This window comes from Populus nigra, chromosome 8, assembly GCF_951802175.1.
Source record: "Populus nigra chromosome 8, ddPopNigr1.1, whole genome shotgun sequence".
NCBI lineage: Eukaryota > Viridiplantae > Streptophyta > Magnoliopsida > Malpighiales > Salicaceae > Populus > Populus nigra.
In genome coordinates this window covers 8,528,285-8,600,373 of record NC_084859.1, presented here as the reverse complement: position 1 = coordinate 8,600,373, position 72,089 = coordinate 8,528,285, and the positions used below count along the sequence as shown (strand labels likewise).

At 30.6% G+C, this 72,089-nt stretch overlaps 3 protein-coding genes and 1 pseudogene across 3 annotated transcripts; 1 reads left to right on the top strand and 3 right to left on the bottom strand.

Moving 5' to 3' along the window:
* Positions 1-11,327: 11,327 nt before the first annotated feature.
* Positions 11,328-13,252, top strand: LOC133701190 (gibberellin 3-beta-dioxygenase 1-like). The gene is made up of 2 exons (XM_062125021.1): positions 11,328-12,157; positions 12,565-13,252. The coding sequence occupies exons 1-2, from the start codon at positions 11,604-11,606 to the stop codon at positions 13,193-13,195; spliced, it is 1,185 nt and encodes a 394-aa protein (XP_061981005.1). The 5' UTR covers positions 11,328-11,603; the 3' UTR covers positions 13,196-13,252.
* A 20,480-nt stretch (positions 13,253-33,732) lies between these two features.
* LOC133701565 (pleiotropic drug resistance protein 1-like) lies at positions 33,733-47,472 on the bottom strand (annotated as a pseudogene).
* An 8,347-nt stretch (positions 47,473-55,819) lies between these two features.
* Positions 55,820-57,410, bottom strand: LOC133701017 (uncharacterized acetyltransferase At3g50280-like). Its single transcript, XM_062124767.1, has one exon. The coding sequence runs from the start codon at positions 57,306-57,308 to the stop codon at positions 55,986-55,988; it is 1,323 nt and encodes a 440-aa protein (XP_061980751.1). The 5' UTR covers positions 57,309-57,410; the 3' UTR covers positions 55,820-55,985.
* A 9,188-nt stretch (positions 57,411-66,598) lies between these two features.
* LOC133702209 (uncharacterized acetyltransferase At3g50280-like) lies at positions 66,599-68,222 on the bottom strand. Its single transcript, XM_062126481.1, has one exon. The coding sequence runs from the start codon at positions 68,081-68,083 to the stop codon at positions 66,761-66,763; it is 1,323 nt and encodes a 440-aa protein (XP_061982465.1). The 5' UTR covers positions 68,084-68,222; the 3' UTR covers positions 66,599-66,760.
* Positions 68,223-72,089: the final 3,867 nt, after the last annotated feature.

The window sequence follows — 72,089 nt, the reverse complement described above, 5'->3', positions numbered from 1 at the left end:
GATAAGCCTTTGAAATAGTTTGATAGTACATTAGAAAATATAGATACTCCATTTTAGGGTACTATTCTTATATTGCCTGAATGCTTGCTACTGTCCCTTTTTTGTCTAGTATTTTTATGTCCTATGATTGTTATATTTATATTTCCAGTACTTTTGGTTTCAGTTTAAACTATTTTTCCTGTGAGTTAAGTACAGTCACAATCCAACCAAGGTAGATCTTTTAAAAGATCTATACATTCCCATGTTGAGTCACTTCAAAATTTTGTTTTTAAGTTGTTTTCTCTTTCTTTTCAAAGTGTTAGTTGGCTGAAATCTAATAAACATTTTTATTTTGCATTTAGTTTGTTCTTAGTCATTTGTATGTTGTTCCAACACAATGCTTCTATTTCAAGTATGTTCAAACAATGTTGTTTTGTTTATGAAGCATAAAAAGCCTCAAAATCAGTCTCCTAATGCATTATGGGTTGTGGAACTAGCTTGCAAGGCCCACTAAGTTTTAACCCATATTAAAGGCTCATTTGACGGATATTCCATATTTTAAAAAATAATGAGCCTAATTTTGTTTTGCTCAAAATTTTATACACTAAATGGCTTAGTTATTCACTTTAAGTGTCTAAAGTAAATGGACTTTATATGGGCCATTGCTTTAGGCATCAAAAAGGAGTATTAATTAATTTTTTTGTTTTTTTTTAAGGAAAAACCCTAAAAGATAAAATTGGTTTTGTTATTCATTTTTAGAGTTTAAGAAACATGAACTCTACATAGCCATGGCCTTAACCCTGAAAGGGGTAATTCCTTTTCCTTTTCTTTTCGAAGAAATAAATGAACATCTAATTTAAATATTCACCAAAATAGGAGTATTGGTTTGTAAAACAATACTCTTATGCATTTTTAGTTAAGAAAAGAAATAAAGAGGTCCACTAATTGTAACAAGAGAAAACCTAAATAAGAGATTTAAATCAAAGATGGATGTTAAATAACTCACGTAAGTGGCAAATGAATCCTAAAAAAGGGTCATTGCCAAGATTAAAGTCCAATAAAGAATTTTGAAATTGTTACTAGATCCTCTTGAAAAAGCAGAGGCATAACAACCTCATCGACATATCTTATGAGTGAAACCTAGGTGTTATATGATAAATAAACCTTATCAAAGTATTATTTATATACCCTTTTTAGGATTTGAATTTGATTCAGTGAGCTCAATATAAACCCATTAGTTATTCATTGACATGGTTTAATAGACCAGTGGTTACAAATCATGATAAAAAATAACTAATTTTAGAGTTGTTCATTCACTAGGTGTTCAAAGGATAATAACTAAAAGTGATAAAAAAAAAACCTAGACCTTAAAACAATATTTAGGCTTGAATCATCCATTAAGGTTTAATTCATTGAAAAAAACTCATTATCTCCCATGTAGATAGATTAGTGATGGATTATGCATTATAAATTATTAGGAATAAAAGATAAGATTATCAATGTAGCTTGTCTCATATAATATATTTTAGTATAATAGTATTTTTTTTTTATTTTGTATAATCCATTGTTTACCTTAAAATTTTATAGATGAATTAGAGTTTTTTTTTTTAGTAATTATATAATATTAAATGACAAACCCTTCCTAAATAATAGTTCATGACCTTTTCCCCCTATACGATAAAAATCATGTCCTCATCATTGAAAAAAAAGGTATGATGATATCAGGTGCAAAAATATATACAAAGTTGTTAAAATTAGGATAAGATTGAGCTGTTCTAGGAAAAAACTTGATACCCCAAGCATTGACTTGCGAGACACATAATAGGCTGGAAGCTATATCGAAGTTGCTCTTTTTTTGTCCTTTGATTGTGTGAAGGAAGAGGAATCGAGACTGATTACCAAAACTTGTAAAATCTCTCTCTCACACACAAAGCTTTGTTGAAAACAAAACTGCGGGCTCTGCTTTGTTTTGCATTTTATGTGCGTGTTCAAAGACGACGGACACACAAAGCTAGCTAAGCAATGACTGTTTGTTTGCCCTCTCGCAACTCCAATTAACAGCATGCAAGTTACACACAAATCTAAGACGACACAACATTCATAAGCAGCTATAGTTTGCCACTCAAGTATTTCAACTAATCAAATAAAAACTCTTTGAATTTAAAACTTGCACAAATTCACATTATTTTTTATCTAGTTTTTTCAAATAAATAGGAATAAGAAAATTCAAACTCATGACCGCTTAGTCATTAAGTCTCTAATATCATATCAACAAATCAATTTAATCTAAAAATTTAAATTGTTAAATAAAATTTAAAGATATAATTTATATTATTTTCTAATATAATAATACTATTATAAAAAAAAATTAAAGCAATCAAGTCAAAGCTACTAGTAAAAATAAAAAGGGACACCTTCTCTCCTTTTATATATATATATATAAAAATGTAGGTGTTAGAATTAGTTTGTGTATATCTTGATTAATTTTATAAGTCTTAAAATTAATGATCATATAAATTTTTAATGATCTTAAAATTTATTATGCTCGATAACATTTAAAAAATAAATAAGATATAATTAATTGAGGTATACCCTCAGGAAGGTTATTATTGGTAATATATAGTGATAGATATATTGATAGAGGTGAAGAATTAAGATGTGTAATAATTGATCACATGATGAAAGGGACAACCATGTCTAGCTAGTACGTGTGATGAAGCGACATGAGGGCATCACTCCTTTATGACAAAACTCTTACTTACTGAGTAAATGACCAATCACTAAATTGTCCTCAACTCTGTATAAGGAAACAAAAGTTGACCGCTCACCTCCCATAACTAAACAACAACACATGGATGACACATTTCTTTAAGACTCTGTTTGGTTAGGTGGTTGCGTCCACGTTTAGCTGCGTCTATAAGTTGCAATGTGTTTGGTTAACAGAGACCACAGTTTTTTATACATGGATCCCACACAAATATGCGTTCGAAACGCTGGTGTAGCAAAAGCAAGTCTGACTTGCTTTTCGTCGTGGCTGCTGTTCTGAAAATGTTGCTTACAATTAATGTTCATTATCCAAAAAATAATTAGCTAAATCTGTCCTCCTCCACTATGGCTTCCATCGTTTGTCCTCCTCCACTGCTTCGCCTGCTCCACTGTGCTCCATCGTCTGTCCTCCTCCACAGCTTCGACCTCCACTGTGCTTCCCTCATCTCATGGATTTGTCCTCCTTCACGCAGCTTCCGTCTCTCAACCTCACACAGAACCATCTCCTTTCTGCTGCATTTTCCTCTCTGCAATCTTCCCCTGCTCTCTCCACTCAGCTTCCCTTTGTCATGCCAAGCTCAACTGAGCAAGGTAAGAAAAAAACCAGCAATGTCAGCAGTGGAAACTTCAATCTGGACCAGCCAGAGAATGGAGCATACAAGAAAGCTAAAGGCACAAGCTCCTTTAACTCAAGTAAGAAAGAAAGGAACGACACCCAGACATGTTTGATGATACTCCCAGACACCACCGAGGAGCTTGAAGTGGACCCAGCGATAGAGCCAGAGGAGGAGCCCGAGTTGTATTCAGAACACCACTGTTCACTGAACAGTTTTTTGTTTTTCTTTTTTGAAAAACCAGCACGTTAATTGATTTTACTTGCATTGTTCACGTGAACGTGAACAATAATTATTTTTTGTTTTTTTTTTAAATTAGTTTAAGGTGAATTAAATTTACTCGTACTGTAATCTTAATTTTATTCTTAATAATATTTTACCTAATTTTGTAGTTCTTGTCGGATGAATTTTGTACGTAATAGAATTGTAGATAGTTTTTTGTTAAAGTAATTTTTTTTATATAAAGTGTGATTTATTTCATGATGTAATAGCAATAGTTAAATCCACAATATTTAAATTAAAAATCATCAATATTAATATATATTTTTTAAAATTATTTTATAACCTTAATTTCAAAAGCATTCTTAACCAAACACATTAAAACTACTTTTTCTTCAACCTCAATTTCAACCACAGTTTTAACCAAACACCTATTTTTTCAAACCAACCTCAACTAAAAGTACTTTTTATAAAACAACTTTTTTTAAACCACAACCACAATAGCTACCGCAATGTCAAACACACTCTAAGAATCTTTGCTTCCATAGCTTCATCTTCTATTGATTTCACTCAAAATCGCTAGGATTGTCCTTTTCAAGGGCTCTACGCTAATAACACCATCTTCGTACTTTGTGTTGTAATTATGAATTCGATAGCCATCCAAGTCGATCCTTAGAGATGGCAGCATTGATCGACGTTAAATGTTGTGTTGCCCTAGGTTTATTTTATTTTATTTCATTTTTCATCGAGAGATTACTTATGGTCAGTTAGTAGGAGGTGTTTTGTACCAACTTTTACACATTTAAACTAACTAAATTTATTTATTTATTTAATGAAAAGATTACTTATGGTTTGAATCTTAATTACTAGTTTAATTAGAATTATTAATTATGTGAGGTTAAAAATATTAAAATTATCTTTGGTCTCGTTTCATCTTAAAAAATTGAAATTAACTTATGTTTTGAACTCTTTCCTAATAGACATGTGCACGTAAGTACCGGTTGTTTAATTTAAAATGAACTTATATTAACTTTCGGTTAATGCCTTCTAGTATGGATAATCATTTTTGGTTTTTTTTTAAAAAACTAATCAATTTTTTTTTAAAAAACAGAAACCAGTTCAAACCGATCGATTTTGATTCGGTTTTTAGGATAAAACCGGTTCAAAATGATTTAGCTCGGTTTTTTCGGTTTAGCTTGGTTTTTCCGGTTTGGCTCGGTTTTTTCTGGTTTTTTTGGTTTGTGTTCGGTTCGGTTCGGCTTATAAAACCAAAACTGAACCCAACCAGCAGGTTTTTTCAAAATTTTGATCAGTTTAATTTGTTTTTTCAGTTATTTTTTCCTAGTTTTCTCGGTCTAATCGGTTTTTTCACTCACTCCTACCTTCTAGCTTCTTCTTTTTATACATAAATAATTGAAAAGTGTTTTTTTAAAAAAATTATATTTTTTTATTTCAAATTATATTTTAAATGTTTTCAGATCATTGTGTTGATATTAATATCACAAATAAATTTTAAAAAATATTATTTCAATATATTTCTAACTAAAAATAATAATAATAGTTACTATTCTTAAATTACTCTGTTCTGGCACTGCCGAGCCGATATTAATCCTTATCGCAAAAGCTAACCTTGTAGCTAATAATTGACAGTGGCAGCAAGTGATGTACCAAAAGTTGCAGGAATAATCACATGGAGGCAGCTTAAGACAGAGAACGATACTGCCCCATAAGGTCGAGAGACCACGAGCTAGCATCTTGTCTTTTCCTCTCCCTTTTCAATGTTGGTGGGCTTCAAAGAATCATCTGGTTTCTCAGAGGAAAACCAAACAAAGTGGATTGCTCCAAATTTAGACATTCATATATACTACTTTTGCCACCCCAGCAAATGTCGCCTCAAGCATGTGTCAAATTATCGATGAGTTGTATTATATCATGGTTCTTTTAATTGATAAATATAAAGATGTTATTTATATTTAATAAAACAAAAAAAATACATGAATTGATAAATTATATAAAAGAGATGTCAATTCTAATTCAAATTCTTAAATCAAAAACTAACTAAATAAAGGCGATTTATTCAATATATATTTTGATAGCTTGAATTTTAGATTGTTTGAACAAAGAGAAGAGAATAGTAAGGAGAAAAAATCTTTAAAGCGGCAAATAAAGGGTAGATTACTGAAAAACAAGAGCACTAATTTCTTTTATAGTTGTTTTAAATCTAATTATTACCGTGAGAATTATTTCATCAACTTAGTGGCTTAGTAATAAGGCTGAGTAACTTCATAAATTTAAGACACAACTGTAAAAAATCAATCCATTTTAAAATTTTCATGACTTTATCAAGATTTATACACAGAAATCTAATATCATTGTAAATGGGATTGAATTCAATTTAAAATATAGAAGCTTTTCTACCTTCTTTTATATATATATATATATATATATATATATATATATATATATATATATATATATATAAACATGCCCGTACACACACACACACAGATTAACTAATGAAGAAAGAAAAGAGAAAAACCATGTGGCCTTGCCTTTAAAAACCGCCCACGTCCTCTGTTTAGAACAAAACAAAACAAGCTGTTTGCTGGGGATAAAAAAAAAAGGGATTGCGCCAGGAAAAGGTTGCCCGAACACCAAGAAATAAAGGCATTAATTAATTTGTAATTTGAGTTTATTTTTTTTAATTAACATGAATATCCAGTCAGTTTGCACATATTTTTATTAATTTTATAGATTCTAAAATTAACGATCATGCAAGTCTCTAATAATCTTGAGAGATTTCAAACTTATAATCATTGAAGAGCAAATTTAAATACTGACCAATTAAGTTAGCCCTCGTGTTTTTATAAATTAAGTTTTGTAAAAGTTGCTTAATCATGCATAATTTCTCAAAACAGAGAATAGTTTGGTAAATATTAAAGGTAGAAATATTGGAGATTAAAATATATTATTGGGTTTCCTATTAAAATCATGATAGAATGACTCATAATTTTTTAAAAAGTTTTGTTTTTTATTTATTTTACTTTTCTCAATGAAAAAATTAAAATTGTCATGTAGCCTATTGGCTATCTCTCAATCCTTTTAGCTGCAAACAATAGAGTGTGCTAGCTCTCAATGTCGTAATCAAGGTTGTGAATTCTGTTCTGTTTCATCCTAAATGGCCGAAACATTCAATACCAATTTAAAAAATGGAACAAAACGGAATAATTTTCATCTCATTTTAAATCTTGATCCGTTCCAGATTTTTCAGCTAAATTTCAGCCGGAACGTTCCGGTTTTATTCCACATGTTCCGTTCCGCTCTTGAAAAGCCATTGAATTAAAACTTCAATTTAATTAATTAAACCACCCAAGTATAAAAAGTTTTTTTTCATTATTATTTTTTATTAACAATGATATTAATTTTTTTTTAAATTAGATTTATCACTAATATATATGGTTTATATTCATGTTGTTTTTTTCATGTTTATACTTTGTAGGAATTTGAGCAAAATAAGGGATGTTTTAGATTCCATTAGCCTTGATAACATTGACCTAACTTTATATTTAAAATATTTGTGTTAAAAAATTTTACTTTCATAATATTTTGATATTTTGTTTAATTTGAATTACTTTAAGTTAAAGATCTATTTAATCTTGACTATTTAGAAATATTTTAAATTTTAAAATTATATTTGTTTGGTATTGTGTTTGTATTGCATAATTTATAATTAATTTATCTTGAATTTGAATTATATTTGTTGAATATATATATATATGAATAGTACAACCCCGAAATGCAAGCTGAAACACTCTGAAACTGAAACATTCCATTCCAATTGAAAAAACAAAACATCTACCGAAACGGAATTGACAACCTTAATTGTAACAAACATCAACTATACATGAAAATATTATAATATGTTGAGAAAACTATAAGAATTAATGGTAATGTATATCCAATTTTGAAATTCATTTAACATAAATTTCATAAAATGTTTAGCAATAAAGATGTTGTACCTTGTTTTTCACCACCTCTTTTTTAAAACTCAAAGAAAAAATAATTAATTAGAAGAAAATCAATAAAATTTTATTAGTGAGGATAATGTAATTGGGGAAAAGATGGGATCAATTTGACATTTGAAGACCCCACCTCCAAGCAATTCAAAAATAAAAATAATAAAATAAATGAGTGGATAAATACGAAAGGAAGGTTTTGGAAGGTTAAAGAAGGAGTGGAGACTAGGGCCTTTGGTGCCAGTATAAATAGAGCAAATGTGGACAGTAAAGGGGGGAAAAAAGGGAAAGAAAGTAAGGAAAAAACAGTAGACTTGAAAAAATCTAACAACCCTTCTCTCCCTTTCCTCACACTAACCATTAATTAGCTATTTATACACTCTCTTTATTTTTCATGCTAAAGCCGTCGCTGACAAAGTAAGAAAAAAAAACCTATACCCTTTTTCTTTATAAGTTATTCATATAATAAATAAATATTTAACAGGTTCTATCATTAGAAGTCGATTGAATTATCTTGAAAAAAATTCAAATCATAAATATTTGATTAGGTTTTATTATTCATAGGTCTACATGGGACAAATAAACTTCCAATGAAATTAATCCTTAAAAGTTGACCAAAATGTTAATAAAATTAATTGGAAATATATTTATTTTATTGATCACCTTTTCAATAAATAATCATCAAAGTTTTGATTGTATATCAAGAGTTTTAATATTTAAAATCAACTTAGGATGAATAAACCATCATTGGTTGATTTGTTTTTGAACTCATCTTTCAAATAAATAATTATTGAAGTTTTGATTAAGGATTTTATTATTTATGATCGACTAAGGATAAATAAACCAACATTTGACTTTATCCTGAAAAAGTTGACTGAAAAGATAATAAAATTTCTTAATATGCCTCCTCATGAAAAAATATTTTTGACATTTAAATTGTATTCATTTGTAAAAGCAATATAGGATAAATGAACCATTATTAGTAATTTTTCTATAAAATTGCTTAATTGGTAACAAGAGAAATTACTATGTAATAGTAAATTTCATAATAATAAAAAATAAATAACTATCGGTTTCTATTGATTTAGATAAACCTTAGCATAAAAACACATCAAAAACATTTTATCATTAAAAACAAGTAATAATATAACTTATTTTAGATAAGAAATACAAAGTAATGTATATCTTCGATATTATATAACTAATCTCTTACATAGAAATTTTAAAAAATCAGTTAAGATTTCTAGACATCACAAAACTAAGTTGGGACTGCTTTTCATAATTTTACTAATCTCACACTTATTTCACCTCATGTCCACATACAAAAAGGAGAAAAATAAAAAAGCTGGAGGACTTATTTTTAACAATTGGCAGACAGAAGCGAAAGCTAGTGTGGCAAATAGACCAAAACACAAGCTAGTTCTTTGCGTTTTTCCCATTTTTCTTGATGATCCGATTGAATTTATTCATAAAAAAATATCATCAAAAAGATTTATTCATAAAAAGGGATGGATCCGATTGATCTGCGCTAATCACTGGTGATAATTATCTCGCAAGTAACCAAGTTTAAGGATAATAATTAATTCTTGGATGTATTATATGTAATGACCCGACCATCAAAGATTGTTCCACGTGAACAACGTAATGCATATATGCATGTAGAAGGACTCTTATGCATGTGTGTTCGTGGGGATCACAAGCTAATGTCCAGTTTATGATGGGCATTACACAAGGGATTCGATAGCCCACGGATAATTTATAAAGTGACTAATTATTACATCACAATATTCTTGTGTATTAAAGGGCTATGTGACTATATATTGCAACCACACATTTTAAAATAATAATAATAATAATAATAATAATTAAAGGGCACAAAAAGAAAAATGTGTATATGTTGTTAACTACTTGTGTATGGATGGTCTCCAAAGAACGTAGCGTGATGCCAAAAAATTTGAGATTTGTATAGCAGGTCTCGAGTTGTAGTTTGGGCGTGCATCTCTTGTAAGAGCCTGGAAGAGCTGAGGTTTTATTCACTCACCTGGACTCATAAAATGTGCTTTTCAGGGGATGTAGTTTTCTCGAATAAAAAAATACTTGTGTATGGATGGATGTTAAAAAGAGAGAAAAAAATCTCATTAAGCAAATTCTACGGGGACACCTCTAAAATGCTTGTGGTTTCGAAGAGGTGACAGCTAGTGTTTAGAGAGCCCACATTTTGTCTAGTAGGAAAAAATAACACAAAATCTAACAGCAAAATACCAAAATAAATTTACTACTTTTCATGGAAACGTTCAAATGCATTTACAGTACTCCAAAAAGAACACTAGTGATAGTGATGACATTGTATATCAACCGGTAGGGTTTTTTTAATATATTTATATTTGATTAATTATTAATTATTTATTAGATAAACAATATATACAAGGTTAGATATCGATCGAGATTAATAATATCCGTATTTTATTTATAATACAGCTATTAAAAAAACTAACTTATTCATGTTAGTTTGAATCACTATCCATTAGTTCAAATTACACATGAATTCCCTCTTTTATTTCTGTTTTGAGGGACAATCGTGACCTTCGGGATAACCCTAGCCAAAGTTGCAATGTGAGCTCCCTCTTCCACCATCCCATGGATTTAGGAGGAGTTTTCTTACGCTGATTTTGAAAGGCGAAGTGGAAAGGTCAATATGGTCATAAGACCATCGAAGGTGGGTATTAATTGTCTTGTAGTGAAGAGAGATTAGTTCAAGATGGAGGGTTTGGATGTTTTTTTCTACTTGAGGACAAGACAAAGGCACATGGAGAGCGAGGGGGCAACCTCTCCCTTTTATAGGAGCCCTTGTGGTGTGAGACTCGGAGAGGTTGTGATGCCTTTCATTTCTTCAGTTTATATTGTTTGAAGAGGACAAGATGGTCCTTTCGTTTTTGTTCTTTCCCTTGTCCAATGCCAAAACACTCACCTGCCCTTTCATTTCTTGTCTCCTTCTGTGATCCATCAACTCTCCTCCAAAACCACTCAAGACTCCAAAATAAATAAATAAATAAATAAATTCATCACTCCCTCCAACACACACTAATGCCCTCCAAGATGCCCCCGTCTTTATCCTACCTTCGCCACCACCACCATGATCTGTAGAATCTAAATACATACAAATATGTTCTCTAATTTAATGCCGTAAGTGAGGATTTCTGAATCCTACAACGAATTATGATCAAGAGTAGCTTGTGATATAATATTTATATAGAAATATTGTATGATTTTCATGCATTATAAACATCTAATTATATTAAAATGCGTGTCCTTATAACTAGTTAAGAGATACGACAAGACTATTCACTCATTTCAGGTGGCATTTATGTGGGAATTATAAATAAGATTTAAAGATCAAATTGAAAGCATACATTTATGGGAAAGTGTAAAGGAGTTAGTGGTGGAAGATTTTAATAATTAAATTTAATAGAAGAAACTTACTCCTTTACCCTCCATCAAGAATCTAGATTACAACCTATTTAACCATTCTTTTTACCATTTGGATTCCAACTAGTTCTGCTGATTATTTCAATAGCTAAACTACAAAACCATTTACTCGAAACGCATACAAGAACTCGTCTCTCCCGTCTCTCTCTCTCTGGTTGTAGAGTTTGTAAAACATATACTAAGAGTAAAATATATATTCATGAAGTGGGCCCATTGTCACTCTCTATATATAGAAGTTACATGCCCACCATAACTCTCATCACAAATCTCACTCTCTGTGTCATCGCATGTTTTCTTCATTGGAGGAAAGTCCCACTATGTTGCCGGAGTTTGTTTCTCGAGTTAACGTATCAAACTCAAATTAAGAGCACTCCTTGCTAATTCCCAGATCAACCTTCACCTTGTCTTTGTTGTTTTATAGAGACAAAGGCACTCTCTCCTTGCATATCCTCTCTGTTTTTAGTGCCTGGAGATCACAAAACTCCCTATCTCGCTCAATCTTTCCCCTCCAGTAACTTTCACCATGCCTTCAAGATCATTGACAGACGCCTTTAGATCCCACCCCGTCCATCTACACCAAAAGCACCTTGACTTTTCCTCTCTTCAAGAAATACCTGACTCACACAAATGGACTCAACTTGATGAGCACCTTGACTTTTCCTCTCTTCAAGAAATACCTGACTCACACATGTGGACTCAACTTGATGATATTGAACAACAACATCCTTCAGTTGAATCCTTCATCACGGAATCTGTCCCCGTTATCGATCTCTCAGACCCTAACGTCCTTCAAAACATAGGCAATGCATGCAAAACTTGGGGTGTGCTTCAAGTCACAAACCATGGCATCCCTATTAGCCTCCTTGAGAGCGTTGAGGGTGTTAGTAGGAGCCTCTTCTCTTTACCTGTCCAGCAAAAACTCAAAGCAGCTAGATCACCGGATGGTGTTTCTGGCTATGGTGTGGCTAGGATTTCTTCATTTTTCTCAAAGCTCATGTGGTCAGAGGGATTCACCATAGTTGGTTCTCCACTTGAGCACTTTCGCCAACTTTGGCCCCAAGATTACACCAAATTCTGGTACTTGGTAATTTCACATGCAAGTGTAAAAATTCATATACATAGACACTAGATAGCTACTCGTTTTTTTTTCTTTTTGGTATTAAAGGAACGACTGAAATAATAAACACCAACTCAATATTAATTAGTGCATGCTTTCGTATGGACTAGTGGGTATTAGTTTGGTATTGGAGATCAAGCTTTGTGGTAAAACACAAACTCCATTTTCTCTCCGTAATGCAATTAGCAAAGATAACAATGAAAGCTAATGGACCCACTTGGAGGATTTGGAGTGATATAGTGTCAACAGACAAAATCCACTTGTTGCGGTTTGCTTTATTTTATATCCATAACAATAGCATCTTTACTATTTGATACAGCCTTTTGTTTTCATCTTTCTCTAATGATCAAATTTCGACTTTTTACAGCGATGTAATTGAAGAGCATGAGAAAGAAATGCAAAAGCTAGCAAGGAGGTTGACATGGTTAATGCTGGGCTCGTTGGGCATAACTAAGAAAGATTTAAACTGGGCTGGACCGAAAGGTGAATCCAAAGAAGGTGGTGCAGCCTTGCAACTGAACTCCTACCCGGCTTGCCCAGATCCAGATCTGGCAATGGGTCTTGCTGCACACACAGACTCCACTCTGCTGACCATTCTTTACCAGAACAACACAAGTGGATTGCAGGTGCTGAAAGAGGGAATTGGGTGGGTCACCGTCCCACCAATCCCAGGTGGGCTTGTTGTAAATGTAGGCGACCTACTCCATATCCTATCAAACGGGTTGTACCCGAGTGTGCTCCACAGAGCGGTGGTTAACCGAACCAAACACAGATTATCCATAGCGTACCTCTACGGGCCACCATCAAGTGTTCAAATATCACCCATACAAAAACTTGTAGGCCCAAATCATCCTCCTCTCTATCGCCCAATCACTTGGAATGAATACCTTGTCGCTAAAGCTAAGCATTTCAACAAAGCATTATCATCGGTTAGGATTTGTGCTCCTCTAAATGGACTAGTTGATGTAAACGATCATAATAGTGTAAAAGTTGGTTAGGAGATGAGTGATCACTTTTTACAAGTAACTTCAATTTTATCCTGAAGTTTTACCTTATTTTTCTAGCTATAGCTTGCTTTTTCTTTTTTTTTTTCAAAAGACTGCAGTTTTTCAAAATTTTCATTGGTTGACCACGTCACGAACACTAATTTCCTGGAGGATTGTTGTATGGTAAACTAGAGATGAAACATGTACTATCATAATGGAAGAGTTGTTGGGTTAGTACCTATGAAAAAGGATAAGCTATATCAAATCATATAAAGGCATAAAGACAAGATGCTCTCTATTATGTCTTTTCTCTCTATTATGTCTTTTGTCTTTGTGTTGTTCATTGAGAAAGAGAGGAAAAATATACACATGCAAATCTATCTTTAATCAAAATTTTGAGTATTCAAAAGTGAAAGACATAGAAGACGACATCTTTTTGCCCTGGATATGACGAAACATCCCCATCTAGTTAAATAAGACAACAATCAACATTAAATAATCGTAATTAGTTCTTAAACTTTGAAGTTGATAAAATTTAATTAAGAAAAAAAAAACCTTTGAAAACAACAATCATTCCTCCAACGAATAAGAAATGGATTACCGAAATTTAATGAAATTTAACAAAAACAGTGCAATTTACAAATACATGTACCACGCTCGGAGCCAGATGCAAACATAAGAATATTCTTAGTAGATCAAAGCAATTTAAATGAGGACACACACGATTTTTTGGTGTTGGCGTTTAAATCGTTGTTTCATTATTTATTTTTTAAATTAATTTTTATTAATGTTTTTTTATTGTTTAGATGTGTTGATGTTAAAAATAAATTTAAAAAATAAAAAAGTATTATTTTAATGAGATAAAATTTGAGAAAGTAAATCTCTGTTCACTTGTTATGTGACGCTAAAGAGTAAATCATATATCTATTGTTCCGCAGAAGGCAGTTACAAAAGGAGGGAAAACCAGCTGTAATGACAGCTGATATAACTATAAAGCAGTTGTGATGAGTTTCTAGAGTTAGGTATTTATAACAATATAACAGATCAGTAACAATAAACCCAACAATATTAAGTTGGGTAAATCACGTAACAGACTCTTCTAGTCTTGGCTTATCACCCCCCTCAAGTGAAAGGGTCTGAGAACTATACAAAGCTGTGTTTTGAGGGACAAGAACCTTGAACTTGTGAGATGCTTAGTCAACAGATCTGCTAGCTGCTCTTCAGCAGGGACAAAATGCAGTTGTATCTTTCCTCTTGTAACTTGATCTCGGATGAAGTGAAGATCAATTTCTATGTGCTTCGTTCTAGCATGAAACATATGATTCTTTACCATATGATAAGCATTGATATTATCATATCAGAGTAGAGGGATTGTAGGTATGGATACACATAGTTCTTGCAACAAGGCTTGCATCCAAACAATTTCAGCAGTAGCTAAGGCAAGGTCTCAATACTCTGATTTTGCACTACTGCAAGACACAACCTTTTGTTTGGTGGAGGACCAAAAAACTAAGTTACCCCTAGATAAACCAGATACCCACTTTTACTGCGCCTATCATTAGGTTGAGCACCCTAGTCTGCATCGGTGAATCCTTCTATTGTCAAGTGGCTTGAAGGACTTAACAATAACCCATCTTGTATAGTTCCTCTTAGATACTAATGAATCCTTTTGACAGAAAGCCAATGAGCTGAGGTTGGTTGTTGCATGAATTGACACGTTTTATTAACAACAAAAGCTATGTCAGGCCTGGTTATGGTAAGATACTGAAGTGTCCCTACTACACTTTGATATTGAGTAACCTCTTCCATAGGATCACCATCCAACTTAGACAAATTCTACCCAATAGCACCAGATGTTTTTGCTAGTTTGGTATCAAACATTGCAGTTCTATGCAGCAGATCAAAAACATATTTGGTTTGGCTTAAATTCATAGAGCCTTCATTGTAAAAGACCTCTATACATAGGAAGTAGGATAGCAACCCCAAGTCTTTTAAGGCAAAAATAGAGTCAAGCTTAGTAATGAGTGAAGAAATATATGTTGATGAGCTGCCGGTGATAATTATATCATCAACATAGACAAGGATGATCAAAGGTGTGGATTTACCAAAGTGTAGAAACATAGAACTATTAGTCCTATAATTGTTGAATCCCCACTGTAGAAGAGCAGAACTAAGTTGTTGAAACCAAGCTCGTGGTGCTTGTTTCAGGCCATATAAAGCCTTTTTCAATCTACACACTTTGGTTGGGAATTTAGTGTGCATGTATCCAGGAGGTTGAGTCATATATATTTTCTCTTCTAACACACCATTTAGAAAAGCATTATAAACATCAAGCTATCGCATTTCCCACTTAAAACTGAGAGCAAAAGTTAATATGATTCGAATAGTTGCAGCCTTAAGAACTGGACTAAAGGTCTCAAAATAATCAGGACCATGAGTTTGGTTACACCCTTTAGCCACAAACTTGTCTTTATACCTTTCTATGCTCCCATCTGGCTTGTGTTTCAACTTATACACCCACTTACAACCTATTATATTGACAGCCAAAGGCTGTTCAACAAGATCCCAAGCGTGGTTTCGATGAAGAGCAATAATCTCTAGATCCATAGCTTGAGTCCAGTTTGGATCTTTGAGGGCTTGTTTGAGAGTGTATGGTTCTGAGATCTTTATAGCAAAGAGATCAAAAATGGTATTTTTCTTGGTTATACCACGCATCAATCTTGTTGTCATGTATGGAGCTGGAGGAGAAGAGGAAGTTGGAGCCGCATGAAATGACTCAGGTAATGTACTAGAGGTAGGAGTAATTCCAAAACTACTCACAGAATGTGAATTGTCATTTATAAAAGTGAAAGAAGATGGTGGTGATTCGTGGCTACCAGTAGAATAGAAAGGTGAAGAAGTAAAGGAAGTTATAATTGCTAGAGTTAAAATCGTTGTTGAAGTGTCATTGGTTGGAGCAGGAGTTTTAGTGAGGGAAAATTGTGTTTCATCAAAGACAACATGAAGGGTAACATAGACCCGTCCAGTCAGAAAATCAGGGCACAAATATCCTTTGTGATTGAAGCTATAACCAAGAAAAATACATTGAACAGATCGATACTGCAACTTATGATTGTTGTAAGGACGAATTAATGGGTAACACAAGCAACCAAACACTCTAAGAGACCTGTAATCAGGAATTTCGACTTGAAGTTTGAACTGCTTAAAGATAGGAAGAGCTTGATCCTTTGTTTGTAGAGGATAGAACTATGTGTACTGGGAGTAATCATCTAGAAATAAGATGAAATATTTAGCACCAGATGTAGCTTTGATAGAGACAAGTCCTCAGATGTCAGTGTGAACAAGTTCCAAAGGTTTAGATGCACGAGAAAGTGAAAGATGAGTAGGTAACCTATGACTTTTAACAAGTTGACAGGAAGAGGAAATAGTAGAGCAAACCGTATCTTTATTCTTTCCACAAGAAACATTACAACTTTGCATTACTCGGGTTACAATGTCAGTGGCAGCATGACCTAGTCTGTGATGCCATAACTCCACTTTATTATCAACAAGACAAAAATTATGAGAATGAAAAGCAGAAGAATTATTAACACCAACATAAGCCAATTTCTTGTTGTTTAATACTGGAAACTTGTAAAGGCCATTCTCAAGCCTGCCTCAAGCAAACACCTTATTTGTATGTAGATTTTCATGAAGAAAGTATTAGATCGAAACTCAGTTAAGGCATTATTATCTGAGTAAAACTTAATTAGCAATACTTATCAAGTTTGCTGAGATAAACGGAATGTGAAACACCTTTTTGAGTTGGAAAGAATGTGAATTAGAGACTAAACATTGAGAACCAGTGTTGGAAATGGATAGGTACTTACCATTACCAATTGTGACATTACTTGTCCCCGTGTACGATGTAGAATTAGTTAGATTTTCCACATTCTGAGTTAGATGATGACTTACGCTAGAATCAAGATACCAAGTGTCATCTGCAATATTATTAGAAGAGACAAACATAGCAGGTAGAGTTTTGATTACCAACATTCGAAGAAGGAGTACCACTGTTATGAGAGCTTTGATAGGAGATATCAAATCTGTGGTAACAAACCTGAACTGTATGACCAAATTTGCCACATAACTGGCATTGTGGTTTCTCAGAGTTGGTTGAATTATGCCTTCCATTCTGTCTATATCTACCCCTTCAACCATGACCTATGTAGGTGTAGTTACTGATATTGGGAGTATAGTTTTGTCCTCGACTGCCATTATATATCCTTGCACCACCTCTGTTATTAGAGGAAGAGGCATAATTGGCAGACATAGTAGAGATGTGCTCAATCGAGCTTTGTTGCTCAAGACGATGCTCAAAAGCTAGAAGCATACTATGAACAGCTTTAATAGAGATCTTGTCATCTCTTATGTTAATAGCAGTAACAATTGCATTGTAGTCAGATCCAAGGCCTCTAATGAGATTCATAACCTGATCTAGTTTCGAGACAGGTTCTCCAATAGGTGCTAGACTATCTGCATCTCCTTTGACCTTCATGATGTAGTCTATCATAGATAGAGATCCTTTCTTCGTGGACTGTAACTTGACCCTTAGTTGTATTATTCTGGCTGTTGAGGAAGACAAGAAGGTTTTCTCCAATGCACTCTAAACAAAGTGAGAAGCATTGTGGCCTATGATCTGTGCCATGATTGCTGGAATAAGAGACGAGTAGATCCAGCTGAGGATTGTGCGATCTTGTCTTCTCCAAGCAACAAACACTGGATTGAGCACTCATGGACTTAGCTCTTTCTCTGGACAAATAGAGAATCCATTTATAAATCCTCAAAACCATTAGCAAAAACAACATTATCAATCTGAGATCCCCACAAGATGTAATTAGTTCGATCAAGTTTCACAGGCAGCGTGTGGTTAAGCATCTGATAAGAAGGAATCGATGTCATTGTTGTACTTTATCCAGATCCAATCGAGCCAGAGGATGAAGAAGATTGAGTAGAAGCAAAAGCCATGATTGGATCTTTGATCGAAAGCTTTAATACCAAGATAGAATTTGAGAAAGTAAATCTCTGTTCGCTTGTTATGTAAAGCCAGAGAGTAAACTATATATATATATATATATATATATATATATATATATATATATATATATTGTTCTACAAAAGGTAGTTACAGAAGGAGGGAAAACCAGCTGTAATGATAGCTGGTATAACTGTAAAGTAGTTATGATAAGTTTCTAGAGTTAGGCAGTTATAACAATATAACAGATCAGTAATAATAAACCCAACAATATCAAGTTGGGTAAATCACGTAATAGACTCTTCTAATATTGGCTTATCATGATGTATTTCTAAATAAAAACACTTTAAAACACAATTTCTACCGCAGTTCTAAACATGCATAATAAAACGACAGTGGATGCATACTATCACATTAATGTTAAAAGGGTCATAAAAAAAACTTTTAGCTAGCGGGGAGATAATGGTCTCTCTTCGTTATTTTACTTGATTATTTTCTATCGGTACCATGAAATATATTGTGAAGTAAAGCTTTTATCTACTACTTCTTGCTACCATTCAATAATCCAACTATGATTGATGATGTTTTTCACTAAGCAGAACAATCTATTAAAATTATAAATTAGTCTCATTTGAATGTGTTAAAATTATAAATTAGTCTCATTGAATGTATTAATCTATCGATCAACCAATGGATTCTTTGATTAATATAGTACATATTATTTGTTTATTTTAACAACGAAAAACTACACTTTAGAACTTAATCCCGAGCGGAAATAAGTAACAACCTAGTAAATCAAACAGAGCATGATATTCATAACTTGGTTTAAGAGGTTAAGAGATAAAGGAGTGCAATGCCAAAGAAACTACAAACTAAGTAAAACTAGAGTAAATCAATAAAGATAAAGCAAGCTATAAAAGGAAGATATAAATAACAATAAGTAAAAGAAAGCGATAAATAACAAAAAAGCTTATAAAGAAATTGTATATGTGGAGTTGACTTAGAAAGACTATGAGAAATATAAAGTGTAAATGTGCAAATAAAGATAAATTTATAAGAGAAATATATATGTATTAGGGTTGGCCACCATTTCGAGCTGTTAGGCGACCTATTATAATTTAATCCCACTACAATTTGTATTTTCTATTTGCATGTCTCCTCCTAATAGTTGTATATATTAGAACTCTAACTATACTGCAACATTCAACAACATTAACTACTAAAAACTTTTATTTTGAATAGAACTTAATTGTTGATCAATAAATTAAATCCTTATCATTTTTGTTCGATGGTCAATGTTAAATATTTTTACTAAGTTGCTAAATAACACAAAGTGAATGCCTACAACTCTTAATAAGTGATACATGGTTATTTATTTTTAGTATAATCAATGGCCCTTTATTGTTTTATTAGAATAAATGAAGGAATATTGACTTGCCTTTTTCAACCATTGATGATGTCATAATTTAATTTTGGGTTTCCCCTAAAAAAAATTATCTTTTTCTTTAAAAACAAAATCAGAAAAGAAAAAGATCATAGAAAAAAATGAAAAGCAACAAAAAATAAAAAAAATGAAAATAAAAAAATATCAGCAAGAGCAGGCTAAGAAGGATTGCAGACATATGGAGGAACTATATTGGGATTTTGGACAGAATTGGAAGCCCAATTATAACTCATTATACCCAAGATTGAAAGAAGATGTAGATTCAATGTCAAATTAAATGATTTTTGGATGAATTTGCATAAAAATTTGAGGACTTGATTAGACTTTTAATAGGCCAATTTGATTTAATCATGGGTTTAGTTAAAGGTTTAATTAAGTTTAAGAATTAATTTGGATCAAATTAAAAGATTCAATCAAGTGCAAGGACTTAATTAGACTTTTAATAAGTCAAATTAATTTTATTATGGACTTAATTGGTGCAAAATTAAGTTTGAAAGCTTAATTTGGGTTTAATTAAGAAGATTTAAATTTTATAAGACCATATTTCATTTTTCAAAACTCAATTAGGTGAAATCAAGGATGAAATTGCTAGAAAATCAAAGTGTGGGGGGTCAATTAAAGGCCAAATTGAAAAAAATTCAAGACCAATGATGTATTTGCAAAAGACACGTGAATTTGGGGACCCAATTCGTTTAAAAATAGGGATAAAATTGAAGAAATTATAAGTTTATAGGTCAATTAAGAATGAAATTAAAAGTATTCAAAACCAAGGACCAAGTTGAAAGAGGTACTAAACTTATAGGGCTATTTTAAAACTTGGTGGGGTGAAATTGAATTGATTCTTGGAATCAAAATTCAATTAAAGACTTGATTGAATAAATCCAAAGGTTGAGGGCTAAAATTGAAAAAGAAGTTTTTTTTAAAAAAAACCTAATTTAACCTTAAATACCAAAATAACATTATTTCATTTAAATAAAATAGTGTATTTTGGTGTTTTTTTGACCAAAATAACATTGTTTTGGTCAACAAAATAATAATAATAATAATAATAATAATAATAATAATAATATAATGTCACACGACGCGTCGTCTGACATTATTCATCTTCTTCTTCTTCCTTTGTATTGGAAAGACGCTCAAGTGGCTACTTTTCAAAGGTATTTAATGCCTTATCTCTCCACCATACAAAACAAACATGCCATCACTCTCATGACCCAACATTGTACTACACCCTGGTTTGATTCCTGTTGGGTAGTCGTCCCTAAAGCCGTCACGGTGTCGTCCCAAAGACAACGACCTAATCAGCTTGTATGACCTAATTTTAGCAGCTTGTGACGGTGACTTTTGACTAACGGTTGAGATCCTTTTCATTTGAATCAAGGACCATGATTTATGCCAAATAAAGACCAAATGTCCCTCTTTCATTCCCTATAAGTAAGGGTGGATTTTGTACAAAGAAAAAGGAGAAAAGAAAAAGAAAAGTAAGCTCTTGGACCAACTTTGAAAGAAAAAAAAAACCCAACACAATCCTTCTTCTTGCCTCCATCTCTACCATAAAAAATATCACATTCTAGTCACATACCACCCCTATAATGCCCTACACTAATCCATGTTCCATTCCAGCCAAAAAATAACCCTTAAAACCAACCCAACAACCACTTTCACAATGTTTTTTTTTCCTTCCTTGCTTTCTTTCTTCTTTACGACTGTTTGGTCGGACTGAGCTTTGCTTATTTGTTTATTTTTTGTTGATCTCTTTAATTTAATTTTGACATCTATTTTTTTTTACATACTACTTTAACAAGTATTTTTGTATACTGCATATGTATAAGTACATTGAGTATGGATTAATACTTTCATGCATTTTAATTTTTGAATAAACCGGAATCTATGTTACGTGGGGAGTAGTGGTCTACCTCATGACTCTCAGTTGTGTTCAGATTCGTGAAACATCTAACTATGAGCTGAGCATTTACTCGGTAATGGCAGTCACACTGTGCCCTAACTAATCCTTGTAAACCCTTACACTGCCTTCATGAAAGGTGGTCATTGGACAGATCATAGACCATTTTAAGACCATGTAGTGAACTTACCCCTCATGTAATAACTTAAAACTTGCATATAGGGTATGGACTCCTTAATTATTCATTTTGCGTTAGGGCGAACCTGATTAAAATCTTGAACTCTACAAGGTTTTTTTTTAACTAAGACCATGACTTTCATGACTTTTTCTAGGCATACGAAAAGATTTGAGATGATGCAATTAGTGAAGGGGATTGCCCAAGGACCGAAGTCGGGGAACTACAGCACATGACCAAAGTACATTACTTCGTGAGAAATATAAAGAAGGTTATGTTAGTCTTACGGTATATGGATGAGACTTTGTTTGAAAGAGAGTATGAGAGAATTTCCCACCTAATAAGGATCCCAATTCAGATTTCTTTAGTCAATGTCTTGATATATTTTTGAAATCCAGGTTATAGATGTTTCACATGTGGAGATATTGACATGACCCCCACCATTGAAAAGTATACCCAAATTTTAAACTTTCCAAATAACCCTTACAAAATATATTTCAGAACAAGGTTGTTTTACCATTTTAAATTTTTTTAATAATTTGATAGTCTCCTTACTCGAGCCTTGTGCTAAGTCAACCTAGGACAAGTTTAATATCAATGATTATTACAAGATTTATAGTCAATAATAACACCCTTAAAATGAATTGCCAAAAACATTAGGTTTCCAATTGGAAGTTCATGCCGGCTTTATATCATACCAAATCAAATATCTTTGGACTTTCATTTCTTCCTCTCCAAATTTTGAACGTGAAAGTTTCTAATAAAAAATCTCAATTTTCAATAATTGAGGGAAGCTCAATGACAAAACATCCAATAATTAAGAAGTATCAAAATGAAGTTAGAAGAAACAAGAATAAGAGGTGAGGTGATTCCTGAGCTAAACAAGAATGACAGCCCATGTTTCTGTGTGTGTGTGTGTGTGTCTGAAATTTATATGGAAATCATTAATATTATAAAGACACAACTGTTAGTCCAATGTAGCTAATTTTTCTGCAGGTAGAAGATGTGTCTTGCCTCTCCAACCACGTGCTCCACGACACTGGCCAACCCATCTGAGAAACCTGCCTAATTGGTGGGGTATAGGCAGCTTTTACCGTTTCAGATGGTCGATTGGCAGCATTCAAAGAAGCCACAGAAATTAAAATTAAAAATTAAATGGAGACAATGAATTCACCAACAGCATAAATCATAAAAATCAAGAATTAAATGGAAACAATGAATCCACAAGTAGCTTTGAATTGCACTGTCCAACAACTTGTATGCCACACGAAATTTCAATTCCACTAAGTGGAAAATGGGATTGCTGTAGGAACATAAATCTTACATAGTTTTCCACTGTAAAGAACAAGTGAAAGGGTTGTGGATTATAAAGTTCTTGATTACAGCTAGAGCCCATGCTTCCAGAAATATAAATGAATTGATCACTATAAGTGTGAGCTGTAGATGACCAGAAATGCATATGTGAGACAACTAATTTTAATGTCGATTCCACCATGATCAATTCCCAAAAACTGCTCAGATTTTGAACCAGCTTCCAAAATCTCCCATCGACTGTCAAATTCTTCATTTCATCCTGTTTCGACGCAGCTGGCTATGCTCATCATTTTAAGGGAAATAATGCAGTAATTGATCAGAACTCTCTCTCTCTCTCTCTCTCTCTCTCTCTCTCTCTCTCTCTCCCCTTCTGTCCCCCCTCCTACTAGGTAGGGTGGCATTATATTGCAGATTGCCTATGAAAAATCAGAATCACGTATGCTACCCTGTTTGTGCAGGATATTGGAATCCCATATCTCAGTCACTCAACACATGCATTATGATTTATGACTAAGATATTGGGAGATGTTTTCCTGTTTACAACTTTTTATTATGCCTCAAATTCTCTAAATTACTGTTGAATGAAAATCACAGTGAGCCCAGAAAATATTTTGAAATTCTTGAAAAGTAATATACATGAATGTCAGGGAATAGCATGTCAACTGACCAAAGTTCATTAGTTTGTATACATTTTGTATTAATTTATTCTATCTAGGCTTATACCATCATAATGTATCACCATGACCAATAATTCAAAGTGTTTTCCACTCAGAAGTGTGGTAGTGGTTGCCTTTCAAAATGTTTTTTACTCGAATATACATCAAAATAATAATTTATTATTTTTTAAAAATTATTTTTGATATTAATATATCAAAATGATCTAAAAATACTAAAAAATATTACTTTAAAGTAAAGAAAAAAATAATTTTTTTTTAAAAAACGCTTTTAAAATGTAAAAATAACCAGACTTAATAATATAGTAAGAACTTCTAATTCTGCAGTTCCTCTTTTGATTTTTGGATAATCAAACATCCACACAAATGCTATATGTATAAACTCTCCTCATATAAATGTACTTTCAGAGGAATAAAATTATATTTGGTAATCACTTATCATTGAAAACATTTAAAAAGAAAAGAAAAACATGAAGGAGCAAAATTCGAGATAACATTCTTATATTGAATGCTATTTCCTATAGTTATCCGTTTTCACAAAACTTTTCTTATCTACTATATGGTAGTATTTATTATACGGCATGCTAGATCAAATTTTATTAAATATTAAAAAAAATATTCAGGTGACACAAATATTTTTAAATAAATAAAAAATATGAAACCCAAGTTATTGAATTGACCAATTCAATAAACTTAATTAATTTAATAATATAATAAAAAGTCATCAACAGTCAATTAAACGATAAATTATTTTGGCAATAATAACTATAAGAAATGAGTTGTCAATATCATATTAGGGGGAGAAGAAAGAAAAGCATGTAAAGACTTAATATTGCTCCACTATGTTAGTTCAAAGGTCATTATATACCTATATTTTATTTGTTTTGATAATAACAACATATTAAATGCATTATATGTGTATGTCAAAATATTAATGCATTATATGTGTATGTCAAAATATTATTGTTATAAGGAATTTTCTCTACATCAAATTTAAGAGATATAGAATTTTTGGATGCAAACTTCACTAGAAAATTCTTAAGCTTATATATTTTGTAGGATTTGATTTGGCATTATAAATAACTTTTATCCTAAAATATTTTATTGCTAAATTTCCATCCAAAAACATTTTTAAGAACACAAAAATATTACATAATGAAAAATACCTCATGAAAAATGATTTCATCACATGGTTTGGTATTTTAATTTAAATGAAAAGCATGGACTTTATGATGTGCTCTTGCACTTTAAAATGTTTTAATATCCACTTGTAGCTAAGACGACAATATTCTTATAATCTTGAGGAAGTGTGGTCAATGCTCTAAGTTGTTTTGTAACAACGTTTTTCTTTAAAAATTAGCATTATAGTTGTTTCTCATATAAGAGAAAAACACTTGGAAGAGCAAAAATTTCTTTTTCCTTTTCTTCTCATTAGTATCGATTAGATTGGGGTTTTTCCTATAAATACCCATTTGATTTCATGTAAGATCTCTTTCACTCTCTTACTATTTTACAATCTTACATACTTGATGCTTTAATATTCCAAAGAGATTTCATTGCTCATTCCATTCTCTTAAAGCTTTAAATTATATATTGCATCATATCAACTTTTCACATCTTTGAGTTATATTACATCTTTATAAAGACTTGACCTTAATCTTTATAATATTCTATTGTGTAAGGAGTGAAAATCTCTTGTGAGATAAGTATTATTTGTGAAAGTATAAGTAACATTTGAATCACTTGGTTTTATCCTTTAGATGTAAATTAAAGAGAGGTTTTAATCTTGAGCCTTTAAAAAGATTGTGATAGATTCTCAATCTTAATCTTATAAAAAGATTGTGTAAAGTTTGATCCTAAGCTTGTAAAAGGATTGTGATTAATAATATTTACCCATATTTACCTAGTATTTTGTTCATGTTTTATATATAAAATGCCTTGATAATATTTGTTTTATGTTTTCAAGGTACTTTTGGATGTGAGATTCAAAAATAAGTAAATGGGAGATAAAATTCAGACCATGTTCCAACCTATGTCGAATATTAGCAAATTTGACCTCTGATCGTTGTTCTATGTAGAACTTGAGTTGTAAAAACTGAAATGAAGTGATTCCAGTGGCATTACAAAGCTAACATCCATAACTTTCTATATATATGACAAGAAAAAAAAAGAGGATGGAAATTGCAGCCTTCAAAGTCATGTCTCACATTTTATCAGTTTTGACCTTCATCCATTCTGACTCAAATATCTTGAGTTAGAGAAGTCAATTTCAAGCAAACTTAATTTTGTTCAATTCCTAACTCAAAGACCTATCAACTACCAAATGTTAGTAGAAAACAAGCTCATATGAGAGAGATATGATTTTTCTAAAACAACCTATAAATTCTGCCAATAAACTGATTTTGTGAATAAACAAATCAAATTACTTAAATGTAGATTATATACTTTGAAAATGACTATTTTTATATTTTTTGGGAGAATACAAATGGATTGGAGGGAAGTTGGGATTAGGGTTTCCTATCAAATAAAAAAAGAGAGAAAGAAAAGGAAGAGGCAACTAGAAAGAAGAAAAAAACTCCACTTTTTTCTCTTATACCCGAAATTATGCTCTCATATGCTCTATTTATTAGTTTTTTCAATAAACATGCAACGCTAAGTTATTTTTCTTGCTTAAAAGGATACAAACACTTTTGGATTTTTAAAGCTGTGAGATCTATTCTATTTTTTTCTTTTCAATTTATATGATGAGAATGAATGTTTTCCTATGATTGTTTAGTTTGATTATTAAAACAGACTCTAAATTATTATTCTAAACCAATCTACTGCTAAGTTTGCTATTAAAACCATAGTTGTAATATTTGAACTTGTGAAGTGACTAAGTTTAATAATTATGGCAGATCTATGTTGTTAATTTTAGGGAAAACGTTCAATTAAATCGAACATAGACTACAGATAGTCATGTTGTCTAGATTTATCAACCTATCTAGTTTCTAAGGCTATCATTGAATTAAATTACTAGTGCAGACACTATGGTTATTTAATGGTTAGGATTAGTTACATTGCGGATAAATTAACTGACTATTGTTAAAAAAAGATAGATATTCATAATATAATTTGACGTATCATTTCAATGATCAATTTTGATTTTAGTAGGTGGACGTTTACTTGAGACCAAAGTTTTTCTCTTAATAAGTTTCAGATTTATTTCATTTAGCTTGATTGTTTTATTATGCTTATCATAGCATAACCTAAATAACCTCAAAACCCCCAACTCTAAATCATCTTGTATAAAGACCTAAACTAGATTTTCCTTATGAGATCGACCCCTTATGTGCTTTATACTATCTTATTTGTTTAATTTAGGGTAATTAATTTGTGTAACCGCGACATTACAACAAATCCTAAACTTGGAAAAGGATTAGAAAAGGTTTTCAATCTTTAACCTATAGAAAAAATTGTGTAAATTAAGATTTGGTCTTACCATATAAAAAGACCATGTGTGATAATGAATATTTAGATGAAGGTTTAAGGAGTAGAGTAAGAGGTTATTCGAACTATTATGAAAATCAATATGTTTATCTCTCTGTGTATCCCAATTTACTTGTGCAATGGTTAATTATATATTGTTGATTATTTTTTAATTTGAAGAGATAAAATTGTTCTTGAATATTATTTTTGAATTTCAGCATTCTTAAAGTAATTGATGATTGATTTTTAAATTTCTAGAATAATCGATAAAGCCTTAATTAACCACAACCTTCTTAGGCTTTTTAAGTTTTTCAATTGGTATTAGAGTTTGAACCCCTTGTTTAAGGTTTAACCATATAAGAGAAAAAATCATGGCACAAGAAGATCAGTGTTTATCTAGGGCTCCCTTGTTTAAAGGTAAAAACTATGCTTATTAGAAAGTTGGAATGCAAACTTGTCTTGCCTCTATTGATAGGTAAAAACTATGCCTATTAAAAAGTTAGAATGCAAACTCATCCTATAATGGTAAATTTAGATAGAAAGGTTGTTCCAAAACCTATTATTAAATGAGATGATAAACAAAAGAAAAGACATAGTTATAATGCTATGGCCATGAATGCTTTATTTTGTGCACTTAACCATGTAGGCATAAAAAATTACAAAATGACAAAGTGCAAACATTTTAAGAACCAGTCAAGTTAAAGACTATAGGTTGATAAACCTTATTAAAGAATGCAAACATTTTAAAATGGAACCGTATGAAAGTATTCAAGAAATGCACACTGTTAGTGAACTAGTTAACCTAGAAAAAAAGATCATAAGGAAAAAAATAGTTGGAAAAGGTTTGAGATCTTTATCTAAAGATTGGGAACCCAAGGTCTAAACAATTAAGGAGGCCAAGAATCTTAAAACTCTTGACTTTGATAAATTTATTGGTTTTTTGATTGCTCATAAAAGAAAGATTAAGTAGCTAGAGGTAGAAGATAGTGGTATCAAAAAGCAATCCTTCACTCTATAATCAGTGAATGACAATGAGGATACAAATAAATATAATAGGGAAGATCTAGCCATGATAGCTATAAAATTTACCAAATATTTAAAGTACATGAAGTATGGTAGAAGTTGGAGAAGTTTTAGAAGAGAGAAAGGTGATAAGGAAGAGCCAAACAATTAGGATGATATCATATGTTATAAGTGTAAGAAACCAGGTAATGTGAAGTTTGATATTCTAAATGTCAAAAAAGGTCAAAGTTTGAGAAAAAGAAAAAGACGTCTACTTGGTGATAACGAGGAAGATAATGCAACCTTTTTAAGTGATGATGATGGTGATTCAAAATTAAAGCAATTAGCCAACTTATATATGATGGCTAATATGGAAATCACCAAAAAAGAGATTTTCTTGATACTTAATAGATCCATCAACGTTGATGAGGTAAATGATCTTGAACCTCAAATTACTTTTAATGAATTGCAAGATGCATTTGATGAATTATTTCATGAGTATAAAAAGGTGAATAATAAAAATATTTTACTTCAATGTAAAATTTGATCTATTTCAAAAGACTTTGATATTTTGCAAAAAGAAAAGGATACCTTGTTAACAATAAACATTGATTTGAAAAGGCAATTGGATTCCTTGAAAAATACATCTAATTCATAAAATTAGAGTTTAGTTAAAGAAAATGAGATTTTGAAGACTCAAGTTATTGATTTAAACTCTATTTTAACTAAATTTACAAAAGAAAATGAGAACCTAGATAGACTTCTAGGTAATCAAAGATGTGTTTTTAAGAAACATGGTTTGTGATATAATCCTAAAAAAAAAAAACTTTACTCAAACTTATTTGATAAAGCATTAACATCTTCAAACCTATGTCTTACTTATAATAAAAATGGATTTTCTAAAAGATATTGCACTCATAAAATTTTTTTTAACTAAAACAAAATTTACATGGATGCTGAAAGGAATATATTTACTAACCCGAATAGAACTATGAGATTATGGGTACCAAAACTTGTTAAGATTTGTTTTTTTATAGAAAATGAAAAACAAGTGGTATTTGGATAGCAGGTACTCAATTTAGATAGCCGATACATGGAAGGGTAAAATGTATAGGTAATAATGAAAAATTTTCTACTATTAAATATGTTTTACTTCTCAATTTGTGATGCATATATGTGATAATTTGTGTTGCTTGCATGCTTACTAAAATGTTTTTATATATTTGTACGAAAAGCATTTAATAAATTGTACATGCATGCACAAGTTCATGTATATGAGCTTAGTTGGAAGAAAAACTTTATTTTAATTCTTTGTATAGAGACAAATATTTGGATCATTAAGCTTTAACCAAATACGAAGAGAATTTGGTTGGACAATGAGAAGATTTTTGGATATAAAAAGATCTTTTTGGAAAAAAAAAAAATTGATTTATAATTTTTTTAATTAATAGACATTGATTTTAACCATGTTTGGGCATTCTTTGCATTAAAGAGATGTGATTGTGTAAAGCTGCGCCTTATCATTCCTCTTTGTGCAACAATATATTTACTATCTCTTTTTTTTTTTTTTTTTTATCTCACAAACACTTAACACACTTCTTTACCTCTTCAAACAAAACACTCACTCTCTCGCAAAACAAACATATATAACATTTTAAAATGGCTATTAAAAGAAGACTACCTTTCTCATCTTCAAAATTTATTTATTTTTGTGTTTTAAAATTATTTTTAAAAAAAAATTATTTTTTTAATTTTTAATTTTTATATTTTGAAGTCGTTTTAATATGTTAATATAAAAAATAATTTTTAAAAAATAAAAAATATTATTTTAATATATTTTTAAATAAAAAATATTTTAAAAAATAACTAGTATTACATTTCGTTTCGTGTGACGTGAGAGAACAAATTTGTGTATTGTCTTTTTTTCGTGCGCTACAATTATTATTTGTAGCGAGTGTTGTGGGAGCCAGTGTATTTATATTACTAGTTTGTAATAATTAGTGGTATAATAAAATTATACTTTTAATAAGCCCACTAAAGCTGAGTCACTCCGAACTCTAAAAGTCGTCTCAGAGCAGGTACCATTTTAGAGAGAACAACATTTAGATCATTCATAGTTTGAGAACGTGAATATCGATCAGGGATCGATAAGGAGTTAGCTCGTATCATTATCATAAATTCAATAAATATCAACAGAAATTTTGATAGATTTTTTTATTAGTAATTTATAGTAATATTTATCGATTAATTTAAATCCATCACTAACATTATTGGTATATACTAATAGAATTATTTTATTTTTGTATATATAAACAAAATTCTATACTAAATATAAATAATTTCAAAAAATAAAGCAATATGATGATATGAAAGTTTTTATAGGTGATTTTACCAACGGAATTATAGATAGATTCAAATCAGAATCTTCGTATAGTGACGTGTCCACTTCACCAGTAGAATTGTCGTCAGAATCACAGACGAAGATATTCCGTCGGTGATTTCATCAGTAATGGTTAATATATCATCATATGCCAACTCTCCCCTCCCCTTTTCTTCTTCCCAAAAAAAAAATTATTGCAAAGAACCACCCCTCAAAACATCCCTCACTTCTCCCCCATCCCTACATCTTTGTCCTAATTTATTGTGGATTTTGTTATTTTTTATAAGTAAATCTATTTTTTTTTAATTTTAACATTAAAATGTCAATTTTATTATCATTGAATGTTTTTTTAGTATATGTATTTTGTTAGGGTATGTACATGTTTTATTGTTTTTTCTCAAAGAAACTTGTAGTATGAATATATAATTTTGTATTAGTTTTGGTTTGTTTTGAATTTTATAAAATTATATTTGTTTGTAAATTGTTGAAACTTAAGTCGAATTACCGAATTAGATGTGTTGTGATGAAATAAATAATAGTTTGTTTAACGAGTCCGTTTTAATTTTTAGAAATAACTAACATGTTAGTTGATTTGAAAAATAAACTTATGATAGTTCTTGATTAATCAAAATTTATAAGTACCACTTGTATAATATAAAATCAATACAATTACTCAAATAAAAAAAATCATAAAATAAAAGTAATTCATATGTTATTAACTTTTAAAAAATAAAACATAAAAAAATATCAATTGAGCTTTTCTAACTCAGAGTTAACAATCACGTTAGCATTCCAGTAACAAAGTAATCGATGTACTTTATTAAACATATTCTATAAGAATATGTACTTAAATAGAAAACAATTGAGTGTTGTAGAATATGTACTTAAATAGAAAACAATTGAGTGTTGGTACTTAAATATACAAAATCATAAATGTTGATACTTCATGTTCTATTATCTCACTAGATATTTGACATGCACTCTGTCCGTTAGGAGTTGTAATTCTTTTTTTCTAAAATAAATATGGGTAGACAAATTATTTTGATATGTTTATTTATATAAAACAATTCAAAATATAAATCAAAATTATCAAGCATCTAATCAAATAAATTGTTATTTATCAATGTAAATAAACAAAAAAAATCATTAACAATAACAAAAGGAGAAATTAAAAAAAATTAAGAGATAGATATAAATCAAGATATTTAATCTTGTATAATGAGTAATTTATTCATTTGTGTCTACTAAATTTATTTATTAAAATCAATAAAAAATAATAGAAATAGAAACACATAAGAAACTGAGTGAATAAAATAAAATAAAAACTATGTAAAGCTGGACATATAGAAATATTATTTTGAAATAAATATTTTATTATAAAATAAAGCTTATTTGCATAAAATAAAAATAATTATTTAAAAGTTAAATACTAAACAAAATATTTTAAAAAAAAATCAATTCAAAAAAGGCCTGCAAAACTCGTGGTCTTGACCATAAGACTAGAATAAACCGATAGAAAAAAAATTAAAGATAACCATAAAATTATTTTTTTAAATAAATAATGTAGTATGATAAAATCTCTAACAATATCAACTCTTAAAACTCTCATATGAAATAGAGTGAATAAAATAAAATAAAAATACTATGTGAGGCCAAACATATTAGAAATATTATTTCAAAATAATTTTTTTTATATAAAATAAAGCTTACTTGCACAAAAAATAAAAAAAAATATTTAAAATCAAACACAAAACAAAATTTTTTTTTTTAAAAAAAATCTCTGTTAAAAAAACATACGCAAAACTCGTAACCTAGACCATGAGACAGGGATAAACTGATAGAAAAGAAATTAAAGATAACCACAAAACTATTTTTTTTAAGATAATTCAATATGATAAAATCCCTAACTGAATGAACTCTTAAAACTCATGACTCATGTTATTAGATCAAAAGTATAACAAACAAAAAAATCATGAAGACCAATCCCCAACACAACATACGCTGAATGATGAAACCAGAAAAAAAAATCTATTACACAAAAAATTATAATTAAAAGAATGAGGGTGAAGATAAAAGTAAAAAATAAATTAGAGGGCATAAGAAAAATTAAATTGGAGGGTTAAATTTAAAAGAAAAAAAATTTATCAAAAGGAAAAATAAATCAAAAGAATGAGGGCTAAATTTTAAAAAATAAAACAATATAAACTTTGATCAAAGGATGAAATTAAAAACAACAAAATTTTAACAAAAGAGTTAAGGAAAAAATCATGAATAAAAAGAATAAGTACCGAATTAGAAAAAAAATAATATATGAAAAATTATAATTTAAAAATTAAATTGAAAACATTAAAAACTTTTTTAAAAGAGCAACGGACTAAAATAAGAAATTAGAACATAAGGAAGAAAATTGAAAAAGAAAAAAAAAGAGGATAGATATGCACTTTTTCTAGAAAAAAAAAATAAGAAAAGAAAAAAGAAATAACCATTAGTTGCAAACCACTCATCAATCATTATCACACGCCGCATTAGGAGAACAAGGGCAAAGTAACACTTCCAATGAAATGGTAGAACAACATTATAGCCACAGGAAATGCTGTACATGCTGTCTAAGAAGCAAGGGTGTCTCTCAGACGCCAATGCATGAGGTCAACATCCCTATAGTTGTTTCATTAAAAAATTAATTACTAAGAGTAAAACGTTCGAAATACCCTTTATTATTCTAATATTAGCAAAAAAAAAATATATTTAAAAACACAAAATTGCCTCTAAACTCTTGCCTTTTTTCCGATTCTGAAGGCATAAAAGTCAATTCATAATATTGTAAAAAAAGACAAAGACATAAATACTCTTGGCAAGCAGTTCAATTTTTGAGTGCGGGGGTAAATTAATTTGTATTCTCACTATTAAAAAAAAATGGGAAGACAAAAATAATCCCTTACAAAAAATGAAATCACCCTCAAACCCAAGTCATCCGAATTTTTCTTCAAATAAAAAAAAGGGTGTAATTTCAGTATCAGAATGAATATTCTTCTATGACTGTGTACACAGTGATCTCCACAGTGTTATGGCAAGGCGTTTTATTGTTTTGTATAATAATTATGATCAACACCAATCGCCATGTTGAACATATCATCCACCGGGAAGCCTATAAAGATGATAAAAAGCTACTAAACTGCTACCGCTTTTGGAAATTAAACATCTTCAAGGAGATGGCAAAGACAAGTGCAAACAACACTGCAAACCCAACATTCACGGCTGCAACCACTCCCAGAAAATCATGTCTGAAACTAAAATAATTTCTCATAAAATCATCCACAGTCACGCCTATGTCAAGCATGTCTTTTCTATCTCCATATTGTGATTCGAACAATCCATACAAGGTCTAAGCTATTGGGCATGCCCAGTAGAACCATCTCCACCATACAGGAATTCTCTATTTTTAATGATACAAAAAAAAAAAGATAAATATATCAGCCAATCTATTTCAATTTCCAGGGAAAAACTAAACTTTCTGGATGTGGATGGCTAGAGATAAGGGGGCTTACTGTTAGAGGGACCATAAATCCTGAAAATAGGTTCCAAACTGAGTAAAAAGCTGTCGAAACTTTGGTAGCCATGTGGTGATTTGGTGTAACACCCACAGCCATCATGCCAAAATAGGTGAACTGAAATAATGTGAGGCACGTGTAGAACAGATACCAAAAGAATTTAGCAACAGTACATTCAAATCCTATCATTGAATAAACTATGATGCTATAGGCTACTGCTTGTGCAACAAGGTATGGAAGCTCAACAACAACCTGCAGCAGAAGTTGAGAATTCGTTAACGAAATATTCACAAAGTAAATCCCAAAATAAACCTTCTTTTTCTTTTTTTTTTCCCTCAAAAAATCTAGTTAGTACTTGAGCCATGGCATAGGGGAAGGCTGAATACATTCCAGCAGCCCTTTCTCTGTAAAAAACTGTTCTCTCAATTGAGACTACTGGCTGCACGCTTCCAGAGTTTTGGACACCAAGGAAGAGGACAGCAGTATACATGGAACCCATTGCATTCAACAGATCCTGTTCCTTTGTCCTTCAAACAGAAACATCAAATGTTAAAGCTAGGATGTGATCAATAGAATATTGTAATAAGTTTAGCTTTTGAATTTGTTTCAGGTTGTAACTTACGTTTTAGAGCCAAGGTCCCAAAACATTGTCCCAAACATCAGGGCAATGAAAACTGTAACCAGAAACCTTACGGTATGGATTGCGCCCGTATGACCAATGTCGTTTCAACAAGCAGGCTATAAATTGTCTGAAAAATGGCTGTTGGTACTGAGTGGGGAAGTAGAGGTCCTTTGAACCAGGAGCAGGTGAGCTTAGTCGTTTAATAAGTTCTTTGTTTGTCCTGAAATACAAGGTAAAAAATGCTAAATCTGCATATATTTTTCTCGCATGCCACTTCGCAATCTTGTGAAGCAGACAATTTAACTTCTTGTCAAACTTATCTGTACAGTTCAAGTAGATCAGAAAGGAAAACTTATTTAGGAGAATTATTTTATTCTTGGATTAATTATTTCAGTGTCATTTTAATTACTAGAACCAAAGTGATATTACACAGTACGAACGTCTTTGTAATTCTTGTCAAGTTAATGTAGAGAGTCAAGATGAGAGAAGAAAATGAGAGAATGATTATTCAACAAATGAAAACGTTAACCTTTTCATGTGAGTTATGTCCTTTTATATATGATTAGAGGAGGTGGTTACTTCCTTTAGTAACTCCTCTAATAACTTGGACCAGGCTCATCAATCATGAGCGGACCAGGCCTAGCCAATAACTAACATCTCCCACTCGCCCATGAAGGACTGAATCTCTCTAATACATTATACTTCAAACTTGCACAAGAATTTCATACTTGATGAACGGACCGTACAACCTAAAGCACACAGTGAAAGGAGCTCCAATATATAAACCTAATACAGGCCATATAGGAGGCATCAACCTAATAATTAATTATTCCTTAAAGTGTACTAATATACCTGTTGCTACCCAATTTTTGACCAATGTTTTGATAAATTTTCAGAAAAATCCAAAATAGTGAAAAACAACGAAAATTCAAAAAAGATACTTTTTATATATATTTGCATCGTTTTTAGCATTTTTAGCATTGTCTTAAAAGAATTTAAATTTTTAAAAGTTTTTGGAACGCGTTCGACTTTTAACACGTTATTTTTAAAATCACCGATTTTCCTCATTCAAGTCGATGTTGAAAAGAAAAATTCAAAAAATAAGAAAAATCAAATTTACAAAAAAAAGAAGAAGTTGAGGGACCAAATTTGAAAACCTAGCAATATTTTTACCTATAAATACTAGTCTCTACAACACACATAAAGATGGGGGGGTAATTTTGCACATTTGAGAGGTAAAACAAACAAAACCCTAACCCTAAACCCATTTTTTTCAAGCAAAAAAACCGCCACCCCTCGGCTTGGATTTTTCTCCTCCATACCGTAGCCCCATCTTCTTCTCCCTCAGCCAACATGCCACTCTCCCCTGCCAACGCCATTTCCTTCCCCCTCAGCCTAAACACAGTCGTCCCCCTCACTAGATATCTCCTCTCTCAAGCTCTTTGATTTCCCTCACCGACCTCCAGCAACAGCAGTTTCTACCCCCTACAAGACAGCCCCTCACTCTCCTCTCAACCGGTTTTCACCATTAGCCACCACTCACCCTCTCCTGGTCGACCCAGTTTCAACAGTGCACACATACCAGCCTCCAGCAGCACACCACAGAGTTGTCCCCCCCGTCTCTATCGACCAGCTCTCCTTTACACAGACCAGCCACCCGCAGTTGCACAGCCGTCGAAAGAAACCCATTCGCCAACCGGCCGCCTGAAACAGAGAAGAAGATGAAACCGAGAGGGAAGCAGATCCAAAACGGAGAAGAAGAGAAAGAAAAAAAACATATTGAAATCAAAGAAAAAAATTAAAATCAACTGCTTGTTGTGTTTGCGGTTGTTTTGCAGGTCATCACCGGTATAGGGAGACAGAGAAGAGGAAGACGTTCCCGATCCACCGGTTTTGCCACCCTCATCGCCAGCGGCGCGTGAATCCATGCACCGCCAGTGGCGATGGCGGTTGGAACAACGCGCCGCCACTGTTCCTGGTGTCCCTGAGGCTTCACAGAAACGTTCCCAACAATTCCAGGATATTTTAGGAGCTGTTTTGTAATTTTTAAATTGTTTAATGTAATCTTTGTTTAGTTTTTTTTTAATTTTAATAATTTGTAGTGTGGATGTAAAATATATATATATATATATATATATATATATATATATATATATATATATATATATAGTGAAAGTGAATGTGTTTGTTTTTATTTTACGGATGTTTTTTATGATAAAATTACAAAGAATAAAGAAGAATTTAATATTTTGATTTGTTCACTGTCTAGAATTATTAACTTATATGTAAGTTGTATTTCTAATATCCGATGATAAGATAATTTTAAAACTTCTTTAACACGTCAAAGTCACGAAGCAGCTTACCTCAGGTAGGGTGTATTAGGGGTGTTAATACCTTCTCTAACCACAACCAGTCCTTTACCCATGAATCTCTAACAAGACCAGTACATTCGGTTTTCCTAGTAGCCCTCAATTAAATACTAGGTGGTGACTCCAACGAACCAATCAAATCAAGCAAATGAAAAATCACCAGCCAACGCCACGCGGGTGACGTGCGATAATACTCAAAGCATTTTTAGTTACACATGACTGAATATAATTCAATCCCTTAAGAATTTCAAACTCAATCCATCCTTACAATTACAAGTATTCTGAATCATATCAAATCTATTCAAGTGATATGATCTTCGCCAGTGAATACAAGTAACAGGTGTAGAACTAAAATTACTTTTTTTTCGCTTTCATATCAATCAAATCTGAATTAACTCGTTTTCCTAAGAGTATTCTTTTAAGTCAAATCATTTCATGACCATAGGATATACTTCTAAAGTAGCAATCATTAATACATCACCTCATGATATAGTTAAAAGTCACAAAGGGTAAGATTTTGAGATCTTAGATATGATCTTCAGGACTCACATAATAAAGAAGCAGGGATCCATTCTTTATTCTTGTAATAGTCACTAGCACATGTAGTATTAAATACATGCTATAGTGGAGCTTACTCTTTTATTCTTGTAATAGTCACTAGCACATGTAGTATTAAATACATGCTATAGTGGAGCTTACTCTTTTCTTTTCTTAAGACAAAGAGTATATGTCGTTGCTCTCCTTGTTATAGGAAATACACAATACGAGTCTTAGTCTTATTGCTAAAAACATAGATTTCAAATCAGAAATTCTCATTTGCTCATTTTTTATTAGTGGCAAATGAATAATTTCATACTCGGTTTCAATCATCATAGACACATGAATGGCGGGAATTCATTCATGCCGATTCTTTTATTTAAGAACCTCATCTTGGTCCCAGCCAAAGTGAATTTTTAATAATCATTTTGAGTTAAAATTGCTCCCACTGCGCCCAAGTCGCTTATTAAGCATTAAAATTCAAATAGTCTCATCTCTATTCATCTTACAAGTGCTAGAGGTGAGCGAGCCAATCTAAGTTTATCGACATACTATAACAAACTGTACTATATAATACTCATAATATATTCATGAAACAAATAATGAATAAAATGATATTGTAATGGCATTTATTCATTACTCAATCACTATAAGCTGTCATATGATCCTTAAAACTAATTATATTGCTAATTACATTCTATATAGGCCAAAGGATCTCACTTGTCTAACAAATGCATCCTTTGCTATTGGTTTTGTGAGTGGATCTGCAACCATAGAATTTGTAGAAATGTGTTTTAGGATCATATCTTGTTTAGTAATTGTTTCTCTAATATAGTGATATCTCATCTTGATGTGTTTGGTCTTTCCATGGTATTTTGGATCTTTAGCCACAGCTATTGCAGCAGTGTTATCATAGTAAATTGTCATTGGGTCTGATGCTGATTTGATAATTTTCAAATGATATAGGAAATTTTTTAACCAAACAGCATCTTGTGTTGCTGCAGAACAAGCTATATACTCAGCCTCTATGGTAGATAAGGCTATGTAGGATTGTTTCTTGCTTCTCAATAGTATTGCACTGTCATTAAGCAAAAAAGCACATCCTGAAGTTGATTTGGATTGGTCAACATCTCCTCCTCAATCAACATCAGAGAAACCAATCAATCGTAAATCTTTCTTTCCTTGGTAACATGGCATGTAATTTGAAGTTCCTTTCAGATATCATAAAATCCTTTTGACTGTCATCCAGTGTTTTTGACCAGGGTTTGATTGATATCGGCTAACTAATCCAGCGACATAACATATATCGGGACGTGTACATATCATTGCATACATCAAACTACCGACAACACTGGCATAAAGTACTCTAGACATTTTCTCCTTTTCTTCTAGAGTCTTGGGACACATATCACAGCTTAGGCTCAAACTTTTATCAACAGGGGTGTCCATTGGTTTGCTATCTTGCATGTGATAGCCCTCTAACATCTTTTTGATATAAGTCTTTTGAGTTAAACCCAAAAGCCTTTTAGCGCGATCTCTTATGATTTTCACACCAAGTACATAGCTGACCTCACCCATGTCTTTCATTTCAAAGTTTGATGATAACCAATTTTTAGTAGTATCAATCATCTCTTTGTTATTTCCAGCTATTAAGATGTCGTCAACATATAAGGACAATATTATAAAACTATTGTTAGAACGTTTTAAATACACGCAATGATCTTCTTCCATCATTGTAAAACCATCCTTAAAGATAGCTTGATGAAACTTAACATTCCATTGATCTTCATAACTGGTGAGAATGTATCTTCATAATCAATTCCCTCTTCTTGAGTGTAGCCTTTCACTACTAGTCGAGCCTTATAACGTTCTATTGACCCATTCACCTTACGTTTAATTTTAAGAACCCATTTATTTCCAGTGGATCTTCATCCTGATGGTAAATCAACCAAGTCCCAGACTTGATTAATTTTCATTGACTCTATTTCTTCTTCTATAGCTTTAATCAATTCACTTGCTTTAGGACCAAATAGAGCATGACTGAATGTTTTAGGTTCTTCATCATCTTGTGGAGTAATCATAAACGCTTCCCCCTCAATCTCAAATCGACGATGAGGAATTGGTTTATGAATGCTTCTTCGAGGTTAAAATTGCTCATGATCTTGCTCCATGAGATTCGAAATAGATAAAATATCACTCCCACTGTTTCTAAGAGGATTTAAAGTTTCATCTAAGTACTCTACTGAATGGTTTGTGGCGCCATAATCTAGATTTTTCATTTCATATAATTGAAAATCTTTTTCAACCTCACCTGTCTTTGGAAAAACCTCTTCTAAGAATACAATCACGCGATTCAATCTCTGTTACTCTTCCATCAGCCTTTTCACCAATAAATACAAATCCTTTGAAATGTTCAGAATATCATATAAAGATACACTTCTTCCCCCCTAGGATCAAGTTTCCCATATTCATGAGAAGTATTGTGAATATAAGTTGCACACCCCCATAGATGGAAATAACCTAGATTAGGTTTGACACCATTCCATAGTTCATATAGGGTGGATGAAATAGATTTAGAAGGCACACGATTAAATATGTAAGCAACAGTTAACAATGCATCTCCCCAAAAGGAAATTGGTAAGTTAGCTTGCGCCATCATTGACCTAACCATGTCAAATAAGGTTTTATTCCTTATTTCCGCTACACCATTTTATTGTGGAGTATAAATAATAGTTAGCTGTCTAGCTATACCCTTTTCATCACAAAAATTTTAAAATTGTTCAGACAGATATTCACGTCCTCGATAAGTTCTTAAAGCTTTGATCTTGGCATTTAGTTTATTCTCCACCAAATTGGTGTATCAAATGAAGTAATCCAATGCTTCAGATTTATGTGAGATCAAATAAACATGACCAAATCGTATAAAATTATCTATAAATATGATGAAATAATTTCCTCAATGTCTTCCTCTCACATTCATTAGGCCACAAATGTCTTAATGAATAAGCTGTAATGGATTACTAACTCTTTTAGCTTTGCTAAATGGTAATCTAATTGCTTTTCCAACAAGGCAATGCTCATAAACGAGCAATTCCTCTTTGGTAAGTTATCTTAAAAGACCAGCTCTTGCTAATCTATGTAATCGATCTTGCCCAATGTGTCCTAATCTAGCATGCCAAGTTATGATATTACTATAATTAATAGTGCTGGAATTTTGAATAACATAAATTGAAGCATCATAATTAATAAATACATTAACGCTGTCTAACACCATAAAACCATTTAATACCAAAACCAGAACCATAAAAATATATTATCTAGATGTATTTTTACACAACAACCAACAAACACAATATTAAAGCTCAATTGGAGTAAAACAAGAACAAACACAAGATTCCATCGAACTTCTGGAGCGTAGAGTACATCATGAAAATAAAGTGTACGACCGCCCAGTTTGCAGGTACCGATCCCAAGCACAGAAGCAGAAGCATTATTCCCTATGTATATGTATTTACTTCCCTTTGGAATTCGATGAAATTCCACAAACGTTGTTCGATCCCTTGCTATATGGTTAGTTACTCCTGAGTCTATAGTCCAAAACGGAACAGATTCAGCAAGCATTAAACAACTACTACTGTATAAGTTAGAGGGATGATTGTGGTTAAACATTACCTATGGCTCAGTGCAATTACGAGCAAAGTGATTAGGTTTACCACAATTGAAACAATTCATATTCTTGTCTTTCTTACCGCCGCGTTTCCCACGCTTGCGCTTATGTCTACTACTACTTGCTTCTATTCCTTTCTTGCCATATTTGGGAACTTTAGCCTTACCTTTTTAATATTTAGAGCCATTTGCTCCACGCATCTTAGTCTCAGATATAAAAGCCTCGTTTATAGGCTTCTCAGCATGAAGTCGATCTTCTTCAAACTCGACATGACAAGCAACATCATAAAATATCTTGATGTTGTTATTGTGGGTAAGGTTAACACGCACGTGTTTCCAATTGCTTGGCAAAGAGCAGATAACTACTTGGACTTGTTTTTCATCAGTCATCTCATGTCCAGCACCTCTTAATTCACTGATCATGTTAGACATGACCGTAAGATGCTGCCTCATTGTCTAATTTTGGCACTTTTTATAACCATCGAATTTGAGGGTTAGCTGGCGAAGTCTAGTAGTGGAGGTTCCTCCATACTGAATTTTTATTGTGTCCCAAATAGATTGAGTTGAATGATGCCTTTCAAAACACAGCATAATATCATGTTGCTCAACATCAAAATGTGAGCTACACATTCTTTGCATTTATAGGTTTGATATGCTTGCATATCAAGCTTGTGTTGAGCAGTGTTTCCTTGCTCAGGTTTAGCCATCGGTTGTGTGATTGTTTCCAGTATTTCTTGCTCTTCCAGGAGATACTCAATCTTACGATGCCAAACATTATAATTCTTTTCACTTAGTTTGTCTCCATGGTTCAAATCAGCAATATTGCTATTAAATTCAGCCATATTAAGCGCCATTGACAGCAATTACAAATATTAGTATCTAGTACAATTTAATTGACATATTTTGCCACTCCATTTTAAATTAAACAAATAATAATCTAACACATACAATAGAAATGAAAAGAATGTTAAACACTTAATCAATTTCTATTTTTATGGTCTAATTATTATTTGAAATTTAAATGAGTGCAAAATTATAATTCTTAGTTTCAACTAACAACTCCCACTAATTAGGTTGCATATATTATCATATATATGTATATCATGTAATTAAACTTAAATTACATAAAATATTCAGTTCACAATTAAACAACCAATCATCTTAAAAAAATACAATATTAAGAATAATAAATTTCAGAATTATTTTATATTGTAGGCACATAAATAGGGTCTCCAATTCATCATCCACTTCATCAAAGTCATCTCCTCCAAGTTCATTCTACTCAAATTATGGAATGAATTTAGCAGCAGCATCCAAACAACCTGCGCTTCTTCCAGTGCGTCGTATACCCTTTTCGGCATACTGATGTTCCCTCTCAAGCAACATTTCATATGCGAGATTGTTGAAATCTAAGGATTCTAGCCTATATTCCAATGATAGTCGCACCAACATCAATTCCTCAGGCAGAGAATTGAGAACGATTAACATTTGATGTTCCATGTAGAATTCGTAAACATCACTCATTGCAAGTCTAATCATCCAATAATACATGTAATCAATATGCTCTTGAATTTTGTGAACATGATTAAAGGCATAACTTAATAAATGATCAATTTGTTGTTGTCTATCCACTACAACAAAATATTTCAAAAAGCACATAAATATTATACTTAATATTTAATTAAAGCATGTATCATCATATATGTTAAAAAAAAAAAGCAAATACAGAAATTAAACAATTTATTTTAACAATAAATAAATTGCTCCACAATTTGACAATTTATATTAACAAAAAAAAATATTAATTATCTTAATATTATTTTATATTTTAATATATATTAACTGTCGATTGACAGTTAATATATATTCTTAATGTTAATATATATTAACTGCCGAATGGCAGTTAATATATGTACACATCTTTTAAAAGATGTGTTCTTTCAGGTGGTTTTGTTTTTCCTTCAAATGACAGTTAATTAACTGTCAAAGTCCAATTGACTACTGCAATTGTAGTCAATTGAAAATTGAAAATTGAAAATGGAAATGGCAGTTTTTAATCTCCATTTCCATCATCAATTCACACCTGAATTAATAATAGAACTGTACAACTAACTACCATACAGAAAATCTTTTCTAATTAATTATAAAAAAGATAAATTCATAACTAAATTACTTTATAAAATTTTGTAAATTCAAAATTTTCAATGAAAGTATTTTTTTTAACATAAAATTTATATCTATCATTCATGTAATAATAGATATACTGCATAAAAGCAATATTAAAAATAATGGCTCTGATACCAATGTAAATCAGAAATGAAAACTTATTTGTGAGAATTCGCTTTTTTATTCCTTGATCAATTACTTCAGTACCACTTCAATTACTAGAATCAAAGTGATATTTCACAGTACGAACGTCTTTGTAAATCTTGTTAAGTTAATGCAGAGAGTCAAGATGGGAGAAGAAAATGAGAGAATGATTATTCAACAAATAAAAATCTTAACATTTCCATGTGGGTTATGTCCCTTTATATATGATTAAAAGAAACAATTACGTGTTTTAATAACTCTTCTAATAATTTGGACCATGTCCATTAATCATGGGCAGACCAAACCAAGCCAATAATCAACAATTCAGAATGTTTGTACACATCAATAAAATCAACCCCCAAAGTTATTTCTGGAACTGAACTAGTGATTTCTAGCATCCAAGTTGCTGGATTGTAACCGTCTTTGATTTTACTCGCTCCTTGAACCCCCTTGTTGTTGAATGAAATGGAAGATAAGTTCAACAGGATTATATATATGTAACAATATACGTAGTTACGAATTTGGCCAACGAAAAGTTACCTCAAAATACTTGATTAACTCGCAAGAATGGCGACCCAGTGGCCCTACATATATCTCTTGTCCTCCCTGTTTCAATAGGAATAGCTGTGACCAGTGTCCAATTCATCATACTAAGTCATATAAGAGGACTAACGAAATCTCTGTGATGAAAAGGGGGAAATTGACAATTATGTCTACTCTTTCTAGTCTATCAATAGTCCTCACCTCATCAAAAGATTCAAATATATCAATGCGTGGCTGGTGGATAGTGCACACTACTGTTCTTCCTGTATCCACTGTATTCCTAACAGTCCTCATAACAATTGCTGCAGCTCTTGCATGTAGTCCTGTAGTTGGCTCATCCATGAATATTATAGAAGGGTTTGCCACTAGCTCAACAGCAATTGTCAACCTCTTGCGCTGCTCAGTGGAAAGACCACTGACACCAGGCAACCCAACTAGAGCCTCCCTTAATGGAGTTAATTCCACAAGCTCCATAACTTCCTCAATGAACAACTGCAACCATTTTATTAGTAGAAAAGTTGGATATAAATAGGGAACATAAGTTATACAGCTTATTCGATATATATATATATATATATATATATATATATATATATATATATAAAACATTGACATTGCTGTAAACTAAAGACATAACAAGATTTTTACACCTCAAAAATGGATTTTTTTCCCCATAAAATGGATAGTTAAAATGCTTGATCATGACTAAGCAGAAGGAATGTCAAGGAAACAAGCTCAAGTTTTAAAAGTTCAATCTGGCCGGAATGCTAGAGAAACAGAAGGTAAAATTTTCATAGTTCATTAGGCTGGACTTGAACAAGTGTTGCTAAACTCAAGCTCCAACCGAAGTCAAACTAAGGCCTAGGTGCAGCTTAACCAAGTTTTCTTAGAACTTTTTGTTAGACTACGATTTTTGAAATTGAAGCGCATTAGCAAAATCATGAAGAAGACAGGATACGGGCTACTAGAGACTACCTTTCTTGTCTCATTATCAATCTCGACTGGTAAGCGAAGCCAAGCAGAAAAGAGTAAAGACTCATAGACAGTCACAAGCGGAGAGTGGATATCATTTTGTTCACAATATCCAGAAATTCTAGCAAATGTTTCTTGCCTTTTTGGGTACCCAGAAATGGTTATGTTCCCTTCGATATATCCTCTGGTTTTCCTACCAGCTAGGACATCCATCAGAGTGGTTTTACCAGCGCCAGTGACCCCCATCAGAGCTGTAAGAACACCGGGTTTGAAAGCGCCACTCACCCCCCTGAGAAGTACTAATTTATCTTCTCGTATGCCTTGATCTTTCATTTCCTGGAAGTTCCATTTATATGATTGTCATGTTGGAACTGTGTTCCTTTTTAGCAGAACTTTCCCATTTACAAAGAGATGTGACAGTTTTCATGACTTACTTGAGGCATGTTTATTGAGTAGGTAATTTCATCAAAGGTAATAAAATTCTGTTCAAACGGAAGAACCATTCCCCTTTTCTTGTTCTGAGAGGCCCCAATAGTCGTCGCTTCTGACATCACAGAAGAGGACCTACATGAGTTAAATCTCTTCCTAATCTCTTCCTGATTCTCTGCGAGTCAGTTAAACTCAAAATGTCATGGACTCCAAGTGGAATGATAATAATGCATGTGCATATGCATGTTTGCAATAAAAACACCCTTTGTATGGCCTCATCACCTGCTTCATTTTGGTGATCTAAGCTATTTACTTGAGACAATAACTCAAGGGCTCCTTTGGCTTTGTCATTCTCTTTATTTCCAGGAGACTCTTCCAATCTAACACCCTGAAGCTTTTCAAGTGCTGCAGAAACAATTAAGACATTCATGCATTGCTTCCCTAACTAAAGATCCTAACTTGTAAAGATAAGAGTACCCACGGTCAAGACAAGTGAGAGCTGCTGTGTAAGCGAAGTTGCACACTACTGTAAAACCGATTAATGCCCCTACTCCTATCCAGTACCAATACGCTTCTGTAAAGAATCCACGGGACTTCAAAACTACAACCCCCAATGGCTCCGTTGAAAATGGAAGCACCTTTGATAAAGAGTAAATCAAATATCAGTTAAGTTCATCATACCAGAAACACAAAAATGCCGACATTGCTAATAAAGGAAATTACTCGACTCCAACTCTTCCCCAGGAATTCATTGACCGCCATTGCATTTTCTCCATACATCATTGGTGGGATCCAATAACCCCAGATGAACCATTTCTTCACATTCTCTGTGGAATGGCACAAGGAAAGGAAAGAAGTATTCTTAGGATTAGCTACCGGGAAAGAATCTTCAAATATCTTTCATGTACCATACCTCGCGACAAGACAAAACCACAATTTGTAAAATCATGAGAAACACAAATGAGGCCATTGTGCTAGAAACTGTGAGGTTCCTCCCAACAGCAGCGAGCAGTCTAAATAGTGGACAGGCCATGATTAGCAAAGAAAAGTACAAGAAACTGCCTGAAAAACCTGTAACAAGAACAGTAACTTTTATTTGGAACATAACAAATCAACCTTCAGTGTCTGAAAATTTTTTCTTCTCCTATTGTTTTTGTACCTTTCAACATTAGGATCGAATCCCATGGTGTCATAGGTGACGAATACCCATACTGCAACTTCTATGATTGTGATCGGGATCTTCAGAATCCATGTTGGATGAGCATACGCCCATGCAGGATAGAATAAAAGGTCCCTTTGCTTGTAAAAGACTGGAAGCTTCAAAATAGACAGGCCAATTTCCGACATTCCATTAAACATAATCATAACCAAAATGAAGAATAAAGCACCCATGTAAATTCCTCCATCAGTTATAGAATCCCGATGCATCTCAGTTCTTATGAAGAGTGCTGACCCGATCAGTGCCATCAATATGAGCTAATAGAAGAACATAAAAAACACATCATACTAATGAAGAAAATTGAGTTCAAATTCAAAACAAGGTTAAGATAACGACCTGTAACAGCTTGAAAATGTAAACAAATTATTTCTTAGATTCAAACAAAGAGTTACTAAAATCTCATAATTTTTTGTTTATTTCTAAGTAACAAGAACAATCTTACCCATCAAGGCGGTTCTTAAGCTTCAACAGGAACTTCTCGTTATCTGTCTCAGGCTCTCGGCGACTTTAACAACCTTTCCATCAAATTCTTCCTTTCTTGAAAGCCAAGCTTATGAATATCAATTTCACAAGCCTCGCCTTGTGGCGTAGTTAGTAAACCTTGCCTTAAACGACTGTAAGTTGGAAGCCTCTCGATTGCTGCCCATTTAAGAGCTTCTTCATCATCCTCTTCTCGAGATGATCTCGAAAAGGTTTCCATACCATTGTTCCTCCATATGGAAGAACTGTTTGCTGGCAAACTACGTACTTTTAACTTGATAAAGACCGCCACTGTTCATTGCGAACTCTACAACAACTAAAACCCTTCAAAAGCCAGTGTTTATCTGCAAGCATTCACGCAAAATATGCCACCAGCTTATGCAAGTCTTAAGCTAAATATACTCGTGACAACCTGATGCGTGCTGAGTGATCATTTCAAACCCTTATTTTGATGTTAGGTACTAAAGAATATATTTTATGGCAGGCAGTTATTAATGAGATATGAATGTACTGATCTTCTTTCCATTCGCTGCTAAAGTTGATAGCCGATTTTCATAAATGAAGAACTTCCTCTTGTGACCACAGAGAAATGTAAAAGCTATTTTTACCCACTTTCTATAGATGGAAACTAATGCTCGACTGATTTTGCCCAGGGACAGGGAAATGTTTTCCTAGCCACCAAAACAAACTGGCTGTGCATGGATGTAAAGGCTACTGGCAATATCCCATTCTCTTACTTACTTTAAAGAAGGATATTATAGACGTCTATTCATCATGTTTGTCGAAACCATTCTGTCATTTTGCTAGCAGCTGTGACTGTAATTATCTATATTATTATTAGCGTATACTAAATCAGCATGGCTTTTCACTCTAGAAATTAATAGTAAAAAGTCAAATATTTTTTTACTTTGATTCTCAAAAAATTTTAGGATTTTTTTTTTAATTTCAAACTTGATATTTTTTATATAATTTTTAATTTCTTCCTTCATCATTAAATTTATTAGTTATAAAGTTTCATAATTTATTTTGATTTATTTTCTATAAAATTATCTTGATCTTATGACCAGCGCCACAAGTTTTGTAGATTGGTCATGTTATCTTGGGTTATTTTTTGTCTATTTTTTAATTATTTTTTTTCAATTTCATCCTTCAATATTAGGTTGATTAGGAATTTAACTTTACAAAATTTTTTTATTCTTTTTCTATGGAGTTATCCTTATCTTCTGACCTGGGTTTGTAAAGTTAACTTAGGTTAACTCAGGTCATTTTTTCAATTTAATCTTTTAAAATTAGGTTGATAGAGAATTGGGATATATAATTATTTTTATTTGTTTTCTACAGAGTTATCACGGTTTTTATAACCAGGGTCACGTGGTAGGTTGGTTAACTTGGGTTTTTTTTTTCCTTTTTTTAGTTGAATTTTTTTTTTAGTTTCATCCTTTAATATTAAGTTGATTGGAAATTAGACTTCATAATTTATTTTGGTTTGCATTCTATGAGGCTATCCCAATCTCATGACTCAAGTCACAGGTTTAGTCGGTTGACTTGGGTGGTTTTTTTTTGTTCTTTTTAATTTATTTAAAAAAAATTATCCTTCAACATTGGGTTAATTTGAAATTGAGTTTCATAATTTTATTTGATTAGCTTTTTATGGGTTATCTTGGTCTTATAACTCATGTTTGGTAAATTAACCCAAGTTGACTCGACTTGTTTTTATAGTTGAATTTTGTTTTCAATTTCATCATTCAACATTGAGTAGATTGAGAATTGAGTTTATTTGTTTTTTATAATATTATCAGAGTCTTATGACTTGGGTAGCGAATTTTACAAGTTAATCCAATTTGATCCAAATCAATCTAATATATTGTTGTTTCAATATTTAAAATAATATGTTGTCCTGATTTTTCTTAAATTAAACTATATTCTTATTTTTCATCAAGGTTATCTTTTGAATATGTCAAATCTATTAAGTTATATCAAATAAATTTATATATAGTTTAATTTTATTTTTTTTACTAAAAATAACATTAACAACTTTCAAATAATCTTTTTATATTAAAAAGAATTAATTTGATTCACAACACGAGAAATGTATAAAGGAGATTAGGGTGTTAATATTTTTAGGATTATAATATTTTTATGCTATGTTTGCTACCAAGTAATTGTAATTAATGTATAAAACGCTATTATGGTGTTAACATTTGTGAGGCTTATAATACTTTTATGCTATGTTTTGTACCATGTGATGTAATGTAATGTAATTAAATATGTCGTGTAAAAAAAAGTTATGTAATGTAACGGAAGCCTTCATAAATTTTCAATGTATTCATTTAATTTTTTCAATAAATTTATTTTATAGTCTCTATATTTTATTTTTATTTACAAATTGGTTCAAATTAAAAAAAAATGTCCATGTATTTTACCAAACAGTTATTATTTTAAGAAATTTACACCTAGCTGGCCTCTACTAGATGGATAGATTGATAAATTCACAGCATTGAGTGATTGCCCAAAAAATATTAATTGATGTTAATAAACTTGTTAATTAGGCACAAATAGGACACACGCCCATCAGAGCTTGAAAGAAACGCAGGGAGTATGACACCAAGTACAGAAGCAATACGAATCCAAATAGAACATGCATGAACTCAGCTTCTTTAAGATAGTTCTACAGATTCAAAATTATGGAGATGTGAAAAGGCTGTTGGATCTAGAAAGTTACTTACTATGTGCATCAAGTAATAAATAATGAGGACCAAAAAATACAAGTAGTTCATGAATAGACTCTTGAGATGGATAATTAGTGAATTAATTAGTTTTAGCAATCTCACACATTTTTTCTAGCTAGAAAGTTTAATAGCTTATACTCGGTGCTTAGTAAGCCAACTTAACTTATGGCTAATACATGCAAAAGTTCTCCTGTGGTGGAGGTAGGGATTCTTTAATGTTTAAATAAGTATCTTTTTAGAGAAAAAATACAAGAATATTATGGAGAGAAATGCTTTGAAAATATATATGTAGTACAGAATGAAGATTGTTAACCTTTGTTCTGAAGATTTCATGGTATATTTATAACTCATGAATCTTGTCCTTTTGTTCAGAGAAGGGTCTGCAGTGTAATTTTACCCTGATAACATTTAATGAGGTATAAATATATCTTATATCTATATTAATGTTTGATAAAAATATGGTGAGTCCTTAAAAGACTTTTATACATTAAAAAGGTATAGAGAAATTAAGATCTAAGATGTCAAATGTAGTTGAACTCATGGAGGATGAGTTCTTCCCTTAAACTAAACTCAAGGGAGGAGGGTCACCCTCTTAATCATGTCCAAGGAAGGATATGGTCACTCCCTTGGACGTGCTAAGAGAGGATGTGTTCATTACATTCGGCATGCTCGGAGAAGGATGTGGTTATTTTATTGGGCGTGCCTAAAAGAGGATAATCGTTTCTTTAGGCGTGTCCAAGGCTCGGCATTTACTTGGATATTCCCAAGTGAGGATGTGGTCATTCCCTTAGGCATGCCTAGGGCTTGTCACACTGCCACGTCTAATCGTAGCTGGGTCTGACTAGCACTAGACACGGCATGCCTTTACTGGAGCGTGCTTATGTTTCAAAAAATTTATATCCATAAATCTTTCTTGATTCAATATTTTTTTTATAAAGAATAATGATAAAAATTTAGTTCATCAAATAATATTTCATGTGACAAATAAACAAGTTAGTGGACAGTGAAAATAATGTGCCAAAATATTCCCTTTGGCGCGTCCAAGACTAATCACACTGTCACGTTCAATTGTGGTTGGGTCTTGCTAGCATCAAACCCAACGCGTTTTTATTGGAACGTGCTTATGTTTTAAAAAATTTATACTCATAAATTTTTCTTTATTCAATATTTTTTTATAAAGATATACCGATAAAAATTTAATTCAATATATAATATTTCTTGTTATTGTGCTATGTCTGTTGGCAAATAAACAAGTTAGTGTACAGTGAAAATAAAGTGCCAGAATATTCCAGCTATGATCAAGTACATGGGAATTTTATTTTTTTTTCATTTTACACTGAATTTCTTAAAAGTTCCAATCAAGTTTTTTCACCCAAATTTTGTTAATTTTTTCATTTGGTACATACTTATCCATGGACCTTTAATAAAGGAAAATCACAATTTTGATACACCAACTTTAAACTTTTTTCAATTTAATACATAAAATTTCTTATTTTCTTTTGATACACCGACTTTTCAATTGTCCCAATTAGGTACTTGTTTAAAAGAAATATTTTATATTATTTCTATATTTTATTTATTAGTTTTGATTAATCATAAAGTAATTTTTAAACTCCGTATAAGACACAGATAACTTATCATTAATTAAAAAAGTTTTCTTTTCAAAAGGATTTAATTTAATTTAAAATATCATTTTTCATTATATATAATATTATTTTGGAGGGTCCTTCTATGAAAGAAACCACATTAGAAAATAAGGCCTCTTTCATAGGAAATGATTTAAAAAAAAAATTCTCACCGCCATTTTTTTCCCCCTTGTCTCTTACACTCTTCGAGCATACGAAGGAAAATGATAAATGATAAAGAAAAAATATATATTATTTTAGCTTTTCAATATTTAGTTTACATACTTTAAGGGATGAATAGGACATGTACTAAACAAAATGTTATTTTATTATTTCTTTTACAAAAATATTATTCATAAATATCTTGCAAAAATATCAAAACACCATTCATTAAAATAATGTTATTTTCACTAGTTTTTTTCCTTTGATTTTTTTAAAAATCTATTATTTTTTTTGGTTTATTTAATACAAGATTATCCTGATCTCATGATTTGTGTCATGAGTTTAGCAAGTTCGGGTTTTTTTAAAATTAAATTTTTTTAATTTCATCCTTTAATATTAGATTGATTGAAAATCATTAAGATTATTTTTAAACCCGTCAAATCAACTGGATTATTTCAGGTTGTTAAAATAATTATAGATCAAATATATTAAAATATAATTGGCTCTTCTAAGGTTGAAGTGCACATAAAACAAATATATATATATATATATATATATATATATATATATATATATATATATATATATAAACTATTCGAAAAATCATATTATCAATTTAATTTTTCTAAATAGTATCTCCCCTTATAAATGCTATTAGAGTTTGTGATTGGTAATGTGACGAAGCTTGATTTTTAAAAGTGATTTTTAATTAAAAATATATTAATTTTTTTAAGTGTTTTTTTATTTTTTACATCAAAATATCTAAATTATTTTAAAAAATATTTTTCTAATATTTTTTCAAAAAAAATATAATTTGAAAAAATGTTCAACAATAAAAACAAATACTAAACTCTGGTAACAAGAAAGGTTGTAGGCATGATGTATTTGTGTGCTAGTGTGAATGATATGTCATTTGCAATAACCATAAAACTTTCCAAGCATAGGGAGGGGCCTTGCTGCGCCTTGAAACGTATGTATTCCAAGCCCAACAAAGCATAGGGTTGATTTTCTAGGCCCTCTTCTTTTTCTTCTGTTTTTTTTTATATCTTAAAATAAAATATTATTCAGATAATTAATTATAATATTATTTTAAAAATAGTTTAATTATTCCATGTTTCAAATAATATTTGAAATTTTATTGTATTATTTTTTATTGTGATATTTACTTTTTTTATGATTATGTAGGATACTCATGCGTACAAGTCTAAACAAATTAGGATAATATATTCATTAAGAATAATTAAAATATATAATTTATTAATTTTTTATTGTAAAAATTTATATTATTTAATAAAATTAATTAATATTTTATTTTTTTATAAAGTTACTTGAAAAAAAATGAAATATCTTTTTTATTATTTTTCTCTTTAAGATTGCTTTACAATATGATAAATTTTTATTTCAATAGTAGTGCTTTTGATAAAAAAAAAATTATTCTCAAGAAAATTCTTAAAAATCATTAAGGAATAAGGAAAATGAAGTCTTGGTCAAATAAATTTATTCTTTCTTTCATAATTTAAATCATTCTAGTTTTGATATATTTTTATTTTAATTGCTTTAAATATTTACTCAATAATGTTGTTGTTAATAAAAACAATCATTGTTCTATAAAATTAAAAAAAACCATAATTAACAAAAAGGAATTTTGACAAAAGAAATATATCCTTTTTCTCATAATTTAAATTATTAAGATTTTTATTAATATTTAGTTTAATTATTGCAAAACAAATTATAGAATATATTCATCTTAAATTTTAAATAGATGAGTTATACTTTCATAATATATTTATAAGAATGGAAATTATATGTATTTCGTGAACCAAAATTTTCCTCCATAATAAATAAGAGAAAATGAATAAAATGAGAAGGTCAACTAAGATAAAATATTTGCATATGCAGATTTTCTCTTCTTATATGAAAGTTCATTTTTCTACTTTAATCTTTAATTAGTGTTAATAATAACTCTTTTATGATTAAAAACCTTACTTTTCAAATGAGATTTAATTTTTTTTATGGTTATATTATCAATTAATTTATAAGACATTTTATATAAATCTAATTTGTAATTTGTTTTAAAAGTTGCTCCTGACTATTCAATGAGAGTGATTTCTTATTTTTCTTATATTAATGTTTTTATAAATTTTTTTATATTAATTATTTCTTTTTTATTTTTCATACTATTGCTTGAAATTACTATGATATATTTTTAAAAATGAATCTTAAAAAATATATTATTTATATATATATAAAAAACAATAAGGAAGGAGAGATTTGGAGAAAGAAATATTTTTTTTCTTTCATTAAAATCATTTGAATTCTTTTGAATATTGATTTTAATTGTATTAGGTTTTTATTTAAAAACATTATGCTAAATATAAAAAAAATACATATTTTCATATAAAAAAAGAAATGATAAAAAAAATTAAATATGTTTTTATAATTTAAATTGTAAAATTTTTTAAAAATATTTATTCTCATTATCATATAATTAAATTAAATAAGTTGTACAAATTTCTGAAAATTTCCTCATAGTAGCTCACTAGCATATAGCTAGTTCTCTTCTAAAGCATTTCTCATCATCAAAAATAAAACCAAAGCTCCGTTTATTTACTGGAAAATAGTTTTTTTTTTAAATGAATTTCAGAAAAGTAAATTTTGAAAAAGTGAATTATTTTTCGATGTTTGGTAGTGTAATGAAAAATAAGTTAAAAAACATTTTCCAGTATTTGGTTATGTCATGGAAAATGAACTGGAAAATAACTTATTAATGTTTTATTTTTTTCAAGTTTATTAAAATAATGAGGAACAAATATTACAAATTAAAAAGTTGAATGAGAATAAAATTCAGAAAAAAATATAATTTCATAAATGATCTCAAATAAAATAAATAATAATCAAAATAATTGAGATCAAATCTAATAAATAAAAAAATTGAAAGATGAAGACATTAAAATAATAATTATTATCATTTTATAAATTATTTCAACTAAAATAAGTACTAATTAAGAGAATAAAGATCAAATTTGATAGATAAAAAATTTCAATTAAAAAATAATAAGGGAAAAACAAATAAAAATTATAAAAATGAGGACCAAAATTAATATAAAAAATAAATTCTAATGGATGAAATTGAAAAAAAATATATATGGCAATCAAAAGTTTGAAGACCAAATTTGATATAATCAGCAAATAATATGATATTTTAAAATTTTTCACAATTTCCGGAAAGTATTTTCTGCTTAAAATAAAAGAAAAACATTTCCCTGTAACTCAAGTTAAATTTTTCTTTAACTAGAAAATATTTTTTGTTAACTAATTTTTCTAATAATAATCAAATTAAAAAAATTAAAAAATTAATTTTAAAAAAATCACTTTTCATCGCACAAACGCCTCTAAATTTCAGCTTCTTACAGGAATCCCCGATAGCTTTAATTCCCCCCTGTAGGGGAATGCCCCTCTGGCTAGAGGAGAGCAGCACATAAAAGCTTAATGTGGGTGGTATCTATTTGACATCCGTGAGCATCTTCATGACACAATATAGACAAGAGTGAAGATGAAATTAAATTTAAAAAACTGGAAAAAAAACTATTTTTATTTATAAATATATTAAAATAATATATTTTTTTATTTTTTAAAAATTATTTTTGATATCAGCACATTAAAATATATTAAAATCACTACAAATATATTAATTTTAAATATAAAAAAATTAAAAATTTTAAAAACATGAGTTAGAACACATTTCCAAATATTATTTAAATTCAATAAAATGACTCGCATGCTTTGGAATAGTAAGTGCTCTCTCCGATGACTTTGAAGCAATCCAAACACTTGTTTAAGTTAAACTCGGTGTCTGAAATGAGTTATCATTGAGCTATGGCCATGTCCCGTCGCGGAGGTGATCGGATTTTATAGACAACCGTTGATCATAGCCATGATTTCAACAATTTAATAAGCATGTCATTAAATATAAAGAGTGATTATTTTCATTTTAAGAATTTACTGTTGAGAGATGGACACATCATAATTCACGGGACTTGCAAATTCACAATGAAGTGGTGAACAGGAAATTTATTGTTAAGAGAAAGTGGAAGAGAGAAAACAGAGCAAATGCAGGGGGATTAACATAGAATTCAATACAGGGCAAGTTGAAATGGACAAAAACAGGCTTGGAAACCTACTACCAGCTTAGAGCTTGAAATACTTTGAAAATCTGATTAGATGGTGACAGCATCCATGAACTCCAAATCGTTTCCTAAAGCCTTCAAAGTCTCAGGCAAAACGGAGAATTCAACGTCCATGCTCCCCTCTTCCAGTCCCGGAAACAATGTTAACTTCCCATCGAACTTGTTCCCGGGCCCGCTTCGCACTGCAACGGGCCTTCCCCAACCAAAATCAGTACCATAAACGTTGTGCCTTGGCGAGCTGCTAATAGCCAAACTGTGAATACGTCCAAGGTCGGCCTTTGTTAATGGACTCGGATTCTTCAGCAACGACGCTAAAGCGTCCGTCACCTTGTTTTTTGTATAAGAAGAAACCACCTTGTTAATCTCCAAAGCTACAAATCCAAGCCCTTGCTCCAGTATATCTCTTGTTCTCAAAGTTACAATCCCAGACACAATTGCATTTCCACAATAGCTTTCTGGTAATGGTGGTTGTAATCGTGCCCGCAAACCTATAAGAATTCTTAAATCAATCTCTTTATCATGTTCAACTAGTCGAGCTCGAGTTGTAGCTCTCCAAATATGAGCCAAAAGTGACTGAAGAGAGGAGATTGACGTAGTGGCAGCTTCAGCATTGGCTTTTGCTTTGAGCATCGCTATTTTTCCCTTGGTAAAATGAAAAACTCTTTCTTGCAAAGGTGATGGAATGAACGAATCAGAGTTGTTCTTTATGATTGAGAGAGGAAGGCGAATCGGCGGGCTAATACTACCGTTGAGAAGTGACCAACGTTCAAAGACAGGAGTCTTGGAGACGTGATCCAACCCACGATGGATTTCAGACCAAGAATTGAAGAAATTCCAAAATGACGTGCCATCAACAGCAGCATGGTTCATGGTACAACCAACAAAGATGCCGTCTACAAGCTCAGTAACTTGAACTGCTAGCAAAGGTTTTGAAACAGCCTCGTAGTTTGAGATCCCATTTAATGGAAAGAAAGAGTGGAGAATTGGAGGAACATAAACTGGCTGGAGGATGTCAGCCATGGTTACACCATCCGCTGCGGCATGAACAAACTGGGCTCCTGCATTGTTGCAGTCAATGAAGAAGGAGACTGTGTTATCATCATGTTCTACTGCGGCTAGGCGACCAGCAAGAGGATTGAAGCAATCTAGTGTGCGAGAAAGTGAGGTTTTCAAGTGTTGGATCAGTGAGTTTTGATCTTCTAATGATTTGGGTTTGAGGAAGAGAAGACCCTTTTGGATGGCATCTAGTAGAAGAAGCTTGAGATCACACTGAGTCAACTCAATCCTCTCATCTGTCACCTTGTCGGTAGTGGCTTGAACCATGCTTGTAGAGAGCAATCTAATGTTTGCCATGTTAAATTTCTTGTCTGATGAAGGGTTTTCCACTATGGAACGTACTTTTAAGCTCTGAGAATGAAACTTGGCTCACCTTTTCTCAAGTAAAAAAGAAAAGAAAAACACTAATGCTTCGAGACAACTAGAAAAAGCCAGCGATTGGTTAGGCGCAGATTTCAAATATTAATCTAATCAATGAAGGACCGACACGTGTCTGATGCACAAGTCTCGCCCCCAATTTTTTTTCCCTTGACTCTTCCACTCTTCGAGCATATATGTAGGGAAATGCTAAATGGAAAATAAAATAAAAAAACATTATTTTATGTTATAGGTTTAGTGGTTTCATTACTCGTGTTATAGGTTTAGTAAGTTTATCCAGGTTAATTCGAGTTATTTTTTATTTTTTTTAATTTTATTTTTTAATATTAAATTAATTAAAAATCATCTGGATTTTTTATAGACCTGAAGCTAACTAGATAATATCAAATTATTAAAATAATTAGTGTTAAATATATTAAAATACAATTGACTCTTCTAATAGTTTTTTACCATTGAAGGTACCCATAAACAATCTATATATATAAATTCATATTATCAATTTGGATCTTGAAAATAGGGAGATGCTCTTAGATTTTGTGATTGTTAATGTGGCAGAGTGTTAATTTTTAATTAATTTTTTTTAGTTTAGTTTTTATTTTTTGTATTAAAATATTTAAATTATTAAAAAATATCTAAAAATATTAATTTAATATTTTTTAAACATAAAATAATTTGAATAACACTTTGAGAATAAAATTCAACCATAAAAACAAATTCTAAAATCAACAAATGATGAATTTGAATAACACTTTGAGAATAATATAAACTTGACTTCGTTTTTACTAGGAGGATAGGTATATTTATCAACTTTCACTTTAATTATGACCATAGGATTCTTCAATTCAATAAGAATGAGAGTCGCTCCTTCTAACTATATAAAAAATTCAACTAATTAAATAAATATATTAAGCAACATCGGCAATTAAAAGTGAAAAGAAACCCTAAAAAAATGAAACTAATTAAATAATACTTGCAGGGTTGAGGATCCTTCAAAATTTAAAAGTGCAGTCTCTGACTCTGTGAATACTGCCAGTCTGGAGTCTGTAGCAGCATGAGTGGTAGTGCAACTTGTGCTAGGCCTTGCGATGGAGATAGAATTAGTTTTTGAACGTTTAGCGCCGTGAAAGGGCGCCCATGTGTCTCTGATCTGTCTCGAGCACTTTCCTCCGTGATGTCAGAAACTATTATAGGTTGGAGAGGACAGTTGGGTGATGAAGGCAGCCACTTGGAAAATAATTATGTGTTTGGGATATGGGTTTGTTTCCCTTTTTTTTTTATTTTAAGTATAAATTACACTGTGTAAACCAATCATATTTTTATTCTAAACATCCTCTAAGTATCATCTTTGCGTTGACATAGGCATATACAAATTAAGATTAGCCAAGAGATCAATCCATTACACACACACACGATCAGATAACACAGTATATGATAGAAAATAGATAAGAATATTTGATTGAAATTTGAAAGTTTTGAAAAAAAAATAATATGATTCAGAAAAGTTAGAAAGTTGGTATACGACTAGTGTTATTATCCCTATAAACTTAGACTAATAAAACAAAATGGAAGATTGAAGTAGAAACTCAATATATATGATGATAAATTTGTTGAAGTATTCAAATTCTAATCACTTTTAGATATTAAAATTTTAGGTTTTAGGTTTCCAGACAAAAAAAAAACTTATTTTTCAAGTTAGTTTCACTATAAAACACCTACAAAATATCATAATAACCCATTGATATCAAAATCAGTCTTTGTAGTGATTAGAATGACTTTCCCTATACCCCGTTGACACTTAGGGACCAAAACACAAACAAAAATAAAGTTTAGAATCTAAACAAAAATCACAAAAGAATAGGAATCAAATATATGTAAAGAATAAAAACTTAGGGAACAAACTGAATTTTTTACACCTTTTAAATAGTAAAAAAATGAAATGCTTGTTTTTATAAGTTTTTGTCATTGTTCTTTCAATTCTTTCCAACAAAATTAAAATTTCTTTTATAAAATTGATGTTTAATCCATTGCTGAAATACTCGTAGAAACCTTTTACACATGATACATACAAATAAAAAGAAATCCTAATACTTAAATCGATTTCAACATCAATTGTGAGGTTGAAATTGTAAAATAAGTTTTTAGACATGAAATGAAAAAAAAAAAAACAAAGTAAATTTAAAATGAATAGTTTTATCTACGACGTTTTTGCAAGGAAAAACATAGTAAATTAGATTCTAATTTAGTGTTTTTATTTTTATTTTTTGTGAAACCCATCCTATGAGATATGGTACAAATTCAATTTATCCCTTCCAAGTTTAGATTTCATCAAGTTTTCTTAGGAAGTTTCAATCATGAATCAACTAACACATATTTTTTAGTCTTTGAATTTTTCAAATTTTATCTAATAGAATTTTGTAAATTAATTTGATGATCAAATCTTTTATCTCTTATTTTTTAAAAAAGAGATGAAGATGATTTATATATTGTGATTTGATTTTTATTGTTTTCTTTATGTTTGGTTGAGACTATAGGTTATAACAATTTGTTTTTGCCATTTCTTTTTTTTTTACGTAGAGAAAGAATGGAAGAAATGATATAGGCTGATTATTTTGGATTTTTTTTTTTTGGTTTATTACATGCAACATTGAGGCTTTATATTTTGAACTTGGTTTTTCATTATTTCTCATGTTTTAGGATTGCTTTTAAGTACTATAAGCTTTATTTAAATTGGGTTTAATATCATCCTATTAGTCCATTAAGGTTAGGTTAAGTTTTACATTATAAATACTCTTTTGTAGAAATTATTATTCAAATTCCAATAATACATTGCCGCATATTGTTGCTTGTGTGTGAAAGGATTTTTATACTTTTGGTTTTTCATTAAACTATTTTGACTTATCAAAATATAATTGTGAAGCTTGAGAATAATGTATACAAAAAGGGGGGAAGTTTATAATAATTCAAAAATGTTGTTATAAAAAAAAAGGGCTAAAATAAGAAAAAAGAGAGAAAGATGGGACCAAAATAAATTAAGAAGAGATGAGACTATAAATACCCATCCCTTCTCTCATTCATGACCGGGGAGGTAACAAAAAGAAAAGGGGAGGGAAATTTTTTAAATTTTCCTTCACCAAGCCTAAGAGAAAACACCTAAATTTCTATACCTACACAAACCTTAGAATTTCGACATGGGAAGACAAACTTGGGTAGGAGATTTGCAAGAAGAAAAGTGATGGAATTGATAAGAGAAGAGGGAGTGGGAGGCCGGTTGCTTGAAGAGAAGAAAGGGGTTAGGAAACTTTAATCAAATCAGAAATCAAACCTAAATTTTTCTCTAGGTATGAAGTTCTAAACCAATTGGGAAAGCCAAATTAAATTCATGCAAGAATTGTGCATTAATTTGAAGTTTGAAAGATTAGGGTCCTTGAGTAAAATTTGGAGAAATGTGGAATTGATTGGAACTAAATGAGTTGAGCAGTATAGGTTGCCTAAAAAGGATGGAATTATACAAAGAAGATTTCAACAAAATCAAAGACTATGGGGGAAATAGTGGCCTGCCATGGGATTATAAGGAAAGAAAGGAAATTTTGATAGTTTACGTTGTTTTCCTTATTGCAAAATTAAAACAGGTTTTAGGAGGTGAATAATAAGGAAATGTGGTGATTGAGTGTATATATATAAAAAAAGAGAGAGAGAAGGAACCGATTTAAGGACTGGCCATTGGAGGGGAAGAAAAAACAAAGGAGGAGAACGTATGACTCCCTTGTTAATTAATTAGATATGCTGATGTAGTGTAGTTACAAATTGTAACTTATAAAGGAGAGGAACCTACGTTCCAGGTAAGGTGAAAACATGGCTGAAATTGATAGGGAAGTAAGATTGGAGATAAAAATTGTAGTTACCTTCTCCATTGACAAAACAGGGCAGGTTTGTTGCCCTAGTTCCTGAGGGAATTTGGACCTAAAGATGATAGAATCTAGGGAGTGTCCATCATAGAAGTTGTAGCTGGGAGTGTTAGCTTTCCAACGAGTCTGACCCCGCCTTATTTGGAGTCCTGAAACTCTAGATACAAATGAAAAATCTGAGGAGAGGTCAAGCTACCACCCCTATTGGCAGTTTTGGCCAAGTTGATAAAATGGTGAAATTTAGTTGTATTAAGGGTAGAATTTGTTTTCTTGCCCTTCGTAAAGTGTGTCTTGATCTTAAAAAAAAGGAATAAACTGTGATCACTTGGACTACTAATGGGCTGAAAATGTGAAAGGATAATAATGAGGAATGTAAGTGAGAAAGAAAAGATTGGTAAAAGAGAAATGAATATTATTGCCATTGTTGTTGTTGTGTTGTGATATGTGGACTAATATGGAATAATGATGGGTATTTGTGGTTTCAAGAGGAACCACGGGAGGAGTACAACAACAACAGGGGAACACAAGTCGAGCGTCTACAACAGGTAGGTACTCTGTAACTATATCTCCTCTTGTTAATAATTATTTTAACTAACTATTGAACTATAAAAAATTGGTGCGTATTGATGAGGAAAAGAAAAGGGGGAAAGGAAAGTTTAAATGATGGGAAAATAGAAATGGAGGACTAAATTTAAATTATGGGTTCTTTTGGAGGAAATGAACAGTAACAACAAATTTTGGTAATGACTGTTTCTCGAATTTGATTAGCATGTCCCTGATATGGGAGGCTAATGATGTTAGCCAAGCTGGGTAACATCGGCATTACCGGTACGTGGGAGGAGAAATATAAAACTTGATTAACTATTCGGGTTCAGATTGTTAATGATATCGGCGGGTGACGTCGATATTAGCAAAATTTATAAATTTAATTAACTATTCGGATTCAGAATAGTTAATGATATCGGCGGGTGACGTCAATATTGGCAAAACTTATAGACTTGATTAGCTTTTTGAGGTGAAAGCTAACGATTTCAAGAATCCTTGACATCGGCATACCCGAGGACCTCTCAAGGTAGCATAGAACAATGATTAACCATTTCGGTCCAAAAATAGTTAATGACACCAACGATCATGTTAGTGTCGGCATTTTCATGAATCTGATTAGTTGACCCCAGGATAGGCAACTAAAGACACTAATGGAGGTCATTAGTGTCGGTAGTAGTCTTCCTAATGTGAGGAGAAGTAGTAAAAGGAAATAAACTGGATAACCCTCAAAAGGAGTTGGTGGTGGTGTATTGAAATTGTATATGACTTAAGTAAATAGATGTGCTGTATAAATTTTCTTTCATGAATTGTTTGTATTTTAGTTATTTTTAATTGTATGGAAAATTTATGTTTTGCAGGTCCCTCCCATTCACGTCAGGAGTAGAATTTAGGTTCCTTATCCCTTTTGTATAAGTTAGGAACTTAGGGATTTTTTCATGTAATTTTGTTATGCAGTAAACATGTAACCTGAATAGAATAGCATACTCCTTATATTATTTTGTTTTTGGAATATTAATGTATTAATCTATACTTGGAAAAATTATAGCGTAATAGCTTATGTTCAGAATGCTAAACTGTGTTGTGCTTATATATAAAATTTCAGTGTTTGGATAGTCCTCTTAATTACTAACTTATGCATGTGATATGAGATGGAGATTGAGAATAAAGATTTGTCCTAAGTATATTCTTGAATGAATAAAATGATTGAATGTATCAATTATGGATGTGATTATGGGTGGGATGTGATTATAATTGTGTGCAGGATAAATTGTCGATAACTTGGGATCTTCCGGTATAGGGCAGACTCTGCTGAAATTTCATTAGAAATTTCGGTGAACTTAACAAAAAAAATCGCTCCATTTACCCTTTATGTAGGAGTTAAACGAATATATATTGATTGAATTTTTTTGAGGTTGTTACAATAATTATCTTTATGGCTTTTTTCTTATGCTTCTCATTAGTGATTCTTTATAATAATTGGGTTAGGGTATTGTTCTAGTTTTGATGTCTTGGTTTAAGTAATAGTTGTTTCGAGTTTTCATCAACCAAATTTAATTTTAGTTTTTTTAGGTTTGATATTTCTTGTGTATGGGTTTTAGGGTTCTTACCCTTTAGTTTTGTGTCAATTGGTATCAAAGTAAGGCTATAAAATAAGGTTATATCAATTCTCTTTAAGTTTCCATACTAATTTTCATTATTTTATCAAATTTGATTTTATATATATATATATATATATATATATACTTGATTTAAATTTAAATTACTACAAATTAGTGGAGTACAAAAGAATATATCAAAGAGACTGCAATTTACAAGTTGTAGAAATTCTACTATAAATTAAATCATCAAAAGTTTTAATTCAAAAATTAAAAGATATACCCATACAATCTAATATTCTTGAGGAATTAGGTATACTAGTTTCAAATATTAATTTTAGGATTATTTGGACACACTTAGGTTCAAGTAAGTTTGAAATTGTGAAATCATTAACTATTGTGTCAACAAAACTTTTTTTAGTTTACCACTGTTAATTTTTATTGAAATTAGTATTTTAGTATTAGTTTGGGTTAGTTGTAGTCTTATTACATTATTTATTTTCTTTTACATTCATTTTTGTGTTTTTGTTCCTATTCACGTATGATTCATTTTGTCATCATATTCATATTTGTATTTCATTATTTATTGATTTTTTTTGTTATTTCTTGATTCCGAGTTCAAAAATATAAGGTTGGGATTTCGAGGTTGTTATCTTTATTTGTTCGAGATTAGTTCTTTAAAGAACTAAAAAGGTGAGCACGAGAGATGAAAGGTGAAAAGATGAACATATTATTGTGGAAAGCCAAATTTGAGTGAAATACAAGTGGAGTGCTATCTTTCTGATTACAAACATGTAAGGTAGTGTGTAAAATTATACTTTCTTACAACTAACATGATTTTTAGATTTCAACGATAGCTTTCACAAGTGATGCATCATCACTAAAAGAGAGGGAAAATCAAGCTTTTATGTTACGAGTCATGGAATAATAACTTGAAAGGATAAATATAAATTTGATGAGTATCTTGAACAGACAAATAAAAAAGATGTTAAATTGCAAAAGGGACAATCCCAAAGGCTTTTAATGTTAGGAGGCAAGCGAAACTAGGGTTCCAAGTTCCAAAGGTTGATGGAGAAAGAGATTTTATGAGTATAGTAAAGAAGCACAAGGAAATTACAATGTCATTTACATAAATAAAAAAACTAATGGATGATTAGGGATCTTCATATTAGCGTAAAAAGATGCAAAATGTGAGAGAGAAGTTGTTATATTCATATAGTTTTGTTTGAGGCAAAAAAAAAAAAAAAAACTCTGAATGCTTAAACAAGAGGCTAATAAAGTGGATGCTATTGTTGCTCAAAACTTAACATTGTTCGTATTTGTGATTCGAGGATGAATTCTTTTGAAAAGAGGGGGAATGATACAATCCATGCGAAGAATGGATAATCACTTTGGTTTTTGATTTAATGTTTCATAATATGCAGTTTTATGTTAATATGCATAATTCTCAATTTAATTATTAGATCAGATTGAAATTATACAAGCAATTTTTAATGGTCATGTTTTATATTAGTTTAGATTTCCAGGTCAATCAAAGTTCAGCACAATATAAACACAAGAAGTTATTGCATGAAGTCTTGGCTAAAGAAATTTATTCTTTCTTTCATAATTTAAATCATTCGAGTTTTGATATATATATTTATTTCAATTGCTTTAAATATTTACTCAAATAATGATGTTGTTAATAAAAACAATCATTGTTCTGTAAAAAAAAAAAACTATAATTAACAAAAAGGAATTTTGACAATAGAAATATTTTTTATATATAATTTAAATCATTAAGGTTTTTATTAATATTTATTTTAATTATTTAAAAAACAATTATAGAATTTATTCCTCTTAAATTTTAAATAGATGAGTTATATTTTCATAATACATTTATAAGAATGGAAATTATATGCATTTCGTGAACCAAAATTACCCTCCATGATAAATAAGAGAAAATGAATAAAATGAGAAGGTCAACTAAGATAAAATATTTACATATGCATTTATCTTTCACTTCTTATTATGTAAAAGATATTTTTCTATTTTAATTTTTAATCAGTGTTAATAACTCTTTTATGATTAAAAACCTTACTTTTCAAATAAGTTTTAAATTTTTTATGGTTATATTATCAATTAATTTATAAGATATTTTATATAAATCTAATTTGTAATTTTGTTTTAAAAGTTGCTCCTGACTATTCAATGAGAGTGATTTTTTATTTTTCTTATATAATGTTTATATAATTTTCTTATATTAATTATTTATTTTTTATTTTTTATACTATTGCTTGAAATTACTATGATATATTTTAAAAAGAAAAATATTAAAAAGAGATATTATTGATAAAAACAAATAATAAGTAAGGAGAGATTTGGAGAAAGAAATAAATTTTTTCTTTCATTAAAATCATTTGAATTCTTGTGACTATTGATTTTAATTGTGTTAAGTTTTTATTTAAAAATTATGCTACATATAAAAAAATAGATATTTTCATTAAAAAAATTGATAAAAAAAAAATAATTATATTTTTAATTGTAAAATGTTTGAAAAATATTTATTCTCAATATCACATAATTAAATAAAATAAGTTGTGAAATTTTCTGAAAATTTCCTCATGGTAGCTCACTAGCATATAGCTAGTTCTCTTCTAAAGCATTTCTCATCATCGAAAAAGAAATCAAATTTCGGCTTCTAAGAGGAATCCCAGGTAGCTTTAGTTTCTTTCCGCCTTTTCTGGCTAGAGGAGAGCCATCGAGCACATAAAAGCTTAATGTGGGTGCTATCTATTTGACATCCATGAGCATCTTCATCTTCATGATACAATAGAGACGAAAGTGAAGATGATATTAAATTTAAATGATCTGGGAAAAAAAAACACACCGGTTTAAATTTAATTAAATGACTCACACGTTTTGGATTAGTATGTGCCATCTCCGATGACTTTGAAGTTATCCAAATACTTATTTATGCTAAACCGGGTGTTTGAAGTTAGTTATCAGCATTGGGATATGGCCATATCCGGTCGCGGAGGTGATCGGATTTTATGGACATCAGTTGATCATAGCCATGATTTCATCAACAATTTAATAAGCATGTCATTATATATAAAGAGTGTGATTATTTTCATTTTTAGAATTTACTGTTGAGAGATGGACACATCATAATTCACAGGACTTGCAAATTCACAAATTTATTGTTAAGAGAAAGTGGAAGAGAGAAAACAGAGCAAATGCAGGGGGATTAACATAGAATTCAATACAGGGCAAGATGATATGGACAAAAACAGGCTTGGAAACCTGCTACCAGCTTAGAGCTTGAAATACTTTTAAAATCTGATTAGATGGTGACAGCATCCATGAACTCCAAATCGTTTCCTAAAGCCTTCAAAGTCTCAGGCAAAACGGAGAATTCAACGTCCATGCTCCCCTCTTCCAGTCCCGGAAACAATGTTAACTTCCCATCGAACTTGTTCCCAGGCCCGCTTCGCACTGCAACGGGCCTTCCCCAACCAAAATCAGTACCATAAACGTTGTGCCTTGGCGAGCTGCTAATACCCAAACTGTGAATACGTCCAAGGTCGGCCTTTGTTAATGGACTCGGATTCTTCAGCAACGACGCTAAAGCGTCCGTCACCTTGTTTTTTGTATAAGAAGAAACCACCTTGTTAATCTCCAAAGCTACAAATCCAAGCCCTTGCTCCAGTATCTCTCTTGTTCTCAAAATTACAATCCCAGACACAATTGCATTTCCACAATAGCTTTCTGGTAATGGTGGTCGTAATCGTGCCCGCAAACCTATAAGAATTATTAAATCAATCTCTTTATCATGTTCAACTAGTCGAGCTCGAGTTGTAGCTCTCCAAATATGAGCCAAAAGTGACTGAAGAGAGGAGATTGACGTAGTGGCAGCTTCAGCATTGGCTTTTGCTTTGAGCATCGCTATTTTTCCCTTGGTAAAATGAAAAACTCTTTCTTGCAAAGGTGATGGAATGAACGAATCAGAGTTGTTCTTTATGATTGAGAGAGGAAGGCGAATCGGCGGGCTAATACTACCGTTGAGAAGTGACCAACGCTCAAAGACAGGAGTCTTGGAGACGTGATCCAACCCACGATGGATTTCAGACCAAGAATTGAAGAAATTCCAAAATGACGAGCCATCAACAGCAGCATGGTTCATGGTACAACCAACAAAGATGCCGTCTACAAGCTCAGTAACTTGAACTGCTAGCAAAGGTTTGGAAACAGCCTCGTAGTTTAAGAACCCGTTTAATGGAAAGAAAGAGTGGAGAATTGGAGGAACATAAACTGGCTGGAGGATGTCAGCCATGGTTACACCATCCGCTGCGGCATGAACAAACTGGGCTCCTGCATTGTTGCAGTCAATGAAGAAGGAGACTGTGTTATCATCATGTTCTACTGTGGCTAGGCGACCAGCAAGAGGATTGAAGCAATCTAGTGTGCGAGAAAGTGAGGTTTTCAAGTGTTGGATCAGTGAGTTTTGATCTTCTAATGATTTGGGTTTGAGGAAGAGAAGACCCTTTTGGATGGCATGTACTAGAAGAAGCTTGAGATCACACTGAGTCAACTCAATCCTCTCATCTGTCACCTTGTCGGTAGTGGCTTGAACCATGCTTGTAGAGAGCAATCTAATGTTTGCCATGTTAAATTTCTTGTCTGATGAAGGGTTTTCCACTATGGAACGTAATTTGAAGCTCTGAGAATGAAACTTTGCTCTCCTTTTCTCAATTAAAAAGAAAAGAAAAACACTGATGCTTCAAGACAACAAGAAAAAGCCAGCGATCGGTTAAGTGCAGATTTCAAAGATATTATTTATAATCTAATCAATGAAGGAACGACACGTGTCTGATGCACAATCCTCGCACCCAAATTTTTTTGTGGTTGGAATTTTTTCTCTGATCTGTCTCGAGCACTTTCCTCCATGAGACTTTTAACATGTGTTTGAGAGGATAATTTGGGTGATGAAGACAGCTATTTGGAAAATTAATGTGTTTAAAATATAAATGTGGTTGGAATTTTTTTAATATATATATTTTTAAATATTTTTTATGTGGGCTCCATTTTTATTCTAAGCACATACTACAGTCAAAAATACGTAATCAGATAATAGAATAATTAACCAAAAAATATAAAAATATTAATTAGATAGCTCGCGCTACGTTACAGGATTACCTTTAAAAATATCATAAAAATCTAAGACTTAAAAGCATTGAGTCTAGCTGCAATGTCGGACATAAAAGCATTGAGTCTGGTTGCAACACTAAACCCAATAATAATATTTATAATATTAATCATAATATTTAATATATCTGTCAAAATTTTTATGTTTTTTAATCTTTCAAAAAAATTAAGGTTTTTTTTCGATAGTAATAATAGCTTTTTAAATTTTCATAATAATAATAATAATTTTTAATTTTACACTTCAAATCAAATCTATGGTTGTTTTTCAATATTGATAATAATTTTTTTCAAATTTATTAATTATTTTATTAATAATATTAATTATAATAAAAATAATAATATTTATAACACAAATAATACTATTTTTAATATGAATACTTTAAATTATAATAAAAATAACAATATTTATAAAACAAATAAAAATATTTTTAATTATAATAAAAATAATAATATTTATAATATAAATAATACAATTTTTAATATGAATACTTTAAATTATAACAAATATAATAATATTGATAACATAAATAATTGTATTTAGAAACCCAAAACCCAAGAGCATTGGGTTCTGCAGCAAGACCAAAGAAACTTGGGTCCAGACCCAGGACTCAAGAGTATTAGGTCTTAACACACAACCCGAGGCCAATTGGTTCTGTGTCTGGAGCACCCAAGAGAATTATAATAATAATAATAATAATAATAATAATATTGATACCACAAATAACAATATTTTTATATTAATACTTTCAATTATAATAAAAAAATAATATTTATAATACAAATAATACTATTTTTAAAATGAATACTTTTAATTATAATAAACATAATAATATTGATAACACAAATAATTATATTTAGAAATCCAAAACCCAAGAACATTGGGTTCTGACGCAGGATCCAAGCCAATTGGCTCTAGACCCAGGACCCAAGAGCCTTGACTTGTGACGTAAGAACCAAGCAAAATGGATCCTACTGCAGAACCCAAGAGTATTGGATCCTTACGGCGGACCCAACGTAATTGGGTCCTGCACAGGACTTAAGAGCATTGGGACCTAACGAGCACCTAAGTGAAATGGGTCCTCCACAAAACCCAAGAACATTGAGTCCTGACAAATAATAATACTATTAATTATAATATTATTAATTTTAATAAAAATAATAATATTTTTAATTCTAATATTATTAATTCTAATAAAAATACTAATATTTATAAGATAAATAATAATATTTTTATATTAATACTTTGAATTATAATAAAAATAATAATATTTATAACATAAAAAATTATATTTAGCAATTGAAGAATATTTATAACACAAATAATTATATTTTTGATGTGAATAATTTAAATTATAATAAAAATAATAATATTTATAACACTAATTATAATATTTTTTATATTAATACTTAGAATTATAATAAAAATAATAATATTTTTGATATGAATACTTTGAATTATAATAAAAATAATAATATTTATAACACAAATAATTATATTTTTTATATGAATACTTTGAATTATATTTTTTTAATTTTTTTTAAAAAATAGTTTTTCTTCAATAGTAATAATAGTAATTTTTAAAATTTATTAATGATAATAATAATGTTTTTAAAAATTTATTAATTATTTTATTAATAATATTAATTATAATAAAAATAATAATATTTATAACAAAAATAATAATATTTATAACATAAATGATACTATTTTTAATATTAATACTTTCAATTATAATAAAAGTAATAATACTTATAATACAAATAATACTATTTTTAAAATGAATACTTTTAATTATAATAAATAATATTGATAACACATATAATTCTATTTAGAAAATCAAGACTCTAGAACATTGGGTCTTGCCTCTGGACCGAATGTGCTTGGGTCTTGCGTCACGACGTAAGAGCTTTAAACCTGTGGCAGCACCCAAGCATTGGCTCTAGCCCAGGACACAAGCAAAATGAGTCTTGGTGCAGGATCCAAACACTTCGGGCCTGACATCGAACCCAACATAATTGGGTCCTGACCCAGGACCCAAGGGCAATTGGTTCTATATTAGAAGCACCAAAGAGAATTGTAGTAAAAATAATAATATTTATATTACAAACAATAATATTTTTTCTATTAATACTTTGAATTATAATAAAAAATAATAATATTTATAACATAAATAATTATATTTAGAAACCCAAGAATATTTATAACACAACTAATTATATTTTTTAGATAAATATTTAGAATTATACTAAAAATAATAATATTTATAACACAAATAATTATATTAAGAATTCAAAGAATATTTATAACACAAATAATAATATTTTTTTGATATGAATACTTTGAATTATAAGAAAAATAATTAACACAAATAATTATATTAAGAAACTCAAGAATATTTATAAAACAAATTATAATATTTTTTATATGAATACTTTGAACTATAAGAAAAATAATTATATTTATAACGTAAATAATTAAAGTTTTTATATGAATACTTTGAATTATATTTTTTAATCTTAAAAAAAAGATGGTTTTTCTTCAATAGTAAAAACAATATTTTTAAAAATTTATTAATGATATTAATAATAATATTTTTTTTTCAAATTTATTAATTATTTTATTAATAATATTAATTATAATACAAATAATAATATTTATAATACAAATAATAATATTTTTAATATTAATACTATTAATTATAATAAAAATAATAATATTTATAATATAAATAATACAATTTTTAATATTAATACTATTTATTATAATTAAAAATAATAATATTTATAACGCAAATAATATTATTTCTAATATTAATACTTTCAATTATAATAAAAATAATAATACTTTAATCCAGACCAAGGATCCAAGCGACTTGGTTCTTGACGCGGGACCCAAAAGCATTGGATCCTGATATAGGACCCAATGTCAATTGGTTATGCGTTTGGAGCACCTAAGAGAATTATAATAAAAATATTAATACTTTGAATTATAATAAAAATAATAATATTTATAACACAAATAATTATATTTTTTATATGAATATTTAGAATTATAATAAAAATAATAATATTTATACCACAAATAATAATAATTTTTCTATTAATACTTTGAATTATAATACAAATAATTATATTTATAACACAAATAATTATATTTAGAAACCCAAGAATATTTATAACATAAGTAATAATATTTTTGAGATGAATATTTACAATTATATTAAAAATAATAATATTTATAATACAAATAATTATATTAGGAATTCCAAGAATATTTATAACACAAATAATAATATTTTTTTTAAAATAATACTATGAATTGTAATAAAAATTATAATATTTATAACACAAATAATAATATTTTTATATAAATCCTTTGAATTATAAGAAAAATAATAATATTTACAACACAAACAATTATATTAAGAAACCTAAGAATATTTATAACCCAAATTATAATATTTTTG

Coding starts and splice junctions, on each gene's coding strand:
- LOC133702209 (XM_062126481.1), bottom strand. CDS start 68,083: ATGGCAAACATTAGATTGCTCTCTACAAGCATGGTTCAAGCCACTACC.
- LOC133701190 (XM_062125021.1), top strand. CDS start 11,604: ATGCCTTCAAGATCATTGACAGACGCCTTTAGATCCCACCCCGTCCAT. Junction 12,158..12,564: donor CAAGATTACACCAAATTCTG/GTACTTGGTAAT, acceptor GACTTTTTACAG/CGATGTAATTGAAGAGCATG.
- LOC133701017 (XM_062124767.1), bottom strand. CDS start 57,308: ATGGCAAACATTAGATTGCTCTCTACAAGCATGGTTCAAGCCACTACC.